This window comes from Pyrus communis, chromosome 17 (assembly GCF_963583255.1).
Source record: "Pyrus communis chromosome 17, drPyrComm1.1, whole genome shotgun sequence".
Classification (NCBI taxonomy): domain Eukaryota; kingdom Viridiplantae; phylum Streptophyta; class Magnoliopsida; order Rosales; family Rosaceae; genus Pyrus; species Pyrus communis.
Window position 1 is genome coordinate 18,378,080 of NC_084819.1, and position 69,594 is coordinate 18,447,673.

Consider the following 69,594-nt stretch of genomic DNA (forward strand, 5'->3'; position numbering starts at 1 on the left):
GGATCACTCCCCTGGGTGATGTGGGATGTCACAATCCACCCCCCTTAGGGGCCCGACGTCCTCGTCGGCACACCACGGCCAGGGTTAGGCTCTAATACCAAATTGTCACATCCTGGCCCGGGGGGGGACCACTCCTCGGGCCCACTCCACCACCGTAGCACGATATTGTCCGCTTTGGGCCCCGACCACGCCCTCACGGTTTTGTTTCTGGGAACTCACGAGCAACTTCCCGATGGGTCACCCATCATGGGATTGCTCTAGCCCCCTTCTCGCTTAACTTTGGAGTTCCGATGAACTCCGAAGCCAGTGAGCTCCCAAAAGGCCTCGCGCTAGGTAAGGATGGGAATATACATATAAGGATCACTCTTCTGGGTGATGTGGGATGTCACAAATACAACTGAATTGAACTTGAGAGCTATGTCAAATATTAGAATTGAAAGTGATGTGATATATATATATATATATATATATATATATATATATGTTCTTGAACATGGAAGAAAGTATGCAGAAATGCAGCTAAGTTTCCAAACTAATTTTTCTAAAAAAATAAAAACTTTACAACTGATAAAATCAGCTATATACGTCAAATAATGCTGAGGCATAAGCCAAAATTGATTTAACTGTTTGCATATGTGACCTGATCAAGGTCTGTCGATCGATAGAAACCAGGATGATAAAAGAATATGAGAAAAATAATGCAGAAGAATATGCGGGCATTATTTGATGATTTGGTCCGATGGCGACATGTCACTTGGCTGCAAGTGACCAGCGCAGGCTAATTTGGCACATTCACTATCCATGTCATAATCAGGTACCCATCCAGAAAACGACACGTTGCATGCCAAGTTGGAACAGGTGTTGCGATTTAAATTGTAAAACCGAACTTGAAGGCTATGTCTTGGACCTCCATACCCTCCTGAGCTCAAATTGTTGGACCATTTGAGCGATCAGCTATCATGAAATTACATGATATTGATATTATATCTCTATGGATAGTACGAGTTTTCATTGGTCAGACATTCTTTATTAGGCCTTTAATTCTCCTTGCAGATTCTGGATAAGATTTATCTTAAAGTCTTGATGAACGGTGGCGATGCAAACTAGCTAGCTAGAGGAAGAGGAAAATTAATCGAAATTTTGATACAAACGATATTTTACTTTAAATTACTATAAAGTGCAAAGAGGAGGATTTAAAGTCGTGTGAGTAAAAAATAGTACATATGTTCTAGTCAATGTAACTACGCCACTGTCTGCTTCGAAGAGTTATATTCGTTTCATAAAGTATACCTCTAAGTTTCACTTTTAAATTTACGGAACCAAGATGATGTATGAGAGTTCAAAATTGTAAGTGGTGCTAATTAATCTGCACTAGAGTTATAAGCTAATAGTCTATTTTATAACTATTTTAGTTTTTTATTTTTTAAATAGTCTAAATAAAAATGAAAACCAAGCCAAATTTTGTTAACCCTAACAGTTACTAAATAAGTTCTCAATTTTTATTCATTTGTTTCTTAAAAAAAAGTGAAAACGAAATTATTATTAGACAGACCCTAAGCTACTCTCGTTGCATTTTGTATTGTCTCTTCCTCATAACGCAGGTAAATATTTCTCGTGTGGTAGACCCATGGGACTCAAAATAATAATTAAAAAACAAAAGTAAAGGAAAGAAAAAGATAGGTTTTAAAAGAACGCACATGGAAGCATGTGAGGATATAGTGTGTGTGCTTGAAATGAAGAAATAAATGGGGAAAAGAAAAGCACACAAATAATGTGATTCGATAAAACAGACGGAGCATGCATTGGCAAAGCCAACAAGAACACAAAATATGTGGTCCTTGATTCGATAAACCCTTTTGATCTCTACACGTACAACTTGATAGGGATGGTCCTAGCCTCCGTCCCGTCTCCATTTGCAACACGACACGTGTCTCGAGCCGTAACCAGACTTGCTAACCCCTCCCAATAATAGGAATATGAAATGTCTAAGAGTGACATTTTGGTGGTAGGACATGCCCTATAAAACCTTGTTTGGGACCAAAATGTTTGTATAAATATTCCCCCACACTAAACATTTGAATGCTTGTGGAGCAATACTTTTGATTGCCCTTTAGTTATAGGGCATATCCCATTTGCTTCAAATAGCATGTGACGGTTTGTTTTACACGCACATGCATGCTTTTTGGAATTAGGGTTTGGACTTGTTGGAGGGTCAGTGCCCTTGGAATTGTAGGGTCCCTGAGGCACATGATGTGCGGCTGTATCTTGTAAGACCCACAATTTTGTGGAAGTGGGACTAACGCGATTCCCCCCTCCGCCCCCCCCCCCCCCCCCCCCCCCCCCCCCCCCCACACAACAAAAAAAAAAAATCTTAAATTTTTTTTTTTTTTTTAAATTTCTTCTGAAGTTAGTTTCACTTTATCTTCTAAATTATTGGAAGGGACGGTGTCAGAAAGGAGACGAATGCATAATCGTGTGGTACATGAAAGACGACGACGACGACGACGACGACTACTACTAACCGAGCTGCAAATTATTTGCTTTGAAGAGTGTAGCTATTTGGATCACATTTCTGATCACCTTTCTAATACATGTGAGTTTCATGTATACAAATAGAGTTCATGTGTATTAAAGAAGTGATTAGCAAGGTAATCAGTAAATGTGGTACGTGGAGCATTACTCTTGCTTGAAGTGAAAGATTTTATCGGTGAATATGAGACAAATAGAAGTCTTTAGTGCCATACAATACAAGCGATAAGCAATTAAGCTGCAGGTCCATTTTTGTAAAAAGGAGAAAGGTTTGGAAGAGATTTAGCATACATGGTCTCTAATCTCCATCATTCATCTGGTGGGCCTTAAGGGAAAGACATAATTGACCGCAATAGTAAGAGAGTTCATTGTACTTAACTCTAATATAATAGTTGTCATTTAGTACTACGGTCTAGTGTATTCCTCTTCTCTTATAAGTGAGATGTTTTAGGTTCGATTCTCGTCAAAGACGAATTTGAACCACATTGTTGCTAACCCATTTTGAGGCTTAGTCCACTCCCCCACCTTTTTAGTGTAGATAATATCATTTATTCACCAAAAAAATAGAAAAAAACTCTAATATGATAGGGGGAAGGGTTCGAAACTCCCTCATATTATTATTCAAAGGAGGGGGGGGGGGGGGAGTTTCAAACCATAACAATAAATTAAGGGATAAGGGAGTTTCAAACTCGGGACACATAGGTGGAACTCCAACAGCCTATCAACTAGGATATTAGACTACATTGTCAGATACATTCTATTTTCTACATTCTAAAGTCAGGAGTCGGGTGAACCGATTTCAGTTCATCATTTGATTACAAACTTACAAGAAGACCAATTTTTTACTTCAAACAAGCCAAACTTACCATTTTGCAAATTTTCATTGAAATCAAAACTAAGGTAAATTTTGTACAATATTTTGGGTTTCAACTTAGACTTTTTACAAAAGCAATAGTTGACATTAAACTAAACGAAATGAGAGATACGAACATGAGTGCAAAAGGATTCAAAGCTGCTTTCAACTTTGATTTAAAACTAAATGAATAAAAAAAATGTTGGTTAATTTCTCATTTTGGGAAAGATCGACCCAAAATGAATTAGACCTTGATCATGTCGTTTCCTTTTATCCGAAAGTAATTTAAACCACATAGAAGAAAATTCGACTTATAATTGCACCACACTGCTCTAAGTACCCAAAATTAGCCCTTATATTATTTGCCTAGCTTCAAAGTAAAGTAGAGAATATAATCGTAGCATCATAAGTCATAATCGCACTTAGGAGCTAATCACTTTTCCTTTATGGTTTTTGTTTCTGCATAGAAAACAATAGATTTGGTTTAGTCGAGATTTAAACGCAAGACTAACCACACTTCTGTTGATAACCTGTTCGAATTTTTTTTTTTTTTTTTTTACATAAACAATATTCTACACTAATTTAAATTAAAGAAGACTAATTATTTGAAGTTTAGTAAAATGAAGCATGATCCCCATGTATCCAATGTTTGAAATTTCTTCGACATAGTCGATATTTCCATGAAAGAAGGGACTGAAGTCTAAACTTCACTACATACCATAAAAACTCTTAAATTTTGGCTAAAATCGACAGATTTCGTTAATATTTCCGACATATCAATTAAATATCAGATAAACTCTTATTATCTTATATTTCATCAAAACGAGTGCTTGACATTCCCTAAAGTTTCGTTTTAAATTTTCATCATTTTCATTGAAAGCAACCGATATCGAAATTGATATCGATATATCCATTGATATTTTCATAAATTTGCATATAGATAATTTCACCAATGCCTATATTTTAAAAATTGCACATATCTAAGAAATATGGTAAAAAAAAAATTTAATTTAAAAAAGAAAATAAAAATAGGCACGGATATTTTCAAACGCTAATAACAATTTTAAAAGCAAACGACAAAAATTAGAAGCCGGAAGCACGCTGTTTAATTAGCAGTGTTTGTTGATAAATGAGAATAAATTAGGTGGCATACTCCATCAACTCAATAAATTAACGGTTAAAAAATAAAAAGAAAAAAAATGATAGCGGGGCAATGAAGAAAAGAAAAAGCTACGTATACAATAAAATACAAGAAAATAAAATTTTCATAAGATTAAAATATTTATAAATATTACAAAATGGAAAAAACACCTGGCACAATAACCCGAGGCGGCCGGCTCTCAGCGTCAACTGTTGACACTCGAACCGGGACGGTTCACCGGCGAACCGGAAAGTAACTCGGCGAGAGCCGCCATGGCTCTGACCTGCATCTTCAAAGCCGCTATGTAATCGGTCGTTTCTTCTAGAAGGTTTGGCAGCGACGTCTTTCGGCAACCGGGAACCAACCGGCTCAGAACCCGAACTTTTTTCTGCACAACTGGTAACATTATTCTCTCTCTCCTAACCTCCGTTTTCTTCAACCTGTTGTCCCCGGTCACCCTCGCCTTTCTTTTCTTGTGAATCGTTTTGCTTATCCTGAGACGAGCCGTTAGAATCGCCCTGCTCCACCGAGTCGTCCCCTTCGCCGCCGTCGCCAGAACGCGGTCCGCCGCTTCCTTCACGTCCCTCCCGCCTCCCGCTACCTTCGCCACCGCCGCCGACGACGTAGACGATCTCCGTCGCACCTGACGAAGTGCCTCCGCGAGCTTCGTCGAGTAGATCCGCTGCTCCGTCTCGGATCTCCATCGGACTCCGGTTTCTGAGCTCCGATTGTGATCCTCTTCAACGACTCCGGTTTTTCTCCGCTTTTTCCGGCTCGACTCCATCGACAACGCGTCCAGGCTTCCGTCAAAGTTCGACATCATCGACGCCGCCATGGAAGAAGATATTGAAATATGTTGAGAGTGCAATTCAACAATCACCGATATATATACACACACACCTGCAAATATAATCATACAAAACGATTGTTATATTACGATGATGAAAACAAGAAGATGAACAAATCATATTTACACACACACACATGTAGGATTGTATCTATATACCTGATAAGTGATAAAAAGAGAGCGGAGTTTGAGTTGTTTGTTTGGGTGGAGGTTTTGAGAGAGAGAGGGGGGGGGGGGGTGTTGGGTTGGGGGGAGGGAGAGAGGAGAAATGGGAATGGGAGAGACTGGGAAGGGCTTGAGAGTGAATATAAAAGCAGTTCACGGGAACAACGCGGTGTTACCTTAATCACATTTATTGCCGCCCTCTTCCTCCTTTTTCCCTCTACCTTTCTATTCTTTTCTCTCTCTCTCACTCTTTTTTTTTTTTCCTCTCCTTTTCATTCAGAGTATTTATTTTGGGTATTTTTAAAATATTTATTTATTAATTATTATTAAGGGAAAATGGCACAAAATTATAATAATAATTCAAAGATAAGAATTTTGAACTCTGAATGCTTGGATAGAACCTCAACATCTTAATCACCAGTTATTTTAATTTTTTTTTATTTCAGTAATTTTATACGTGACATCAGAACGTACCTCAGTCACCTATCATATTACCCTGTAAAACAAAGTTTAATTATTTAATGACTAATGTAACAGAAGTTAAATTTCCGTCTTTTATTGTTCCTAACCATAATATCTCTCAAATAGGGTGAGAACTGAGAACGACACAGAATCAAATGAGATTAAAATATATGAGAGTTTTATGCTTTTGTGAGAGTGTCCCGACTAGGATGTAGTAAGGCTACGTTTAGAACATTAGCCTTCGCAATTTTCTTTTTCTCTTTTAATTCATTTTCATATTTGAAAGAAATATTTCTAGATGTTCATTGGGATTTAATCTGTTTTAATAATATTAGGAACAATAAACAAGTAAATTGGTAAATGGGAAGTTATGAAACATGGGGATGATGTGCATATGGTTCAATATCATACTGGATAGTGTATTGTGTTTTCACCTATACGTTCTGTGTTCGAAACTCTCTCATTCCCTTAATTATTATAATAGAGTCGAGTTGAGTCTCATTCCTCCTCTTAATAATATTAAATTTAAAAAAGAAAAAGAAAAAGACGTTGGGATGAATTAGCAGCGTAACGCTGAAGTTTGATTGGAAAAATAATAGAGCACTAGTAGTAAAGAACAAAAGAGACCCTCCCCGTTGAACATGCTGGTGATTGGGAACATGTGCAATCTTCATCAATCGGACAATGTTTTGTGGGCTCTTTAGTTTTGTTTTTCTAATAGTGAATGTTGGGTTATTTCACTTTCAATTAAATGAACGCGACATTTATTTGCGTGTGATTCACAAAATTCACATAAAACGATTAAAATAAATTTAATGGGTTTGTAGTTTAAGACTCCGTTTGAAAATTGTTTTTGAAAACTAAAAATGCTTCTTAACAACCGAAAGCAATGACGTATTTTTGTATAAGTACTTATATTGTGGACTCCCCACTCTTACAAATCTAGCATAGTTGTGTTTGTGTAACTATGTTTGACATAAATGCTTAAATGCTTAAAATTGCTTATTAATCGTAAAAACGGTATTTGATCTATAAAACTTTTAACATCCTTATTATAAAAATAAAAAATAAAAAAAAACTTTCTACATAAGCAATCTCAAACCGATTCTAAATGGTTGAAAGTATATGCTCATGCATTCGAATTATGTCATGCGTTTCTCTCTTTTCTGATATTGCTTATGTATAAAAAAAAATGAGAAATGAGAAAACTATAAAATTAATTAGGTCAACTACAGCAGGTAAACCTTCATTAGATGCAACTAAAGTCTAAAGCAGATAAACTTTCATTGTGCCGAGATCATGGCTCCGTACACCAGTCTCATACTACAATTGGTTGGAATTGTTTTCTTAAAATTTCCGTCCAATTGTATTAAATTACACTTAATGTATCGAGTTATTTTTTTGGCACACCAAAATATTTTTCGGTCTAAACAGAGTTGGAAATGTGTTTTGTGATATAAATGTTTTGAGTTGTACGTCACCCTGGCAGGTGAAACATATCCTCACGTCTCTTAAGAAAATATAAAATGCATTTCAAACGTGCCGCATTGAATTCCAATAAATTTTTTTACCAAAAATGTTATATTCACTTTGTGAGTAAGTTTTGACACAACGGAAAAATTGTTTTTTAGCGATCAAATAGTCACAAGTTTAAGTCATGAAAACATTCTATTTGTAAAGTGAAAATAATGTCAATTGTCAAGTACGATAGATGTTTTACCTTCCACCTGAGTTCGCCCTATATTATAAATGCACTTTGAAATTTACCAAATCATAGAGTGAAAGCTTCAATCCACGGGGCAACGTGTCACCGGAAAATTTGCCAAAAAACATGGGTCTGTCTGGTCGTCGTGATTCTTGTCTTGCAAGGCCGGCATGTCTTCTTTTGTTATAATATTTGCAATCTTCCACTAAGTCCACTTTTTAAAATTTCGAATGTGTTAAATCAATAAAATCTTAAATAGTTCCATGTCTTGACTGATATAGTATAGTAGTTTATTTGGGGTGACAATCTCGAACATTATACGTTATAACTTGAAATCCATTTGGATATAGATATATAATTGTTCTCATTTTGGCAATAAATAAATATGAGTTAATGCATCATTATTGTTATATCGTTTTGCGTATTGATTAATTCGAGGTAGATATGATAACAACACGGTTACAACGGTTAAAATTGAATACAATCCAACTTTATAATATACGTGAATATCAATTTGTTAGCAACCAGAAAGCGACTATCATATATTTTTGTCAATTGAGAAATTACTTAATTATGTGTTAAATGAAATAATATTAAAAACTTTGAGATAATACACCATGCGTATTGCTCAGCCGGTTAAATGCATTCACTCTATTTGCTAAGATTTTAAGTTCAACTATCCACTCCCTAATATCGCTTGCATAACGAAAAAGAAATATCCACAGATGATACTTGAGAAAATATATTCGGTTTTTATTTATGGATTTATTTTTGGTGGATTGATGATGTGGAAATAGCTGATTTTAAAAAACCCAAATGTGTTGGCTTCCATCAACTGGCTTTGGGGACAAATGGAATTTGTCTTTTAGCTTAGCAATGATTAGTGGGTAATGCCCAAATAGAGAGAGAGAGAGAGAGAGAGAGAGAGAGAGAGAGAGAGAGAGAGAGAGAGAGAGAGAGAGAGAGAGAGAGAGAGAGAGAGAGAGAGAGAGGCATGTGGTTGTTTTGATGGCGCTTTCAATCATCTGGACCATTATTTTTGTAATTTTCTATCAGCGGCTTTGGAGTTTGGACGACCTCCTAATTTAAGGATGTGGCCGGGTTCGATCCACATTGCCTGCCTCACGTCTTCGTCTTCCAACATGCTCTTTTCCTTTTGTTTTTGTGGTTTCCTCGCTAAAATGAGCGACACCAACTTAACAAAACCATAAATCTATCGTACACAATCTTATCTTTATTTTGTAAAGAGACCAAATTCTTGATTTTTTGTTACACAGGAATAATATTTCCATTGTGCCAAAGTTCGGCCTCTCTAATTTCCACTACTAAATTTATTTATTTAAATATCTCATCTACTAATTAATAACAATAATTATTCCACTTAATCTTATCAATTAAGCAATATTTGATCGATTAGATTATCTTAAACCCTAGAACATGTGTTATGTAAGCACATTAAGGGGCCTGATTTCACAAATTGGAAGATATAAACAATCTAAAAAAAAATAAGATCCTCCAACTAATTACATGCCAGAAAGCTTGTCTCCTTGTGTGAGACAGACCTCATTACCAAAAAGTTGGGTTTAATTAAAATTAGTGTATGTTTAATTCAATGCAAAACACTTGGATTGGAAATTTCTAGCATAAAATAATACACGTTATACATCAACAGTTATAACTCTGTGGTGAGACAGGTTCATTTTTTCCTGTTAAGTTATAAAATGATACTCAACGTTGAATTTTACGATGAAGTTGATTTGATATTGTCTCACTAGCCGACTTTGACCTCTGTTATTTTGAGGTCATATTTTGTATTCAAAGTTTGTCTTGATTTGGTATCACTTTAGCAGCCTGCATAGAAACAATGTTTTACCCCTAGATGTCCAGCTAATTGATGCGCATCAACGCATTTCGGGGAGAACCAGTTAGTTTTGGGTTCGAGTATCATTTTACCCCTATCCATAATTCATCCGCTAATTCTTCAACATCAATCGGTTTGGACCTCCACTTAGTTTCTGTGACATCTCACATCGCCCAGGGGAGTAATCCTCATATGTATATTCTCATCCCTACCTAGCACGAGGCCTTTTGAGAGCTCATTGGCTTCGGGTTCCATGGGAACTCCGAAGTTAAGCGAGTAGCGCGCGAGAGCATTCCCAGGATGGGTGACCCATCGAGAAGTTCTCGTGTGAGTTCCCAGAAACAAAGCCGTGAGGGTGTGGTGGGGCCCAAAGCGGACAATATCGTGCTACGGTGGTGGAGCGGGTCCGGGAAGTGATCCGTCACGGGTCGGGATGTGACAGTTTCACCCAAACTTCTCAGGTTCGGGTCAATAAGTAATGATAATTGTCGTATGAGGTAAAAGATTCAACCTTGACTATGGTGAGATAATGTCTTCTCGAGTTAATCAAGGAACAATAACTATCCGAGCATCGAATATAAAAATTCAATTACAAAATTAACTGTTTTTAATGACTTAAGCTACAAGTTTATTGTGGATTTGCTAATTCACTATACAATTTCCTTTGCATCCTCCGCAATATTCTTACTTATCCCTTCTCTAAACTAATTGAAAAAATAGCCATCCCGGGTCGGGCTGTGACAGTTTCACCCAAACTTCTCAGGTTCGGGTCAATAAGTAATGATAATTGTCGTATGAGGTAAAAGATTCAACCTTGACTATGGTGAGATAATGTCTTCTCGAGTTAATCAAGGAACAATAACTATCCGAGCATCGAATATAAAAATTCAATTACAAAATTAATTGTTTTTAATGACTTAAGCTACAAGTTTATTGTGGATTTGCTAATTCACTATACAATTTCCTTTGCATCCTCCGCAATATTCTTACTTATCCCTTCTCTAAACTAATTGAAAAAATAGCCATCCCGGGTCGGGCTGTGACAGTTTCACCCAAACTTCTCAGGTTTGGGTCAATAAGTAATGATAATTGTCGTATGAGGTAAAAGATTCAACCTTGACTACGGTGAGATAATGTCTTCTCGAGTTAATCAAGGAACAATAACTATCCGAGCATCGAATATAAAAATTCAATTACAAAATTAACTGTTTTTAATGACTTAAGCTACAAGTTTATTGTGGATTTGCTAATTCACTATACAATTTCCTTTGCATCCTCCGCAATATTCTTACTTATCCCTTCTCTAAACTAATTGAAAAAATAGCCAATGTGGTTTCATTTGGTGTTCCCCGCTAAATAAAATAATTTGATTGGGACTAAATAACTGAATCACAAAGATGAACCAAAAGACCTGTGAGCTGTGACTGCATAAGACAGGAAACCCCTGATTGGTTTTGGTGCAGCCTTGCTCCCTAACATGGGTTTCTTCAATTTATTATTAAAAATCTTTGTCATTCAGTTTTTTTAATTATATTTTTTTCTCATTAATCAATAATTATGATGTTTAATTTGACAAGCAAACTCTATATCTCTTTGGTTTCATCTGTCACGGGGGGATGTTTTTCTAAATTGTTAGGTTTTTGACTTTGATACAATTAATGTAGCTGCATTTCCAATCTGAATCAAACTTGCTGGTCAAGCCTCCATTTGGTTGTCTTGGGGAAAATCATGAAACTTGAAGACTTCAACTCTTATAGATTAATTAGTAAGAGAGGCAGTTGAAGAGTTCATTCTCACAGTTGTTAATGCTAATGAGAGACACTTTAAGAATTAACTGTTATAAAAAATAAAAAAAAACTATCACATCTTTAGTCTTGTTACTTCAATCATTGTTTATTGAATCCTAGCTTTGTTTCCACCTCTAATCACCCATTTGGGATTTGGGATCTTGGTAAGGTATTTCCGAAGTTAAGGAGTCTGTTCTGACAAGAAGATATTTCAAATGAAAATCTAGCAGCTCTTGTTCATCCCCACTTATCATCAATTGTTAGTGTTGAGCTAAGTAATAGTTAGGTCTAACAACAATTGAGTCCATCATGAGTTTTTCTTTTCTCTTCAAAATTGTATTGTAAGTTTTTGTGACACGAGTAGAAGTTTTGAGATGCTTATTTTATGAACAACCCTAATTTGAAGTACAACAACTAAGTCTTATTCCACTAGCTAAGTGAGGTCGACTGTATGAATCATCGAATGGCGCTGCACTCGGTTTTGCGCCATGTCTTCCGTTAACTTCAAGTATTTCATATCTTTTCTTAAAATCTCTTTTAAAGTCTTTCTAGGTATTTCTCTATCCCTTTTGATATAAGCCTCCGTCTCATAATCACATCTTTTAAACGAAATTAAAATTAAGTTCAAATGTTTGAACAACTAAATTAGGATGAAATTAGTACAAGTGGGTGGGTAGAGCCAATTAGATAGTGCAATGGACTAAATATTCAACACTCAGACAACAATGTTGGGAAGAAGATAAACATGGAATTTGGTGGCAGAAGCGCGTTTTAAGTTGTCATCTCTTCTAATATTATAATGCGAGTGATTATTTAATCTAATTTGATTAAACAAACATGGTCCATATTCACATGATTTGGTTAAGTCTTAAGAGCTTTTGTCAAAGATTGATTCTAACCTAAATAATTATATTTGGTTTTCCGGGTACCCTAATTAGGTGCCTAATCCTCATTAGTGATCACACTTTCATCATTTGATCAAATGGAGACAGGTGCGCACGAGTGTGCGTGTCTTAGTGAGCAATCCATCCATTGCTTGTCCCAAGAACCATAATCATGGTGTTTTATGTTAAACTAATGACAACAAATAACAACTAAGCACAGGCTTGGGTTCGATAATATTGTTCACATGCATCAACGGTTGACAATCTGGTCACACGGGCTACATGCTCGTGGATGGTCGGTCACATGGACGGTTGTTTAGTTAGAAGCAAGACTCTTTAACAATAATGATAATGATGTAAAAGAAGAAACACAATTAGGAAATCTCATGCTTTAGTTAGGGCAAAACTGTTTTATACTTTTTAGTAACTATAGCTGCTATGTGTAATTTGGTATCCAATTTTCGCGGTGAACAAAAAATTGTAGGAGATATTGCCATCACGGTGAACAAATAATTGTAGGAGATAATGTCAGCGCGCATCCGGTAGCTGTAAGCTGCTTTTTCAAGTTTTTGGCTTTACAACGTATGACCAAGTTCCATGTTAGTCAGATTAGTCAACATTTATATGTTTTGATGCAATAACATGCAAGTGCGCTTTCTTCTGGGTTAGATATGTTGGATTTATTCCGATGTAAATCAACCCTAAATCGTCTACAACATATAATAGGAATGTAATATTGAAGATTAATGTAGATATTGTGATTTGATTTCCTAAAGATATCAATCTTATATTAGGTGTCTTGTAATATTCTTGATTTTATCTGATTATGACACCTAACTGATAGGCTAAAAATGTGAGATTTGGGATTCCTTTATGGACAGAATCTTAATACCTTAACCAGTATAAATACTAAGGTCCATGCAAACCCTAGACACACAATAAACGATTCCCATAAAGTAGTTGTATACGGTTAGATGCTTTGTAGAAGACTTTGGTGTTGTTGCATCGACATCATTGTGCTTGGCATCCAATGGCTATTGTTTTACGATCAAGTCAGCCAACTCCTTGTTTATGTTTTAATTATATAACCACCTAAAGTTTACACGATCCTGCAATTTCCTCTCGGAGGGGTGCTTGGAATAATAACGATTGATACAACCGGACCTCATCTTCCTTGCAATAGTAAATCTGCAAGACAAGCAAAGTTTGATTCAATTCACATTTGTTGAAACAGCTCGTGCAATTCGATTGTTTTGGCAGACCTGATTGGTTTGTACGCGAAAATAAGCGTTACCTTGCAATTTATTCTCCCCCGTTGAAGCTGAGGGTGAGGGTCTCTTGAAATGAAGAATTGCTGATCCTTCTGGACTAAGATATCCATCCACGGGATCAATGGAAACCGTGGTTTCAGGCTCAGTTTCGACGCTAAACTTACTGCGAGCTTCCTGCATTTAGAATCTTTACGTGACAAATACGGAAAGGGCCATGCAACACCAGAAAATTTGACAAATAGGATGAGAAACCACTGCGAAACAGTAGTAGTAAGTTGAAAGCTACAAGTTCTTTGAAATGAAGAGAGGATTGGGGACCTTTGAAAAATGATACCCTTCGGTTACTGATATTTTAATAGACAGGTTACCCTCGTTGGATACGGACCGCCATCAACTGTAACGGTCTGTGTGTCAGCTGATGATCGTCTTCTGAGGCGTTTCAAAGATTTGTGTTTTGCTACAGGAGGCCGAACCCCTTTCAGCTCCAGAAAGAAGTTCAGCTTCTTCCTTGTCTAGATATCTGATGAGACTCTTGTTTGTATCAGCTATGAAAAATTTTCTTGTACAAATAAAGAGAGAGAACTTTAAACCGAAGCTTGTTACTGATAAGGAATAAAACCGAGTCTCACTTTCTGATTTTCCATGGTATTTACAAGATTATAATGTTGTTGATGCACAAAATCAGTGAGACTTTGGAACAACGTAAATCCGACCGTAAATCACACAAACGCACAAAAATACAAATATATAATGTGGTTCATCCTAAGTTGGGGCTACGTTCACACTGTTGTCGATCCAGTTTCACTATGTAAATTGAGAGTTACAATGTACATGGAGGCTATAGAGGCTAGGATTTGCTCTCTTTGCCCTCCTCCTAAAGTGAGGGTGAAGGATCCTTTTATAGAATAAGGGTTTCCTTCCCCTCTTACATACATCATGGGCTAAGTAGTGGGACCTCAATATTTCATTCCGCTTTTACATGGCTAAGCAGTGAGGTCCCAATATTGAAGCCTAATATACGGTACAACAAATGTAATTTCAAGTGATGCAGATTCTAAGCGGCATATGCAATTCTAGAAAAAAAAACGTCACCATTTTTCGCACATAATGGCTCTGAAAGCTGCCAGAAGATAACGGCTTATTAGCAAAATGCTGACCCTTTCGTTTCTAAAATAATATGATACGTTAATTTATGTGTGTGTGTATATATGTATGTATATATAAGCTGCCTATATATCCACATGCAACTTCGCATTTTTGAATTACAAGGTTGCCACTTTGCTTTTTTTTACCCCCCAAGTTTATCAAAACCAAACACAGCCTATATAATATGAACAAAACACATCATGAGAATCATTGCTTTCTGGCACATTTCGAAATAAAATAGGGAGAAAAACAGAGAAACAAGGAAACCCCAGAAGCCAAAAACCCTCAAAATTTGAGAAAACTCACAGGAGGTTCAGGCCAGATGAGTTATGCAACTTGTTGAGTCTCTGATAGAAGCTTTCACTCACAGAGTTCTCCAGGAAGCTCTTCCCATCAGCCCCAGAAATCGTCGCATTGGAATCCATGATCTGTGTCTCGGTCTCAGCCTTCATGTTTGCACAGAGAGATAGCTTTCACTTCAATGACTTCACTCTGCTCTCCTTCAACATTTGTAATCCCCAAAACTAAAGCCAGATGTCTTCATACAAACATGCAGATTATGCGAATGTTGATGTAAAATGGATTAATTAACTTACGGATTTACTTAGAAATTCTCTCATCCAACCGAGATTTGTTTTGAGTACTATCATCGTCTATTAAATGCTTACAAACGTGTTTAAACAGTACACTATTCATCTAATAAACGATTAACACGTAATAAATTGGTGACTTAAAAAAATCTCATTGACATCTAGGCCCAATTGTGATAGGCAGTAAGTGACGAGCGAAATTATTGCCGAGACTGGAGCGTTTTCCGCCTGAAAGCTATGAACTCTCTTTGTTTTCCATTTAGCTTCAAGACATTTTAACAAAAGTTCGCCCTTACCTACATAGGCGTTTGTCCACTAGGATACAATGATCTAACCTGTAACCAAAATTTCAAAATTCGACAGTAAGCTCGTTTCTCGTGCATCCATCGGTCCTCTACACGGTGCATTTTATCTGTGCCGAAACCAACTTTGTCATTTCAAACATTTGTAAACACAGTCGATCATTCTCCATGCCTCTGAGAAGAGAAGATTCTCTTCAGAGAGAGAGATTGTTTAGAAATATCATGGAAGAAAAGTCGCGGTTGAAACAAAAGACGATTAGCTAAAAACCTTTCTTTACACTAAGGGAAGGGTCTGAGGATGCATTTTCGAACCCCGTCTGTAGCCGCTCACCACCAAAAACATAAGGGCTAGGCTACCACATTTCCATCCAGGGGAACGGATTTCCAAAATATACACGAAAGACCGGCAAGATTGTAACATATATAAGAAATGTACAAGACCTACCTTCCCCGGAATATAAAGAGTCTCCGATTTCAAAAACAAACCCCACCCGAAATTCTTGAGTCCTTAGGTGAACCACATTACTTACTCCAGTCAATCCCTTCCAGGAGACTTTCTTGAAAGTTCACTGACAGATTTTGAACACAGGATTTTTCTCTATCAGACTGCAAAGCCGCGCGGCAGCTCTGATTCCGTGAACATGAAGGCTTCTTTCCTCTTTCTGCATTTTGCATGCCCTGGTTTTCCTCATCACCCGTCATTTCTTGGGCCACTCTTTTTTCTTTAACCCTCTTACTTGCCTCAATATATGGCTGCAAGGAAAAAAAATAAACACAATTACACATACCGACACTCAGAGGAAGGACATTAGTTGCAGAAAGAAAGGAATAATCAGCCTGTGTTTAAATAGTCATGCCGCCGAACATTGTCCACTTGATAAATTACTGATTGTCCTTGAAGTGCGGTATTAGGAAAAATACGTTTTTAAAATTTCAACACTAAATGAGGACTAGTTTAATATAAAATTTTGGGAATCAAATGCACAAGTTCTTGTTAACTTTGCTTCCAGACTCAGTTTAAGCAAATAAACACTGGACCCGAACATAAGTAGATCATAAAAGATACTGATTGCACAGTTTGAAAGCTTCAAGGGAATAAAATAGCATACCACGAAGCACGTAAAAACGAATGCAACCAAGTGGCTGAACATTAACGTAGACTATGTAAAAGTTGAGTAACTCTACCTGTTTCTCACTCTCAGAGAGGCACCTCCATGCACGGACGGCCAAGTCTAAGACCCTTCGACCCTTAAGTTGCTCCGGAGCAGAACTTTTCAACCGCTCACATTCTTTCCTGAGGAAGATAGTATAAGCACTTTGTGTCCCTCGTGGAAAACCGCCACGTTTTTTCATCTCTTTTTTCTGGGAGTGCAGCTGGGGGAACTGCTTCTGTTCTGCAGATGTAGAACCTAATCAAATTTCCTACATGTAATGTTTTAGTTTGCTGAATTCACAATTTTGCATCACAAAGAAAACAATCGGCCCCACGACCTTCTCTGTTCCTTCAGAAGTTTGATAACCACTAAATGTACAACTGCAACATGTCATGTTTTTAGTTTGCTGAATTCAATCAACCAAGTAAGCAACTGTGACATACCTATTGGCTGACAATTCTCTTTGCGCGTCGTCTTCTCCACATGAGAATTTTCAAGATTTGGTAACATCTGAGATGAATAATCCCTACACTGCCCTTCCATTGCTGAGACATCCCCAATATTATAAAAAGCATGACCTGATATTTTTATCCTAATCAGAAAAACAAAGGTAATACAAACATATTGAAAACATGCATTTCGCTACTCTACCTAGAGTAAAAGCAGCTTTCGCTTGAGGTTCCCTGTAGTAGTAAAGTTTTTCATACTGGTAGAGAACGAGTGCGTAAAGGTTTAAGAGAGGTTGAGAATCCTGCAGACTGTCACAATCCAATTTTAAGGCGAGTGCAACTTCGCCCCATCTCTCATCAGCGGTAACCTGGAAAGTAACCGTTATAGGTCTAGTTAATATCTTGTGCTGCAACTTCATCCCTTCAAATTTTAAGGTGAAAAGTTGAAAACCACTTCATCTAATAAATGATTCCGTAACTGCATAGGAACGCGCTGCTAAGCACTTCAACAATTCATGTTCTCTCCTAAACAACCAAGACATTCTAATTTCAACTAGATAATCCCAAATCTGGAAGCTCAGAACTTCGAAAACTTATCGTTCCATGATTCAAAATCAACACAATCAAAGTAAACAAATTATTAGTCCCTTTTGGAACATCTGATAAAACACGAACGAGGTAATGGACTCTCTTTTTGGTTTTCACTACATAAATACGAAACCATCGTCAAATGATTGGAAACAAACTACCTGAAGAAACCCTCCTCTTGCAGTAACTTCTTTGTAACACAAATGCAAGTCCAGCATTGATTGTCTGAGATCAAAACTGCACAGTGCAACCAAAAAGATATCGCCAACCGGGAACAGGTTAAATTAACTGAACCAGTATTCACCATTCCAATCACAGAAGCTCCCCAAATATTCCACATGCATAAGTAAGTAAAAGGAGGTTTAACATGCAGCTTCTGATTTAGGAATTAGAAAGTTCCGACTTTGCTTCTTGTGAACAAAGATTCTAACTTTTGCTTTTTTCTTCCCCACAATTTTCTCAAATACCAAACATGGCATGCATGCATGCATGCATGTACATATATGCATATCTGTGTGTTTGTGTGGACAAAACCCATCATGAAAATCCTTGCTTGAACCCACTTGAGCAAATAATAAGAAAAACAGAGAGAAAAAAAAAAAAAAAAAAAACTTAGAAGCCCAAAACTATAAAAAAAAACTGAAAAAATAGCAAAACTCACACAAGGTTGAGCCCAGATGAAGTATGCAGCTTATTGAGTCTCTGATAGAAGCTGTCAATCTCCGAGTTCTCCAGCAAGCTCTTCCCATCAGACTCAGAAACTGTCACATTGCAATTCATGTTCTGTTTCTCGCTCTCACTTGCTTCCATGTTTAGAGAGAGAGAGAGAGAGAGAGAGAGAGAGAGAAAGGAGAGAGAGCTTGACTTTAATGGATTCCACTCAACTCCAGTTGTACATTTCCCGAAACGAGAAGCCAGATGTCGACATATAGACATGCAGATTATGCACATGTTGCTGCAAGATGGATTAACTTGTGTATATACACTCGGGAGGGTCGGAGAATCGGATGTGGTTAGAAATCATTATAAATTTTTTATTTAAAATTAAATATAATAAAAATTGATTGTATAGTATACGATTGATGGTTGGTTACAAATTACAAATAGCATATTTATGATGAACCGTTTATTTGTTTTATGTGTATGAGTGTCTAAATGATCTCTAAATTGAAATATTTTTTGTAAATATAATCTTTAGATGATGATAAAGAGTATGAATGATTTGTTTATAATGTTCGTATGGTAAAAACACATTAATCATAAGCAAATGACAAGTAATTTTCCTATAGGAGACACAAACATTGTCTAAAATGAGCACTTTTAAAGGTCCTTGAATAAAATGCCTTTTAAGCAAATTAAAATTAAAGGCCCCTTGTATCAATAATGATTCAATTCTTGTTATTTCTCATTACTTCAATCTTCTGAACCACATAAAAAAATACATGTATTATTATGTGGTTTATGGAATGTTATCTGAATTTCTTTTAGATGTTACTTTAAATTATGTGACATCTTGTTAGTGTTATATGACTATGTGCAAATTAAATTAACTATGCTGTTACATTGTTATGTTTCATTTGGCTTTTTGTTTTTCTTCTTTTTTTATTTTATTAAATGGCGTTATTTGTTGATTTCTTTTTTCCTAACCAACAAGAAACATGAATTTCTTCCACATTTCATGTACCAACCGCAACCTTACACATTCTTCGTGATGAAAATCAAAATGTGCTATGCTAAAAAGTGGTAAAATGCATTAGTACAATAATATATAATAGGTCGTTCCACGTAGTGGCGAATCTAAGATTTGAATTTTGGGAGTCCCAATGTTAAATACAAGTTTTTTAGATAGGAACAAAGTGCGAAGCGCGCATAAAAAAAATCAGTTCATTCAATTATTGGAGGGTTCTCGAAAAACCTTTAATGATTTTTTTTTTTTTTTAACAAACGATATTATCTACATTAAGGGAATGGAGTGGGCTTAGCCTCACAATAGGCTAGCAATCAGTTGTTTATTAAATATTATTTTTTTAATCTTAATGTAAATTCAATAAAATGTAGATGGAAATTGAAATACCACTTTTATTAATATGAATTCAGCTGCTTTGATTAGTTAAAAGACCACTTTTATTAAATATATTTATTATTCATTTTCATCCACATTAATAAGTACTTTTTAGCGTAACACGTCATGATTCAAAAAATGTCTTCTGCACGTACGGGAAGGCTAGTGTATTATTATGTGGTTTAAATAAATCATGCTGTTACATTGTTATGTTTCATTTGGATTTTTATTTTTTATTTTTTTAAACGACAACGTTATTCGTTGAATTTTTTTCCTAACCCAACGAGAAACTCCATGAACCAAAAACAACCCTACACCTTCTTCGTGATGAAAATCAAAATGTGCTATGCTAAAAAGTGGTAAAATGCATTAGTACAACAATATATAATAGGTCGTTGCATGCAGTGACGGATCTAAGATTTGAACTTTGGAAGTCCCAATGTTAAATACAAGTTTTTTAGATAGGAACAAAGTGCGAAGCGCGCATAAAAAAAAATCAGTTCATTCACTTATTAGGCTTGTTGTGCACATGTTAATAGATATCAGCATATGCCGAAGCAATATGATGAGTGATATAAAAAGAATTTGTCGAGTATTGTCGATGCAACATGTCGAAATATATTTAGCATGCATTACATTAAACATTTAGTGAACACAAAAAGGACTCATACCAAACATTTGAAAGATCCTCAAAAAACCATCATATGTATATTTTCTGAACTCAGACGATTTGTATTTCCATCCGCACCTGGTTGCACGTACTTTTAAAATGCCGATCATGGTAAACTTTAAACATGTTATATCTTATTTAGCGTTATAAATGTCCTTTTGTGTTAATAGTGAGTTGACGACACGACTCATGTTCCTAATGCTTACGTATAAAACTGGATTATTCATAGTGCAAAGTGACCATATATGGGTCCACGGCGTGAGGTTGGACTCCACGCTCATGGCTCATAAGGGCCATAACCCCAACCCCACACCTTCAAACTCTTTTCACCCATGAAATTTTACAGCCACAAACAGTGCGACATAACAAGACCACTTTGAACTCTCCGCTAACCGGCGGACTCAGAAAACACCAGGCATGGATAAGGCCATGAAACCAAGCTAAAACCCACAAAAAATATGCCCCCATAAAATTATTCAAGTGATCAACTTTTTATCACCAAACCCCTCTCCTTCAATTTACCCACATAAATTCCACCCCCCAAAACCCATTTTTTCTTCGTAGTTCATGGAGTCTGAGAGGAACCCGTCTGTTATTGGCTACAATTCTGCAAGTCAAACCCAAAACATCAGAAAAATCTTGATTTATCTGAACCAAGTTCCTATCTTTTGAATTACAATCCAGAAAAAAATTAACCCAAAAAGACCATACTTTAAGCTTCTTTTTAAATTTTGCGAGGTGCCCTCTGTGATTTTCTGAGAAAATTTGGGAAACTGAGCAAAACGGTAGCTTAGTTGTGGAGGCTGCATGAGTGGGCAAGAACCCAACTGGGATTTGAAGCCTTGGAGCCAACAGAATCAATGGCTTCGGGTAGCGGTTTTGGGGTTACTCTCTCACAGTATTCTCTCTCCTTAAATTCATCTACTAGTTTATTCCCTGCTTACCGGGCTTCTGTTTCATCGAGGCAACCACGGCCTTCCTCTCGAATTCGCTATCGAATTGATTCTGGCAGATGGTTGGGCTTGAGGCACCTTTCTGTGGGTTCTCAGAGGTAAGCTTTGTGCTTTTGGTTTGTATGTCATTTGGTTTGCTTGTGAAAGTGAAAGAAAATGGAAGAAAGTTATGGAATTTTGAAATGTTTTACTTCAATTGGTTTGGTAATCAAAGATGTAATCAAGTTCATGATAAGCTTGTTAGATTGATGAAAAGTGAAGGAGAATGGGATGAGTAGGGAAAATAAGAGAAACTAGAAGGGCAGGAAGTTTGAATTTGGATTGTTATATCTTAGTGGGACTTGTACTTAATGGTATCTATCAAGGTGTTTTTTTAAGTTTGTATAAAATAAATAGGTGGACACCCTTTCAAGAGTTGAGTTCAAATTTTTTAAAGCAATGGCAACATTGTAATCGAAAAAACACTACGAATCTTGTGTTTATATTAACAGTGTTGCTTTTCCTGTGCCTTGGATAACAGATTCGACAGTTTTAGTTCAAGGTGTTCAATAACCAACACCGATGTACACTTCAACCACGTGGCTACTGACAATGAGGTCCAGGAGGAATCATCTGTTGCAGAGCCTGGTTGCTCTGGTTGCTCAGTCCCAATTGTTGATATGCTTGAGACCGAATCTTTGAGTTTACTAACTGAAGATACTTATGTAGATTGTCTCTTGACGACACTGCCTGTCAGTTACAAGATTGTCTATGAACCTTTTCTTTTTTCTTTTTCATTAACACTTCAGTACTGCATTACTGTTAGGTCTTGTCAGATTTATCATGTCATTTTTTTTTCCCTTGCTTAGGTTTTATCAAAAGAGGAGCAACATACGCTTGCAGCTACTCCGGCCCATCCAATGGGATTATATGGTAAGAGCCTTCCTTCAATAGTCCAAGTAAAGCATGGTAATGTATCTTTCCTAAGCTGTCTTTGATGTGTCATTTAAATAACAAAATAGTTGATGTGAATGATTTGGAATCCTTGAGGTGATTTCTGATCCAACGGGCATAATTTTTCAGCTCTCTATGCTAGTTGTCTAGCTGGAAATTTAGTGGAGCAATTTTGGAATTTTTCTTGGCCCTCTGCTATCGCATTGATATATCCAAGCCTTCTACCAGTGGCGTTTATGGGTTTCTTTAGTAAGGTTGCTATTGAGATAAATTAAGTATATAGGAAAAAGCGGTAGGAAACATTACTTCCTAACTAGCTCAAATTTATTTTAAACAGCTTGCGATAATTGCTGGAGGCCCCTTAGTTGGCACACTTATGGATCATTTCCCCAGGGTACCTGCGTATAACTGTCTTAATATTATTCAGGTGAGTAGTTTGGTTTGCACTGCACCCAAAGATGTATGCAGGACAAATATTCAAACTTTTGTGTTCTAACTGTTTTCTTTCATTCAGGCAGCTGCTCAGTTATTATCTGCAGCGCTGATAATCTATGCGCATTCTGTTCCTCCTTCTGTGTCATCCCTTCTTCACCGCCCTTGGTTCATTGTACTTGTACTAGCTGGGGCTGTGGAGAGGCTATCTGGTGTAGCATTGGGGATTGCTATGGAGCGTGATTGGGTGGTGCTGGTACTGCTATTTTGACGTTTCCTTGTTTCGTTAGGATACTCATACACATGCACACACATAGTTTTTATCCTTCCAAGTTTTCTTTGGCTTAAACATTCCCGTGTAAACAGTTGGCAGGAGTGAACAGGCCTATTGCGCTTGCCCAAGCAAATGCTGTTCTTAATCGAATTGATCTTCTCTGTGAGGTATTTTCTAATCTTATGATCATTTATTCTTTAACAATATCTCCATGGATTTTTCATATGTGGTCAATGGTGAAATATTTGCCCTTTTATTTGAAATTTAATTTGCAAATATTCCTTGGAGTTAAACAAATTCTAGGCACATGGTTATGGTTATTCTAGATAATATTCGGGCTAATTCCAGTACATGCTACTTTGGTTAGAACTTTCAAGAAAAAAGATGATACTTTTGGGGGAAGCTTGAGGAGATTTATAACTTTGTATTTACAGATTGCCGGAGCATCACTATTTGGCATTCTTCTATCAAAATATGACCCAGTAACATGCTTGAAATTTTCTGGAGGTTTGATGGTGTGGTCATTGCCTTTTGCAGTAATTTCTCTTCTCCTTACTCAGTTTCAATATTTTGCTTCAAAATTGTCACTTTTATTATTGACTTAAGAATTTCCATTTCTCAGATTGTTCTCACATGTTTGACCAACAAGCTTTCGAGTGGGGTTCTTGACCGCCCAAAATGTTCACAAACTTCTTGTAGAACATCTACAGAAGTATCTCTGTTTGATACCAACGATATAGGTAAATTTATATTTCTATCTTTTATACAAGGAGGTCTGACCACCTCTTTTGTAATCGAAAGATACTTCTGATACTGTCCTAAGTTCCCAACTGGTTCTGTTTTCTGGAATCAGTGGATAAAGGTGTGGCAGCTATTAAACTTGGATGGAAGGAGTACATGCAGCAACCAGTTCTTCCTGCTAGCCTAGCCTATGTGCTGCTCTATTTTAATGTTGTACTCACTCCAGGCAGTTTGATGACAGCATTTCTAACGCAGAGTGGTACTTGTCATGCCTTTTAGCCTTATATTTTTTGGTCGGAATTTTGTCCCATTTTGCATGCATTTTATGAAAGATCTTTATTATTTTGCAATTAATTCAAGGCCCAGGTTCTGAAAGCACTGAATAGCTCGGTTAGAATATGAGCAAACACTATTCATCCCCTCGCGCGTGGGGGCGGTTTGGTGGGGGGGGGGGGGGGGGAGAGGGGGGGTTAGGGAGGAGGAATACATGGAAGGAAAAATAAGGAAGTTCGGCCAAGAGAGTTGGACCCACTAGCACGCCACCCTGAAATATACCCAATTAACGCACGTGTTAATAACAATAAATTTCACTTGTGATGAGAAAAAGCTCTTAAGCACAACATCTAGAAGTCAATAACCCTACTGATTCATGCATATTGTTATTACATCCAGAGTGTAGGCAAAAAAGGAGGTCACTTAAATCGTGCTCTAGTGTGAATATGACTTCATCATTGATTTTCAATTATAGACATATTTATACGCCTCTTCTGCTGTGGTTATATAAACCTTTTCATTGGCTTCTTTTTAAGCCCCATTCTAACTCCAAGGTATTGTGACAACAGGTCTAAATCCATCTATTATCGGAGGTTTTAGTGGACTGTGTGCTTTTATGGGTGTTGCAGCGACATTTGTGTCGGCAAGCCTGGTCAGGCGACTTGGCATCTTAAAGGTTGGCTAATTTGCATTGTTATCATGTTACAGTCCACTGTCACATTATACTCTGTCTATAGCTGATGGAGCTTCTTATCCAGGCAGGAGCGGCGGGATTAATATTTCAAGCTTCACTTCTCACCGTTGCTGTTGCTGTTTATTGTAGCGGATCCTCCTCCCAGCAGAGCCCCCTTCTATTCTTCTTGTGTTTGATTGTAAGAATTTATTTATCATTCTTTTTTCCTATATGAGATAAGAGACTAAATGTGAACCGAAATAGAAAAACTTATGAAGAAAGGACTTAATAGTTAAGAAACAAGATTTGGGTTTCGGATGATAGTTACGTATGAGCTGCTAAGAAAATTAAGTAGTGAATCAATTGGGAATGGGATTTATGATATTAGGTTAGATCTGAGAGCATGATGAGGAATTCTTTTCAGAATTGGGGATTCTTAGACTGCTCTGCTAAATCTGTACATAATTTAGATAATGTTGAGGCTTCTTTTTATGAGGAGATTTCAGTAGTGACTGCTGCCTGCGTCGGCTAGTCATCAAAGCAATCGTTTCAATTGTAGTGGCAGATGCTCCACTTGCAATTCTATGTACTAGAGAGAATATTGGAGAACAGGTGCTTTTTGCCATGCTTTTTAGACATTTTGTTGTTGTCTTTATTTTCGTGTACCTTTTTGTATGCAGGTATTATCAAGGCTGGGGCACATGTCATACGATGTTGTGGCAGCACAGATTCTTCAAACTGGGATTCCATCATCCAAAGCAAATATTATTGGCGCAACAGAAGTTGCTGTTGCCAGTCTGGCAGAGTTTACAATGTGGGGAATTGCAATAATTGCCAATGACGTTTCACATTTTGGCTTTCTAGCAGTGCTGTCACTCCTATCAGTGGTTGGGGCAGCGTTGATGTTCTGCCGGTGGTTGTTGAATCCATCAGACGAACAAAGAAGTCTCTTCTCTTTTGATGCTCGGTGTCAATAACTTGATGTAAGTTGTCTTTTTACATGATTGAGGCTATTAATTCTTATACATTTTACATGTCAGCCAAGTCTGAATGAACTTGCACTATCTGCAGTTTTACTTTCTATGGCCCTGGTGCAAAGGCTGTTATACGTAATCAGAACCAAGATATAGTAGCAAGACCTTTTACGATGCCGACATTTTTCTATCGATAGTACGGTGAGGTATATTTTGTTGTTCGTGGTCACAGTTCATACGTTTTCTTGGCTAGAATCTGTAGCACGCCTTTGTATAATATCTGATATAGATACTGATAAGCTTCAACAGGCTCAACTTTGTACATACATTTTGAACCATTTGTAAAGCATTTGATTTTATTCAAAATCGTTGTTCCCCGGCAATCACGCTTTATTCGAAGTGCGAACTGAATGCTGTCACAAGGTTGCTGAAATATCGTGGTGAATCGTATTCCAATATTCCTCCGGAGGCTTCCTCGTTCATGGTAACTTTGCAACTTGTTTCCCCCGGTGCATCATGGCTTTGTCATTAAAACCATGAATGCAGTGAAAAAGCAGAGGAAAAAGCACCAAAAGTTGAGACATTAGCGATCCTTTTGGTACGTGTACAGAGGGATGAAAAGCTGTGGTATTTTGCATCAATAGTTTCAAACGGGTGGCGGCAATTGGTCTGTGCTGCTGCGTTGTGTACCAAAACCAGCTTCTAGATTCCTTGAATTCCAACCCGGCCTGGCCAGTTGGTTTTTTGGTCCTTTTTGTCCAATGGGGCCCACGAGCCTTTTGGCCTGGCCTTTGATTGGAAATGGTTTTAGGGTTATTTTCGACCATCTGGCCCTCTGGACCCTTCAATTGGAGTTGGCCTAAGACTTAAATTCTAGACCTGTATTCTCATATATGGGTCTCAAAAAGGTAGCGGATTTATATTTTAGTTTTCTTCTCCAATGTAAAGATTTAAATCTTAAGATTCATTTTGAGTTTTAAGATTTGAGTCTTTGCGTTGGAGGAGAAAACATTGAAACAATTTGGGTTATGTACATTAGGGATGATTGGACTCAATACTCAAATCTCATTTTTCTTGGTTGATTAATATTTTTTTCTAGTTGACATGGGCTTTACATTGAACTCAAATCTCATATTGAAATCTAAATTTTGGTCCCACTTTACCTCGAAAGCAAAATATAAGTTTTAAGTCTCATGTGCATTTGAGATATTTTGCATTATATTTGGACTTAAATATTTGACTCCTTGCATTAGAGATGCTTTAAAAAACACATAAATGAACTTGACTTTTGTTGATGTAAATTATTCCCACTAGGGTTTGTTGATGATTACTCTTTTTTTTTTTTTTTTTTTAACAAACAATATTATCTACACTAACAGAGAGGGTGTAGATTTAACCTCACAATGTGCTAGCAAAAATATGGTTCAAATTCTTCTTTGGCGAAAATCGAACCTAAAACCTCTCACTTACAAATAAATAAGTTTTAGATTCGTTGACGATTACTTACGTACATAAGAAGCACTTATGCTCGTTATTAATTCCGCTAATAGAAACACGTCAAAATATTTATAAGAGTCCAAGTACTTTTTAACGAAGCATGCGACACGTGTTTCTCAATAAAAATACCGTTTCTATAACCCATCGAAGCAATCCTTGGCTCTCCCAAATCCACCCCAAATTCTTAAATTCTGGAGGTTTAGCTTCGAAAAATTGAGTGCACGGTCGGTGTGAGTGCCTGCATGAATTTAAGGTGGTAAATAATTTTATTATATTATTGGTGACTGTTGGTATTGTTTAATGGAGAGATCTTTTTATGTACTCAAAACACAAGTCAATACATCATGTATCATAATATAAGTAGAGAGAATATATTTTCCAATATCCATTCAGTTATATTATGACACTTCTTGTATCTTCACATGTTTCGATGACACTGAAAAATATCTTCATTTAATGTTATGCCAAAAACTTCGATAACAATAATGCATGCAATGCAGTGGGAGCCTAAGTCCAGTGGACATAGAAATATGCCAGATTGCGTTATGGCATCTCCCTCGTACTACACAAATACAAAACTCTTCTCTTTTTCTTGGGAGGGTGCGAGTTTGGAAAACTGGATTATGTTGTTGCTATACATCTACGGGCATCGGGTTTCCAATTTACTAACAGTAACAGCACGTACCCGTCACGCTTGCTTCACCTCTTCTTCCAAGAACACATAAATAAAACTGTTGCTGTCAAACTTCTATGTTAGTGTTTGTGCCATGCATGGATATATTAACACTTTAATTGAATTTATTGATTAAAAGACTATTGATTTCAGCACCTCTGAATCTAGGGTAAAATATGGAGTATATTAGGTTATGTATTGCAATTTCTATCTCTTAAATTACGTGACATGATCTTGTGACGTGTCAGATATGAAGAACAGGATAAACAATTGATTAAACAATACGTTTTTAATTTGATTTTGCAGAAACTAAACTTGTGTTGCGAATATCACAATCGCCAAATGCATCATAGTAATAACATTAATAATATTTTCTACAACAGCATTTACGGTTTGGACTAACAAAAATTCTATGGTACTTCGAGATATAAGATATTTTGAATGTTTTAATTGTCAAACCTTAATATTTTTCATCAATAATCTAACTGTTAAAAAATCTAAAATATCAAATACTCAGAATCACCGTATAAAATCGCTAAAGACCAATTGCTCATCAGGGAATAAAAGTCCTTGTAACCAATTAGGCATCAGGTCATAGTAGACTAGTAGCCCTCGTCGAAAATATGAAATGTTGTAGAATCTGACCACCTTCGTGTTCAAAACTTTTCACTAAAAAAAAAAAGGGTTGTGGTCTCTCTTTGACCTCTCTAAAAACTTGACACGTTTGATTTTTTTTTTTTTTTTTTTTTTTTAACAAACTTTGGAGATAACAGAAGTTAACCTAGTTAAGGTTTGTTTGTGATTGGATAAGTGTCACGTTTTTAGAGAGTCATAACTTTTTTTCAATACAGAAGATTTGAACTCGTATAATTAATTTCTAGAAGTTAACTTAGTTGAGGTTTGTTTGTGAGTGGATAAGGGTCACATTTTTAGAGAGGCCACAACCTTTTTTTAGAGGATTTGAACTCGTATAATTAATTTATCGACTTGAAAAATGTTAAGGGAATTTTTTTAAAAGTGAAACTCCTTATTGAATCTCTACCATCTTATTTTTTTTCTTCAATATTTTATAATATTAGTATATAAATTAACGTTAAATTATAAAATGATAAAAAGATTATAGAAAGTCATACTTTTGAATGCTCGTTTAACATTTCTCAACAAAATTATGTGTCACTTGAAAGGGAAAGGTTTTGATTTTTGACTAATAATCATTAGTTTTTTTCAAAATTAAGAGAAACTAAATGCTTGCTTTACTTCTGATAAGATTGTTGTCATTCATGATTTCATTTCAATATCACTTCGCTTAATTAATCTACCTACACATACTTCACGTGTTTTTACCTTTTTTTTTTTTTTAATAAAAAAATAAGTAAATAAAATGCTAGAACTGTTTTCATTTGAAAGATGTACTTTTTATCTTCTTGACTCTCACCATCGATGATGTTACACGATAATTCAAAGTTTATTTTTTATTCATCTTTTAAATATCAATTATCTCAGATCATGAAAGGTAGTCTTCGAATATATTTTAGTTCTTTAAAAATTAATATTATAAAGAATACTGTAGAATTATTTTTTTTTCATCTCTTACCATACATAGCTATATCTCTCTATATTGGCTTGAAATGTACATATCAGAATCCGCCAAGGAGCTTTCTATATCTACTCTGCCTGTTTAACTACTTTTTTTTACCCCTGATTGGAAACGGACTTGCACCAATTCGGGCTAAAAGTGGTATTGGCTGGAGATCGTCAATCTGAACTCTCTATCATCTTATAATTTAACATTCATTTTTTATCAAAACATAACACACGACGGTGTTTGAGAAAGCTCCTTTAGCAGTTATCTATTTTTTTAACAGAGTGCTAATATATCGCGTCCCTGTGTTTGTCACGTGAATTCTACATGTTTCCTCCTCCTCTTGCTGCTACTGCTGTCAACGTTACGTTGGTAAGGGTGCTTTCCTTCAGCTCGCAATATTTTACTTCGGATAGAACTTGATTGCTGAAAGAATTAACAGCACCTCCTGCCGATCACCAATCACGATTGGACGTACGTGTTCAGTCGTGATTGGTCATCGGCAGAAGGTGCTTCTAAATTTTTAGCAACCAAGTCCAGTTCTTTTACTTCGCATAACTATTTATAATTTTATGTGTCCAACCGTTATTGGTGATCAGTATGTCCAGTCATGATTGATGATCGACAAGAAGTGCTACTAATTCTTTAGCAACCAAGTCTCGTACTTTTACTTCTCATAACTATTTATAATTTTATATATTTGCATGCTATGAATTAAGAAATTTAATGTTAATTTACTGTTCTTTCTTAGCAGATTTAACTTGAGAGTCTACCTACGACATACTCCATTACTTCAATCCGTTAGATTCAACCCAAGTGTTTGATCTAACGGTTCTAGATGTGTAAATTGTAGAGAAAATTACATTTTAACCTACTCATCTATTGCTTCTCCTACTTTTGGAATCAATTCTTATGTTTTTTCGTTGGACAAGATGAATCAAATTCTTTTTCACTTCTTGTGAAAAAAGTCAAAAGTTTGGTTCAAATCACGAGACCTTGGTTACATTGGTTCTAGGCAGGTCTGGGCTGAAATTAACAGTCAACAGTGAAGCTGCAGTCTCAGTTTTCATCTGAGAACAAAAACAAAAAAAAACAAAAACAAAAACTATGAATCTCTCTCTCTCTCATATGTGGAGAAGCTGCAACTTTCAAAAAAGAGGAATGTTATCAGACTTTTCCAAAAGAAATTTTTTTATGATCTATCCATCATCTTACGGTATAACATTAAATATATTATTATATCGAAAATAAGAGGTGTAGGATGAAAATTTCGACTTTTGAAAGAGTCTCACTGTCATTTCTCTTCAGAAAAATAGAGATCAATGTTCGAGAAGAAGCCTGATCCTCTTTGTGAGGATCTTAAAAATTTATAAATCGTGTCTATTTATCATATATCGTGCGATTATAAATCATTTTAAATATTTTTATTTAAAATTAAATACAAACAATACTTAATAAAAACTGATCGTACGATGTACGATAAATAAACACGATTCAAAGATTCTCATATCCGAATAGGATCCTGTTGGGTTCAATAAAACACCCGAACCCTTCTGAGCTAAAACCAACACCAATCCCATATCCCCAAAACTAAAAAAGAATTCCCATAAAAACAAAAACCCAACACACCAACACTTCTCCCAAAATCCCTTTGAAACAAGACACATTTCTAGATGCACGATATCAATAACTTCAAAACCCACGCACCTTGAAATTTAAAAAAAAAAAATTATGAGATAGAGAGAGGAGGGAGAGAGAGAGATCCACTCCCATCAATCCCAATATCATGTCACACTAAAGAAAAAAATAAGGCAAGAAAAATAATAGAACAAATATATTTTTAAAATACCATTGTAAGTTTACAAAAGAATAGTATTAAAGAGATCAAATTTTAAAATTAAATTTGTAAATTAAATGACGTTTTTATTTTTTTATAAAAAAATGACGTATTTATTTTTTTATAAAAAAATGACGTATTATCAACAAAAATTAAACACTTTTAATAATATTTACGTAATAATTTAATTATCAATAATTATGTCATTTAATTTATAAATTTACTTTAAAAAAATTTATCTCTATAACATTATCGTTTATAAAAATGGAAAGTAAAGCAGCTACCTTCTTCTCACAAAAAAAAAAGCACTCACCTTCTCCTTCTCTTGACCCATGCTCTCCAGATTACCTGAACTAACCCAAACACTCGTTCATCATTCCCCACAACCCACTGCCCCCCACAAAACCCATCATTTTCGCTTTGACAAGCGTGAAAAGTGGACGAGACTGACTTGTACATTAGATAGTGAGAAATGATAAGGAAATTTCTTAATAAGCAGAATTCTTTATAGATTTTTTGCTACTTTGTACTTTTTATATAATATTTTATTATGTTAATATAGATATTGATGTTAAACTATGATTTTTATAACGTCTATAAAAAATTCACTTTGAGAGACTCTTCTTATCATTTCTCATAGATAATTACTACAAGGGAAAACAAACAAAAGAGTTATAACCATACAGTCACATTTCCATGATTTTACATCACTTGTAGGAAATTCTATCCAAGCATATAGACTTATCCTCCATTCGACCAAAAAAATATCCTCCATTCATTTCAATATATATGTACTTGTTGTAGAGAATAACACGAAAGCAAGATTAATTGATTAATTAGCACGCAATTGGGTAAAGAATCCTACAACTTAGGCTGTCACTGTGAGAATATCCCAAATTAATAAAAATGTGTCCAAAGAGTTCAAACAAATAGTAGTGTTTGATTAGTTTGAAAAGCCATTATAACAGTATATAAAAATAATAGAACCACATCACGTAAAAAATTTAAATAAATAGTAGAGGCATCGTTATAGTGATATTTCAAAATAATAAAATTGTGTCACATAAAGTTAAAACAAAGAGCAGTGTTTGTTTAGTTTGGAAACGTCACTATAACAGTATCTACACATATACAAGTTATAACAAACAACAATGTATGAATGACTTAGAAACATCACTTAGCAACATCTCGAGTATATTATAAAATTGTGTCATATATAAAAATTAAAACAAATAAGAGCGATTGATTAGCTTGAAATAGCGTATAAGAAACCTCCCTTAGCTGGAGGGGAAAAAGAAATGATCTTTCTTTCACCACGAGCTTCTGTTGGTTGCTTGTTGGTTGCCACAGTGTTTTGGACTTGAAAGCGCCCATCTTTTCATGTCTTTTGATACTGATAGTTGATACATCACTTTGCCTTGTTCATGTCCTTTATTTTTTTTACCCCTTTTATCGTCTCTCTCTCCCCCTCTCTATTTCTACATCATTGTCCAACACTGTGTTCAAGTAATACATATACTCAAGTTTAAGAATTGAGAGAGAGAGAGAGATAAGAGAGAAGAAGCTAGAGGGATAGGAGAGAGAGAAAATGGGGTCTTTGGGAGGTGAAGCTGCAAGGAAGAAGGCAATGTGGCTCTATCCAAAGATAATGGGATTTAATCCTTCTGAAAGATGGGGGCACTCTGCCTGCTATTCTCATGGGGTTTTGTATATTTTTGGGGTATGCTTAAATCTTCTTCCATGAAAATTAACTTTTGCTCCTTTTTCTTCGTTTCTAATAATTTTCCACTGCATGATATTTATCTTTGTGCTTATATTTACATATATATATATATATATTATATGTATGCATGTACGTGTATCAATTCTTCTGTTTTTCAAGTTTGACATAATGCAGAAATGTTTTTTCTTCTGAAAAATCGATTTCCTTGATGCATGTTTTGGTCAAAACTCAAAGTAATATTTTTCTTGTTCCTGTCCTGTTATCTGGAATATGGCTATAGTTGGGTGATGACAGACTTGCTTTTTTGAACTGGGTGTTGTGGTTTCCTTGTTTCTCCTCCTATTATAATTCTTTTGACAATGGTAGAATGCTTTTTCCTTGATTCCTGTATATTTCTCTTATTAGTAAGGACACTTATGCATAAGCTGATACTTATCTTCCAGCTTTCCTTGATGTAGTAATTACCATTTTTCATTTTTCATTCTTCCCTTATTTTTAAATAATAAAAAAAAATTAGTTTTTCCTTTTCCTGCATTAATATTTGTTTGGAAAATTTAATTTATGGACATTATTAAGAGGAAATTAAAGAAATAAATTTGAAGCAAAAGTATATGTACTTGGCTCGTTGTATGCATTTTTCTGAGTCGAAAAAGTTTCATAATTCAGATTTTGTTTTACTAATTCCGAACCTTTTTTAGGCCTTTTTCTTAGATATTAGACGTCATCAAACATCGATAATTGCTTGGCTCTTATAGCAGACAATAAATTCCTACATTCCATATGCTGAAATCGGCGTTATTAGATGACAATCATGTGATGCTTTGCTATATCTTGATCTCATCCTTCTAGTTTGTCCAATTTAGGGATGTTGCGGCGGCATGCATTTCAGCGATGTTCTTGTGCTTGATCTTGAGAAAATGGTAAGGATCACTCTTGTGTCAACTGGTCAAGGGCCTGGTCCCAGAGACAGCCATAGTGCCGTTGTTCTAGGGCACAAGATGATAGTTTTCGGGGGAACAAATGGCTCTAAGAAGGTAAATGATCTTCATATACTGAATCTTGTGACCAAAGTATGGACACGGCCAGAATGTACAGGTACTCCACCTTCACCCCGCGAAAGTCACACTGCCACCCTTGTTGGTGACGATAAATTAGTGATATTCGGGGGTAGCGGAGAGGGTAAAGGAAATTACTTGAATGATCTTCATGTCCTAGATCTCAATACCATGAGATGGACTTCCCCTGAGGTGAAGGGCGATATTCCTGTCCCTCGAGACAGTCATAGCACAATTGCGATGGGGAAGAAGCTTCTTGTGTATGGCGGGGACCGTGGTGATAGGTATTATGGTGGCGTAGATATGCTTGACATGAACACACTGACTTGGTCAAGGGTATCGTTTCCGTTTATTCTTTCAGGATTTCAATATCAGTTTCTTACAAGTTTTTTTACAAATTGAGTCTAATGGAGGTTGTGGTGGTTTTGCAACAGTTGGCTGTTCAAGGATCTTCACCGGGTGCCAGGGCAGGTCATGCAGCTGTTAATATCGGGACAAAGGCAAGTAAATATATGTATCTTTTCAGAAAGAAAAAAAAAAAATTTAGCGCTAGTTTGGTAATTATCCATCTTTGAATCATAGTAAATGACTGATTTCGTATATGGCAAATTTAAAGTATCACCTTGTAACATTTATTCTCAGAAGAGAAAGCAATTGACCTACAGGAAAAATTGCAGGTTTATGTCATTGGAGGGGTTGGAGACAAACATTATTACAACGATGTTTGGGTCCTAGATGTGATTACTTGTTCGTGGACTCAACTTGAAACATGCGGCCAACAGCCACAAGGGCGATTCTCTCATACTGCTGTTGTTACAGATTCTGACATTGCCGTCTACGGAGGGTAATTAGCCGTGTGAATTTTTACAGCTTAAGTTTGGCCATGTCCATATAGTTCGGTTCCATCTTAATTTTCTGGTTTCAACTTGTAGGTGTGGGGAGGATGAGCGCCCTCTGAATGAGTTGTTGGTGTTGCATCTTGGAGCAGAACATCCCAACGGTCGTTACAATGTTTCCATGTGCAAAACTTTTGGAAGCCATTGGAACCAAGATAGGCGGAGGATCTCAAAAGGAGCAGATTTTAACACGGTACAAAAGTTGTAATAGTGCAGCACTTTAGTGCATCCTTTATGTTTTGATAATGACGAGGAGTGTTTTTGTAAATGCTTAAAGCAGAAAACTACGCTAATGGGGAATCATGTAGCAGTACGAGAGACAACACACGAACCAGAATCAGAACCCAAACAATCTCTCCGGTTCAAATCAGGTATACACGAAATCATGTAGTATAAAATTCATACTCTTTCTATTAGGTATACACGAAATCATTGTTAACGAGTATTCATTCGCAAACATAAATGTAGATACTTTACATCCAAAGAGGAGAAGAACCACAAGTACAAAATCAATAGACCTCGAATCAGAGCAAGAGGAGCATTCTCTATCACTCTCCCAGCATTCGTCACCATCACACTCTGATCAAGAACAGGTCCCGAATCCTAAAGTTGTTGATTCCTCCCCAGGTTCTCGAGGTTTTCATCTGTTTAAGAAATTCAATCATAGTCCGAGCAATAGCCAATCTCCCAATGTCACAAGCAACCATAAAGATATTAGAAATTCTGCACAAAGATCTGCAGACTTTAACTTGTTAGGAGAGCATCAAACTGAACTGAAGCGAGAACCGTATCTTCATGCCAACTTTGGTAGACCAAGTATGGAATTTCAAGCGGTAGAATCGAAACACTTTGAGGCAGGGCCTATTCAGAACATGGTATGCATTCCTTTAATTTCACTTTCCGTCGGTAATTGACAGAAACTATACTTCTCTTTACCATGCTCGGCTTTTGATTGGGGTTTTGTGTCTTCTTAGATGGGTGCTGAGGTTCAAGGCAAAGTTGATGGAGCATTCGACTCGGGTTTCCTAATGACCGCGATGGTTAATGGAAGGCTTTATAGAGGAGTCTTATTTGCACCAGTAAGCTTCCCTATTTCAACTACATTGTAAAACCAACACATAATGATTAGAGAAGTGATTTCTGCACGCTACTTTTCTCCTTCTACACATGTATTTTTATTTTCGTCAACAAAGGTGTGCAGGGGGAGAAAAAAATTTGTCCGAAAATCACACGTCCCATTCACTCACTAACGTGCTTGCAAATCAACGTTAACTTTTTTATGCAACTGAATGTGCCAAAACCAGGGACCCGAGATCATCTCAAGGCGGCCAAATTTCGCTTCAACAAGCCAAGTTCCCATTTCTGAGGTAAAACCATTTCCAAACTCGAATCATTTGGAGCCACCTTTGAAGCTATCCGAGCAGCCAATGAGGAATTCCATGCCGGGGTCCGGCCTAGGCCTCAGTCAACCTCAGGCGACTCGACCATTTTTGCCCGTTCGAGCCAATCCATCTGTAGCCAAGGAAAGAAGTGATCTTCCTGGCGTGTTTTTAACACTTGGAGGACCAGGAAGTTAACCTGGTGGATCTTATTAGAGACAACCACATATATATAGGCATAAATTTCTATGTTAACTTGGTCTTTAAGATTCTGTAATTTTAGATAGGTGATGTAGGCACATACTAGTTGGTCACATGTAAATTCTTTTGTGTCAAATGATGATCTGCTGGTATGGTGTCTGGAGTCAATGTAATATTATGAGTTTAGCTTAGTTATGATTTTCTTGTATATTAGTAAATGAGCATTATGATTGTGGTTGTGTCAAGATTTCACACTCGTTTGAACATGCTTATAAAATGATTGAAAACACTTATAGAGAAAATGTTTTTGAGTTTCAAAAGCATTTAATGAAGTGTTTTATTTTTAGGATTCAATTGCATTTTTACTCAAAATTGGTTTCAAAAATATTTTCACCAAAAACGTTTTTATTTATTTTAAGAACACTTCCAAACGATCCATACTATCTTCAAAGCTTATTTGCACAATATTTCTTGAAAAATATATGAAAAAAGTAACCAGTTACAAATTTATAGTTCAAAGACTAAAAGCTTCAATTAAATTAAAGTTTAAGCACCAATCGAAATTTTCCCATGTAGTTCTTTATGAGCATGTTTGGTGTGCTGTATAAGATTAGGCTTTAAGGATATGATTAGATTGACAGAAATTTGTAAGATAAATTTGTAACTTATGTACAAGGATATGTTAGAAAACCCACTTCATTGTGGATTTATAACCTATCTTGTTCAATTTTGTCTATTTCACAGTTTGGCAAAACAAACAACGAACTTGACTAAGGTACATTTTAAATGATTACAACATATCTTATCCAATCCACCAAACTGAACATGAACAATTAAAAGAAAAAAGAAAAAAATTAATTAGGCAAAGTGAAAAGAAAAAGGTGAAATATTCGAAGAGAGCATTTGATATGACAAAATTGGGTGCACAAAAGGAGGAATGAGAGCACCCGCGCATCGCGCGCTACTGTCGTGTATGTGATGTCTAGGAAAAGAGGGGCCTCAGAGTCGCTGTCAACCGTCGGATCTGTCATCCACGTCACCCCACCGGGGTCCTTTGTGACTGACTGATTGATCGTTGGTAATGGTCGTCAGAGCGGTCACTCGAACGTCCCCGGTCTTGTCAACCAGACACGTACATCTGCCCCGTCACAGGCGGTGGCTGCGTCAGCCACGTCGGTTTTCGCCCCCCTGACCCGTCTGTTTCAGATGCCCAATTTCCTCATTCCCCACGGGACGGTCTTAACTCAATAGCACTTCTAGTTCCAGTTCATTGGGTGGGTCCCACGAGACCAGCAAACGTGGGGCCACTCTTTGGAACGTACGTGTCAACTAGGATTGGACAAATGAGAGGATTGCTGTCTGAATGTGTAGTCCAACTAACTTGATCAAATTTTCATTTTATTCAAGCGAAAAAAAGTATTGAGTAGAAGATGAAAAGAAATCTAATGTCCAACTCCGTAGGAATTGGATCCTCGCCAGATCTTATTCCTAGGAATTTTAGGAATTAATGCATATGGATCGTTGATAAAAAATCATGCAGTCACAATTTTTTCCTTTTTTATATTTTTCATGTAAAACAAAGTTGTTTTACTTTTAAAAATATAAAAAGCATTCAATTGGGGCCGCACGATTTTTGATCAACAATCCGTGTGCGTTGATCCTTAGGGAGGGGATCCAACGGGGATCCAAATCCCAACTCGAAATTTATCTGCAAATAGTGTTTATCGCAGTAGTGGTAAGTAATTAAGTCTATGTATTATGATGCGGGTTCAATCCCCACCAATCTTCCTTTTTTCTTACAACTAATAATTTAACTCATAAATGCTATCGTTTGGAGAGAGAGAGAGAGAGAGAGAGAAGAAAAAAAAAATTCTAAATCTAACTAATCGTAGATGTTTTTATGACAACACAGTATCTATAACTATTTTAATCTATTAGATGTTTGAGCTAGCAGCATTCTTGGATTATTGATGTAGATTTAGAAAAATTCTTCTATGTTCTGTAGTATTAAATGTTACAAGTGTTGAATGACTTGAATTGATTTGAATTGTTGTGTTTCTTGTGGTTTTGTAAATTAAGGTCATTAATTGCTTGTTGAATGGAAGTAGAACTCATAGACTTTAAGCTTTCAATGAGCTGTAAAACTATTGAAATTTCTTCTAAACAGAAAGCAGCTGGAAAACAATTCTCTTTATTATAATGAATATTGAAGTGATTCGAACTTGAGTGCCATCACACGTACACTTTCATCAATTATTCCAACCAACTTTTGTAAAATAATAAGTGACTTTAAGAAATGGTGTTTTGCCAATGAGGCTAGTGTAAGAATTTAGTATACATTTTAATAACATAGTTTCGCATCACAAAATTATGGAAACTAGTTTTCTTATTTCTCTTTATTGTTTGCTAAGTTCGGTTGCTCAAAGATTGAGCATTCGTTGTTTAAAAGTGAGTTTCACACTAATTTATAATGAAAAATTTCTCATTCGCACGTGAACGACTGACCCTAACATAACTCATACATTCTTTATCCTATGACTAAGTGAACATAAAATTGACCAAGTAAGGCTATTTCCAAATAGAAAATGTCATTCTAGTGTTCAAGTTCTAAACCGAACAACAAATAATCCTTCACTTTTTCAATATCGCTCATATTTTATAAAAATTGTCTGTAAATCTTATTCGTTTTCTCAAGAGTCTTTGTATTTTTCGTGACGGTAAAATTGTACTTATGGTTATTAATTTTACAGTTACCAAATGTTTCGATAAATCCCTTGTAAAGATTCATTATTTAACTCTCAAACAAGCTGGAAAAGTAGAACAAATAGCTATTTTTATTTGTGAAAAATAGCAAGGAAAAATAAGAGGAAAAAGAAAAGAAAACCTTAAAATGAACACAGCTAATATGCACCAGGGTGCGTCGGTTACTAGCCTACGCACTCCCTGGTCCAAACCCAACGGTCCGATTGGAGAACTCGACAGCGGGAACAGGTTAACGTACAAGGCGGTAAAAAAAACCCAGGAAAAACCCAGCACCATTCAATTTACTACGACGGTGGTGAAAACTTTGGTCCCCTCCCCTGCAACAAAAACCCTAACTTTCACCCAGCTCTCCTCCTCCTTCTCCTCCACACCTCTCGTCCTCCAATCACATTACGCCAACTATTCACCAAAACCCAATTCGTATTCTTTTAATTCTGGTTCGATCAGAGCAATCTTGTCGGTGATAATAATCTCAAGGTTCTCCGAGGATTTTCGTTTCCCAATTTAAAGGTAAAATCTTTTCGATTTATTTGGTCTTTCTGTTGAGTTTTGTAATTCTCATTTGCCGTCATCTTCTCCTTCTCCTGATTGGTAGCAGCAGTGGAGAATGGAATCAGGCGAAGATGCCAATCAGGGAAAAATGACGACGGCAAATGAGTATTACAGGAGATTCAATGACTTGTCTTATGAAGTGGAGCTAGTACTTTTAGTAGTTTGGTTTTTATTCACTCCTATTTTTGTATATCATTATTGCTTTTGCACTATGCACATATTATATCACTTTTACGTGATGGCTAGCACGTTCTAATTTAGATCGGGATGTGTCATGATGGGTGTATCAGGATCGGTTGTAATTTTCCCCAATGAAATGGGCTTGCCAGCTATATTCGACTCCAAACCTTGCAGGTAAGAGCATTTGAAAATTCTAGATACTTATTTCTACGATTATATGTAGTTTTTTCCCCAAATCTAGATACAGCTTCTATGCGTCTCTTCGGTCTTGAACAATTCTATATCGTTGTGCTTATTTCTGAACCAATCCTTAATATCCAGCCTCCACGACCGTTGGAGGCTTTTCATAGCCGTTTGAGCTTCAAATGTTTCTCAAATTTCTGACGACAAGCAGCTGGTTATAAAATTAGGCTTCGGTTGCTCACCTTTTTCCCCCTTAAATGTAAAATTTATGGAGATCATTACGTCTCAAACCTGGTTTTCAAGCACCTCTCTCCATTTAAAAAAAATATATGTCGTGAAGTTTATCTGATAATTATTAGTTTTGTTTTTATGTTTTATTCCGATTTCAGTTACCCTCCTCCCCGTGAAAAGTGTGCCGGACCATATTGTACAAATCCATACAAGTACCGGGATTCGCAGTCGAAGCTCCCTCTGTGCAGTCTCCAGTGTTACAAGGCAATACATGAAAAGATGGCTCCTCTTTCTGCCTGTTGATTCGCGGAAACTGGCGTTGCAGGATAGTCCTGCAGCACTTATTAATTTAGTTCAATAGCTGGTGATGTACTACTGTATATGTAGATGAAACTTATATGCACAAACCGTACATAAAACAGCCCGCCCTTTCTATACAAAGTTGTAAGGTTCCATGTTTGCTCGCCACCACAAACCGTGTCTCTGGTCAAGTTTTCCTCGTATACAATTTTTGTCGCATGGTGGGATATGCTATGCTGTGTTTGGTTCCTGAGAAAATTCTTCTAGGAAAGTGTTGATGCAGCTGATAACCGCACCACTTTCAATTGAAAAGAAAAATCCAGTCATTTATGCCGCCGTCAATGGATTCTGTGAAGACTAGATTCAATAGCTGCGGTTAGGCCTCTAGACTTTTCCTACTGTCAAGCTACTAAAGGCACCCTCTCATAATAATTTCCAAAATCCCGTTCACAGTTTTCATATGTAGGCAAGCCATGTGCTTGTGTAAAAGCTCTTACAGGGTATTTTCTCACGAATGACCTGAAGCATATGTGTACTTTCATCTTGTTCTTTAGATTTCAGGAAGCTAAGGATGACCGCACAGAGGCCTTGGATTTGGATGATCGTTATATAAAAGCATACTCACGACGTGCAACGGCTAGAAAAGAACTTGGAAAGCTTAAAGAATCATTCGAGGGTTGGCTTAAAACTAAACAACGACCTTGTTTCCTGATATCGTCTCATTTACGGTTTCTTTTCTGATATTGTAATTTTGATCTGTCTGATGTAATGAATATAGCCAACTGCAGATGCTGAGTTTGCCCTGAGGTTGGAGCCTCACAACCAAGAAATCAAGAAACAGTACACGGAGGCCAAATCTTTGTATGACAAAGTAAGCAAATTTGCACACGCATCTGGAGTTGTTGGTTCTCTATATCTAAATTATATTCGTGAGGGCCGTTTCAGTAGTGTTAATTAACCCATGGAATTGTTACTTAAATCTTTAGAAAAACCTATCCTTCTGCATATTTAAACTTTTGAACTGTGTGCATGAATTAAGGGGGAGGACATTTTAGCGTTTCCTGTTCGTTGTTATTATTCCTGCGAGTACAATTATTAATAGTTAGGCATTCATGGGACATACTTGCCTTGACTTTTTAGAGGCCTTTTGCATGCTTAATCCAGGCTTGAATCTGGTTTTCGTGCTTGTTTCGTCAGTACAAACTTCTGCGAGATGGAGTTGAGTTTGATTGGCTTTTGATTGTTTAGCATCATGATTATTTCATTGAATTAGTAAGTTGACTCATTGTAATTGTTAATTGCCAGTCAAATCTTCAGAACGTATCTGGAGCGCTGAAAAATTCTGTACAAGAAATGCAGAAAAGGGGAAAGTCGGATACCAACGTAAATGGAAACGGCATCCAGCCTGTCTGAAGCAGTACTCAAATTACAGAAATAAGTGCAGTTCAAGATCACACTAAGGTCGTAAGGATTAGTCTTCTGTTGCCCCTTCTACTTGATTTTTGTTTTGTTGTAATTGATTTGTCTTTCTGTTGGTAGTACTAATAAGTAAAATATACTAGTTTATGAAGCCGTATTCAACTGCATTTGTTAGCTTCTTACCAGACTTATACGTTACTCCTACCGTATCATTTTATCATAAAGGCATTATCTTCATATTTTTAATTGCTTTTGTATGATTGTTTTGTAGGGAAATACCACAAATAAGAAGCAAGAGATGAAGGCATCGGTACAAGAGCTTGCTTCTCGAGCTGCTTCCAAAGCCAAGGTTGTAGCTGTGGAGAAAAACATCACACCACCAACTACTGCATATCAATTTGAGGTTTCTTGGCGAGGCCTCACTGGAGATAGTGCTCTGCGAGGCCTCACTATTGAAAGTCTGAAAATGTATTCTTGTGTTTTACTATCATAAATATAGACGTCCAAAATGCAAGATTCATGTGTTCTTTCTATCGTCTCAAAGTGGGTGACCTTTAGTGTGCTTGTTTTGCATGACGGTCATCCATTTCGTTGACCACTGCCATCCCAAGAGGTTCCCATTTGAATCCATTTATATGAACAAGTTCACATGTCCATCAAGGAGTAAGAAAATTGTATGTATAGTTGGTAATTGCTTAGGCAGTCATAACTAATTCTGACTTTCCATACCGGTTTCATGTTAGTTTTGCTGGTTTTCCATGCAGTCTATATCTGCTACTGCATTGCTGCAGATTTTCAAAAATGCTTCGACTGTTCCCGTACTAATTGACATTATCAAATGCGTGGCGACCTTTTTAGTGTAAGTATTGCTTATGTCTCATCAGTATGTTTTTCTTGTTGAGCTTGATGAGATGCCTTATGCCCCCCCTATGATTTCTTTGGCAGTGAAGAAATGGATTTGGCCGTCAATTTTTTGGAAAAGTTAACCAAGGTACTCAGATTTGACACACTCATCATTTTTCTTTCATCCTCGAACAAGGCCGGTATGCATCCTTACAATTCCTCGATTTGTTAAAAAGCTTAAGGGTTTCGATCTAGTTGAAAGAAAACAGAAATGTCATTCGAACAAGGTCCTTCAACGTGGCACGATTTTTATTGTTCATTATGTTTTGATACGTTAGGCTCAGTTTTCTGCCTACCGTTATATGCTTCATTTTTTACTAGGTTCTAAAAGACGCTAGGCGCTAATCGGGTATTGGACTGGGGGCGGTCTAGGCAGATTAAATATATTATATTTCGTGTAAATAAATGTCTGTTTATACTTAAAAAATATATAATTACATTATAAATTACAAAATAGAATGACATATATATTATGAAGTATTGAAATATAATGAAAACATGATGAACAAACATATAATTTGTGTTTATTTTAGTATTCAACAAGTTTCTTACAATTTATTAAAAAAAATAATGCAAAATGAAAAGTTATTTATTTTCTTTATAAGTGAGTTGCAACCTAGACAGGTGTCTAGGTATGTCTGGGCGGGTTAGGCGGGCGCCTCAATAGGTCTAGGCGTCCCTTCTAAATTTTCAAACGTCTAGACATTAATCAGAACGGTGGCACACCGCCTGACACCTAGGCAGAGCTAGGCTTAAAATTTTAGAACAGTTCTTAGTCGCATATCTAGAGTTGGGCATAATCATTATACTAACCCAATACCTTGCAAAACAGACCTTGATAAGATATGGGATGAAGTATTCTACAACGAGGCAACTTCAATCGCATAGGCATGGAAGCTTGATAAGTTGCGTGCAAAGTACTGCCTTGAGTGATGAAAACAAATCAAAATTTTACCTTCCGTCGACCTCCACGGTAGTTTTTCTATTCCGGTCAAAGCCTTTGCTGTAAATTGAATTTGTAAAGTGAAAGCTTTTTAGGGTGGAACTTGGAACTGTTGGGAAGAAGATTGTTGCTGTTTCATATGACCCTGAAAAATACGTGCATTTGTGAGCGTCTATGTTAGGTAGGGTGGACCTTACCGTACTCTATTGTTCAGTCGCATTCAAGTGGGGGTCCACAAAAGTCCATAGGTATCCACCGCTTTCGGGGGCCGGAAAGATTCACTGATGTATTTCAATCTCTCCTTGGCCACAGACAAGTAGACTCACCAGCTTGGAGCTTCGAAACCAGAATATCCTTGTTTTTTTTTTATTTTGGGAACCCGCGTCTTTACCACTGGGCACTTGTTGTGGTTAAAAATAAATAAAGATAGATTGCGTGGATTTGACTCATTCTTTATGTATTTTGGGAACCAGAATCTGCGTCTTTACCACTGGGCACTTGTTGTGGTTAAAAATAAATAAAGATAGACTGCGTGGATTTGACTCATTCTTTAATCATTAAATAAAGAATTCAACCATCAACGCCATAATAAGTGAATAGTCGATTTAGTTCCTGAACTATCACCTGACTAAAAACTAGGTCATTGAATGTATATATATATATATATATATATATATATATATTTGGAAAAATAAGTCCCTAAATTCATTAAAAATTGCTAATTTCATCCTTACTATTATATTCAAGGCTATTTTATCCAATTTTTCGTCAACTTAAGTTACTTGACACACTTTAGAGTGTAATACCGTTATTTCTCACATATAAGCCCTTAACATTTCATATAGGTTGCAAATCTAATGTCTAATTTACCCTCCAAAGTTAACTCCATATACTTGTTTTTTTTTAATGAAAAATTACCCACATACGCTCAAATGTGTATCACATGCAAGTAACGTAACTTAAACTAACAGAAAATTAAATATGGTAGCTTTGAATCTAATATTAGTGGTGTAATTGGCATATTTTTATAATTCAAGGGCTGATTCTGGAAAAATAGTTTAGAGACCTAATTTTCACGGAGAATGATTCTCTACCCTCCTAATCTCTCTACCCTTTCATGCCCTCCTATTTGAACGGTTACGATTAAGCTATATCAACATTTTATATTGATTTTTTTTATAGAGATAATAAGACAAAAAGTAATTTGTGAGATGAGAGGATGAGAATAAGAGGGTAGATAATCTTCCTTCAATTTTCACTCATGTGATAATTCAGGAATTAAATTGGCAATTCACTCTTTTTAAATACATAATATATGCAAGGCTACCTCCACAACCATAACATACGAGCGATTTTTTAATGTGTCACGAAGTGTCAAAATACAAGTAGTTGTATACTAAAAAAAAAAAAAAAATCAACCACTTAAATTATAACACTTACTGTACTGAATTGTGTTAGGCCCACTGGAATTTTTTTCAAAACATGTAAATTATGCTTCTTACGAAAGCGACCTAAACTGGCCTCGGTGTTGTTTTTGATAAAATATGGGCATTATTATCTTAGCCAATGAGATGCATGTATTAATGAAGGTAATTTCAAAGTTCACATGATCCTCTTTGTCCAAGCATCTACATAGAATAACAACAATAAAGATTCTTGGGAAAGATTTTTAACCCAAAAACCAAGGCCCCACTAATTGTAATTGGGAAAGGGACCTAAACGTTATTTATTTGTATTTGCTTAATAAATGAGATTATTTACACTAAGAATATAAGAGAGTGGACAAGGCTTCACAATTGGCAATAATAATATGGTTTAAATTCGTCTTTAGTGAAAACTAAATCTAAAAATTTTCACTTACAAATGAATAAAAATGTCACTATGATCTATTAAATGACGGGACCTAAACTTGATTAAGCGTGGGCTGTTCCACTTTATTTGTACTCTTTTTGGAGTCTCCAAGACATCACATATAATTTCTTCAAAAATGAATTTACATGTCTCATATTGTATAATTATTTGAGAAACAATGACAAAATTCTTTAATTGTGAGATTTTTTATGAATTTTATTTTATCTCACAATTTAACGTCAATTCTCATGTTAATATTATAAAATATTTTACCACAAATATAAGATGTCAAAGAGTCCACGGGGAATCTCACATTTACAAGAGCCCATTTAGCATTTCTCTATTTATTTTTCTCTTCTCTTTTTTTTTTTTTTTTTTGCTCAAAATTTTCTCTTTCTTGTCATGTAAGTTTTTAACTAAAAAATGAACAAAATAACTACATACAATATATTGCATTGAAGATTTTTTATAATTGTGGATTTATTGCCAGAAAATAGTACTAAAATTTTTTAATAGGCTTTTTTTTTTTTTCAATTTTTGCTTTTGGACACATTGACTAAGTCACTTGAGGCCGTTTAATCGGTGGATGCGATAACTATTTTAACTCTTATAAACATTAATGTTGAAACGTCTTAAATCTATGAAACGCTTTAATGTTGAAACGTCTTATGTATAAGCATTGACTTAAAATACTGCTATCATGACAACCTACACAATTTAAAAAACATAGGGATAAAAGGTTCCATTACACATCATTACATATTTGAAAGTTCAAAAGAAAGTCCAGAGACCCAGAAAGAGTTCAAATAAAAGGTAAGTTCTTTTATGTCCCTACCATTCCCAAAAGCTTGAAAAGTTAAATAATTAATCAATGAAATTAGTCTGTTTTCAAGATTAATTAACAAAAGCTCACCTCTTATTTTAGTTTGGACAGTATCTTTCCCCCTAGATTAGCAAAATATTTAAACTTCAAAAAACCAATAAAAGAAAGTTTTGTCTACCAAGTTCTGACAGACCCAACAAAGCAGTGCCTTTTTCAGAACGAGGGAAGAAAAAGAAGAAGAGAAAACTGACACCCCATCACGTGGAGTGAAGTAGCTCGTACTCTCTGTTTCCCACGCTTACTTGTTCTTCCTGTTTAAATTAAATCCCATTGGAGGTAAAATTTTCCCTATCCAGATCTGCCTCTGCAAAAACAAGGTGAGTTCTTGGCTGGTTTTCTTCGTGTTTTTCTCTGTAATTTTCTTCTGGGTTTCTGTTTCTTCTCTCAAAGGTGAAAACTTTACACGTTTATTTGGATTTCTATGTGGGTTTCGATTCTGGGTTATCATTATTTACTTGGTTTCTGTTTTTTAGAGTAATAGTTGTTGATTTGTACTTTTATTTTGGTTGTGATCCTTTTTTTTTTCATGTTTGTTTTTCTTGTGATACAGTTTTCTTGTGTATTTTGGTTCATTTTTGTATCAATGCAGTCTCAAATTTTCTCCTTTTAGCATCCGTTCCGTTTCTTCTTTAATAAGAAGATTGTGGGAATTCTTCTTTCTTTTGATATTTCTTGTTGTGTGTTTTTTCTGTTTCTGTTATCTTATTGCACCTCATCATGTCAATGTTTGAGTGCGTATAGTATATGCATTTGTTATGTATGATATGGAATTTTCTGCTGGGATTGTAAAGTTGCTGTTTACTGTAATTTGTTGGGTTAATCGAACAGGCTTTTTAGATTTTCAGGAAATGGGGCTCATCTCTAGAAAGCTGTTCCCGGCGTGTGAAAGCATGTGCATATGCTGCCCTGCTATGAGGTCGAGATCTAGACAACCTGTTAAGCGTTACAAAAAGCTGCTTGCGGAAATCTTTCCCAAGTCTCCTGTGAGTATAATACTAGCTTAAACCCTTTAATGTTATGGCATTGTTGACACGTTCGTTGTGAACGGCAGATAGTAGTTGGTAATTTGACTGCTTGATCATGTGCCTTGGTGTGGGTATTGGTGGAACAAAAGTCAGACTTTCCGTTCCAATTGTTTATCTGTTTTCTCGTTCTTGAAGGTTATTCCTTAATTTTAGATTGGAACTAATGGAGTTACTAAAAAAGTTGGTTCTGATGCTTGAAAGGGATTCCCTTTGAACTTTTTATATTTTCATTTCTCTTCCAATTATTAAATCTAGATGGAACCTGGATATCATCCTTAGTTTCACAATGGTTCTTCGTTGTAAGTACCAGGTGTATGTTCGTGTGTGTGTGTGTGTTATCAAACTATGAACTAAGACTGTCAATCATACACATAAAGTCTAAATGATTATGATGTTATCGGATTGAGAATGTTGCAACTACCTGATTGTTTGGAAAGAGAATATTGTTCTATATAATTATCTATACATAAGGTTTAGAATACTTGGACCCAAGAACTCAATTAAGCCAAAAGTAGTTATTATGTATGCTTTTCTTACAGTAGCTGGCATACTGAAGTTAAGTGTCCCAAAATTTTCAGGATGGCCCTCCCAATGAAAGAAAAATTGTTAAGTTATGTGAATATGCTGCCAAAAACCCTTTTCGAATCCCAAAGGTATGAAATTTTCTATCCCTTTTATATATTTCTTGGTCGGTAAAAGTTGGCTTACTGTAAACTGATTGCTTACTGTTGAGGCTATTATTAATCCAGTAGGTGTTGCTTATTTTTCAACAGATTGCTAAATATCTTGAAGATAGATGCTACAAAGAGCTTAGACTGGGGCACATCAAATTCATCAATATTGTTGCAGACACTTACAACAAGTTGCTTTGCCTGTGTAAGGAGCAGATGTAAGTAGCTGTTTCCTTTCTCTCTCACCATTGAATACAAGTTTGTTAGTGATTTTTGTGGAAAAAGGGTCTGTTTGATATATCTCTTGGATGCAACTATTGTTGTATAGGTATTGAATTTTGTACGATTAGGCTTGCTGGGAAAACTCTATACTCAAGTCACAATTTCACTTTGTTCTCTTCTAGATTGGCAAAGAACAACGTATCTTTCTTATATATTATTGGATATGTTCTTATGTTTTATGTGCTTTAAATGTCCCTCTCTCTCTCTCTCTCTCAAATTTTTTAATGTAATTCTCTTGTTGAATTGATATGTTTCATATCTTTCAGGGCTTGTTTTGCAGTCAGTCTGGTGAGTGTGGTTACTGAGCTCCTGGACAACTCTAAGCAAGATACTGTGCGCATACTTGGATGCCAAACTCTAACTAATTTCATCTATAGTCAGGTGATTCCAAAGTTCACTCTCGAAATAGTTGTTTGATCTGCCTTTCAATGCTGTAGTGTCGCAAGTCTATAGGTAGACAATGGACTCTTTTCGATACAATAAAAAGAAACCACTTTTGCGGCTTTATGGACATCTAACCACTCTTTTAGATACAATAAAAACTTAATTTTACTATCTTAACATGACATAACACAAGTCCTGTGGATGTAGGTATCCACCTGTATACATTACATGGAATTTTTAGAAGATCTTTTCGGTTTAAGCTAAAACTCAATGTTATGCTCTAGAATTATGCATGAGGTTAGATCATGAATGCCACACCATCTAAAGTGTAAGACATGGAATTTGTCTGTCAAAGTGGAATTGTGAACAGTGAGGATAAATTCTACCTTATGTATCTTGTCATTGTATTTATAATGGTTGATGTTACCTGTGGCATTTCTTATTCTGTTAATGGATGATTGAAATTCTTCAGTTTTATGTACAAAAGTAATACATTTGATTAACGTCTTGTTTTATTTATTGATGCAATCACTGAACAGACAGACGGCACTTACACACATACCATTGAGAGTTTGGTTCACAAAGTATGTAAGCTTGCACGTCAAAGTGGTGAAGATCACCAAAGCTTGAGAGCATCAAGTTTGCAGTGCCTTTCAGCCATGGTAGTTTTATGATTTGACTTCTTGAAACTCTTAAGGACTGTTGTTGTTTTTAGTTGGAAAATGTTAATTTGATAGATTTCCACCTTGGCAGGTGAAATTCATGGCAGAATTTTCATATATTTTTGTTGATTTTGATGAGGTTAGTTTTTTCCAGTATCATTTTTTCAAGCTATTAAAAATGTTTCAGTGATTATTGTTATCTTATACAAACTTTTCGGGGACATTTAAATGTCTAATTGTTGCACTAGTCCTTTCGAAATCAGATATCAAGCCAGTGGCACCACTCTTTCATTAATACTGAGCATTGCAAACCTTTTTCTTGTGAGTGCAGATTGTTCATGTCACCTTGGATAACTATGAGCCAGATACACATAATGAAGATGATGAGAGAGGGCAGCCACATCATAATTGGGTGGATGAAGTGGTTCGAAGTGAAAGCAGAGTTGGTGTAGTTGGCGATGACGCTAGTCCTAGCTGCAAGATAATCAGGCCACGACCAGAAAAGAAGGATCCTGCTCTTCTGACGAGGTAGGAGTTATTGAAAGTTTAAAAGGGAAGAGTTTTGTACTTGTTGGTCGATACTTGTAATTGTAAACTATGCTATTGCATTTTCTTTTGATCCATTTGCCCTTTTGTAACACTTTTTGTTCATTGTTTCAGAGAAGAGTTTGAAACACCAAAAGTGTGGGCTCAAATTTGTATTCAGAGAATGATAGAGTTATCTAAGGAGAGCACAACGATGCGCCGAGTATTGGATCCAATGTTTGTCTACTTTGATTCTGGGCACCACTGGGTTCCTCGACAAGGGTTGGCCATGCTGGTTTTGTCTGATATGTCATACTTTATGGAGGCTTCAGGTATCTTGATATTCTTTGCAAAATTACATATGCACTCAAACCCTTTACCGCAGGTGCTATTTTCTAATGTCAGCATTTGGCTTCAGGGAATCAACAGTTGATTTTAGCCTATGTGATCCGTCATCTTGACCACAAAACCATTTCGCAAGATCCACAACTCAAATCTTCTGTCATTCAAGTTGCTAGTGCTTTGGCTAGCCAGATTCGATCTGGTGCAGTGTTGGCAGAAATTGGATTTGTCTCCGACCTATGTAGGCATTTGAGGAAGAGTCTTCAAGCCACTGCTGAATCAGTTGGAGAGCAAGAATCAAACATTAATATCATGCTACAAAATTCCATTGAAGACTGCTTACTAGAAATTTCGAGAGGCGTAAGTTCTATACTTGTGGTTTTTATACTTGCTGCAGTATGAGGTGCTTCCTTTAGTACTAAAAGCCTGCGCTGGTTTTTTAATAGATTGGCAATGTTCGGCCACTATTTGACATGATGGCGATAACTCTGGAGAATCTGCCATCTGGAATTGTTGCTAGGGCAACACTTGGATCTTTAATGATTGTTGCTCATATGATCTCATTAGCGTTGATCTCTTCACGTACGCAGCAGGTGAAGGAAATTTAGACTTTTTGCTGCTTTTGGAAATTTTTATGCATTGCTTCTTAGTATTTTTTCTTGGAAATTACTCAGATTCACTGTTGGTTGATTAAAGACATACTTGCAAGTCTTATTAGGGAAGGCTAAAAATGATTGGTTCAATACTTTTGGATGACATAATTTGGATTTGGATTTGTACGCAAGGGAGATGTAATTTGGTGGATGTGTAATTTATGTTTTTAATTTGATTGAAGAAAATGCTTCCAGTACTGTGATAAAATGGTTCTATAAGCAACATTATCTACTAGATGTCATTGAAGTCTGTATATTACTGTTTTCTGCTATTATCTTTGAAGTACGGCATACTGAACCGTTTTTAATTTTTTTCTTGTAGGTGTTTCCCGAGTCCCTTCTTGTCCAACTTCTGAAAGTCATGGTGCATCCAGATATTGAGGTGCGTGTTGGAGCACACCAAATATTTTCTATTCTTCTCATTCCAACTTTTAACCAGCCCCGGCACGAATCTTCATCTTTACAATCTGGTTTTGGATACCAATCAAGAGGATGGCAATCGAATACAGCATCTACCTTTGCATCAATCACAGCAAGACTTGAAAAGCTGAGGAAGGAAAAAGATGGCCCCAAAGCCGAAAAGCACGGGAACAGTAATGCTTGTGATGATTTTAGAGATAGAGAGACTGCTGAAGAAGTCTGGAAGCAGGGGTGTAACCGAAAAAATTCCCCTAATGTTTACAAAATTAGCTCAATTATTGACAGGACGGCTGGAACAGTCAGCTTAACAGAGCCAGTAAGATACTAAGAAGTTCAATTATTATATAACTGGTCACATTTGGAGAGTACTTTCACTTGCTTTACTAAGTCTATACTTTCGGGCTTTTGTTTTCCTCAGGATCCGTATGTTATGAAGTTTAGTGAGGATCAAATATCACACTTGCTGTCTGCGTTTTGGATACAAGCAAATCTCCCTGATAATTTGCCTTCAAATATTGAGGCTATAGCTCATTCTTTTACTTTAGTGCTTATTTCTTCACATTTGAAGGTGAAGTTTTTCTTGCGTTACTTCTTTTTTCTTCATTTATGTCGTGTATTATGTTTCTGTTGCTTCTCACTTCACCTTTATATACCCTCTATTAGCATGGCTATGACGACATGGTTTAGTATTTCTGTAATTGTTTACAAATTTGTTGGAATTTGTAATTTTGCAGAATCCAACTGACAACCTTATGGTTCGCTTCATTCAACTTCTGCTGTCTCTGAGGAATACATCCCTTGATTCTAACAATGGTATGGGCAGCATAAATCCTTAAACAGTCATTAATTCCGATAAAAAAAAGGGTTAACTTGTGCTTAAACGTCTTAAATGCTTGGCAGGGACATTGACTCCAGCATGTCAAAGATCTATGCTTGTACTCTCGATTGGCATGTTGATGTTTGCGGCTAAGATCTATCATATTCCTCTGCTCAAGTCATTTATACCGTATGATGTGCGTATACCTTATCCTGATGCTGAATACTCTTGCTATTTGAACACTCTGCAGCAATCGTAGTATGATGTTTTCTGGCTTTTAAGTGATGGGGGCTTTCACATTATCATTATAACAAATCTCCTCTATCTTTCAGATTCAGGTTGATCCATATTTAGGCATCAGTGACGATCTTCAAATTTATGTAAAGCGTGATGCAGATGTTAGTAAATATGGATCTGTTACTGATAACGAGATGGCTTCATCGTTACTATCTGATTTGCGGAACAAAATATACGAATCAGACAATATCATGATGGAAATCTTAGTTCAGTTCCTATCAAAGGTTTCTGAGGTATGATGGTTTACTATGGATCTCTCTCTCTCTCTCTCTCTCTCTCTCTCTCTCTCTCTCTCAAACACACGCACACATATAACCAGACATGTTCTGATTTGTTTGATTTTCTTTTTAAAGATGAAGGCAGAAGATGTGGCAAACCAACTTTCAGAGTCATTCACACCTGATGATGCATTCATGTTTGGCCCACAGTCAATGCTTGACTGTGACCAAAATCAAATGCCTGTTCATTCAAAGGAATCATCGTTTGATGGGGTATACTCTTTAGTCTAGCTTCCCTTGCTACTGCTGGATTGCTATGTTCCACATTGATCACAACCATCCATCATGCCAATTAAGAAAAACAACAATGATAACAGCTATAGCATTGAAAGTTTGAGTATTCTCAATGACTCCACCTCATGTTGCAGGAATTTCCATCAAATTCATCAGTGGAGGATGATGTGACAAGTGAAGCATCTGTTGCTGACCTCTCACGTTTCATTCCCAGAATACCTACATCCTCCTCTATACCGCCCCATGTTATCAGCATTGGACAGCTGATGGAGTCGGTAAGCACTTGCTCCCCTTCTCACCTCCCTCTCTGTCTACAAGCATCTTTTTGCACAAAACAACACAACCACAAATTCAACAAGATTTCACCGTTGTCAGATTCTTAATGTATTTGTATATTTGACCAAAACTGAACAAAATTGTTCTTAGGCACTTGAGGTAGCTGGTCAAGTAGCGGGGACAACTGTCTCTACATCACCTCTCCCCTACAACACCATGGCAAGCCAGTGCGAAGCCCTTGGCACAGGGACAAGGAAGAAACTCTCCAACTGGTTGGCCCATGAAAATCATCAGAGCAGTGGTCGTGACAGATTGTTTCCAGCATTTCCTGCAGATGGACGTGCAGCACTCCAGAAGGTCAGACCTTGTTTCGTTTCCCCACTCTTTTTTTTTAGATTGTTATAGTGAATTGGACTCTGGCCATGCTTGTGGAAGAACTGTTGCGATGCCACACGGGGACAGTTTGATTTTTCACAATCTCTGATATTTAATTTTCTTTTCATGAAAGCAACTAGTTATAATGTAGCAGTTTACTTGTTTTTATGCTTTATTTGATGTTGGAACACGTTAATTTTCACGCAGATAACGATTGACATTGGGCATGCTCATGGAGCTGCATCGGCACAGGACCCCTGGTTGGCTATGAGGCTGCCTCCTGCTAGTCCATTTGACAACTTCCTCAAGGCAGCTGGGTGTTAGTAACTTGGTAGAGAAGTCGCGCTTCAAGTGTAATCGTTGCTGTAAAGTATTAGGCAGTATCTTGGGATTAATAGCTCTACATTTAGTCTAGACTCTGATAATCTGATTTGAGGGCTTCCATGCCCAGTTTATCGATGGTTACATTGAACATCTACCTGTTACTGAGCTAGGGTTATGCGTAGTGTAGTATGTATTTTGTACAACGGTTATATCGAACATGTTCTGTAATTGAACTAGGGTTATGCAGTGTAGTATGTACTTTGTGGTTTGTAGTCTCTCTCAAGAAAATCCTTGCTAAATTTCCATAATTGTTCATGTTTAGGGTTAAAAGGAAAATGCAGAGGCTCGCATATAACACTGTACTGTATGCTCCAGTTATGTGATGAAAGAGATAGAGATGAGTATTCGTGTAAAGAGAGAGAGAAAGGGGTAAACCATAGTGCACTTAAATACGTATAATCCTAAATGGTAACAGCCATATGTTAAGAGCCCTGTGTGGTCAGCCACATTCACACCTCATCAAGCTATATCTTTGATCATAGAAAGACTACTCATATTGTTTAAAATGTTGTATCCTCTTTGAGGGAAAAACCTATGGAGAATAGCCAGCTAAAATGCACTATTGAATCTGAGTAGAGATTTCCGTACGCTTATTTGTTATTTTGGAGAAAAATTAATGGGCCAATCAAGCTTTGACAAAAGTCATGATAACTAGCCTTGAGTAGGAAAAATACTTCTATGAAATGATTTCAATTGCGCGAGAAGAAAGACAGAAAGATGAGAATATTAACACCAGGACAACGAAACATCACTCCTTCACATGAATGTGAACCCCTCACATGAATTTTAGGTACAATATGATTGATGGACTGTACTTAACATACCATCATATCTATTTAACTCTTCATGATTTCTTCCTTGCAAATCCTTAGATGCCTTATCTTGCAAGGGCAAGTAACAAACCCTACATTTTTTGGGTAACTAATGCTCAAAAAGCAACAAGCAATGTTTATCATCAGAAATCGGTGAAATTTTTTTGTTGTATCTTTCTGATTGATTTTGCCGCTGCAATTGCGGCCACATGTTATTGGTTCTTTGCTTGTTATTGCAGAAAGTACTACAATTACTAACCTAACCGATCTGGCTGCCTTTCTCTTCTCTTCATGTCTGTACTCTTTCATGGCAGCATCTGAATTCAATTTCACGTGTAGCTCAAACCCTACTGTGGCTGGCTGGTTGGGTAAGAACTTATCTGAAACTGTGTACGCTTTGCTCCTAGCGTCCCAAATTTGGTACGCTTTTAATCTTAGCTTTTGTAAATTGATCACTTGATTATTGTTGAGGGTATGAATTCGACAACATAGTTTCTATGCTATTACCTCAAACACTAATGGTGATTAGCTAGCTGAATAAGGACTTGTATACACTTTTACTTTAGTCTCCCAAACATAGCAAGTGATCATTAGTAAAGTTACAACACGTATTGTTGTCGACATGTGATAAATTCGGAACACTAAAATAACGATGTTTTTGTTTTATGTAAGCCTCTCTTCTCTAGGTGGCTTTGCTTGTCAGCCCTTTTATTTGTACAATCTTATATCATCAGCAGACTGCCATGTGAGAAATCATAAATGCCATTCTAGCACATGCACTCCATGCATATTACCATAAAAAAAATTGATTAGAAATACCTCGTCAGTTGTTAATCTTAATCATCAGTTAAGTGGATTCTTGTTCGAATACATTATACATTGTTCATGTGTTGATATTCGATCATAACGTATCTAATTACTGTTCGGTAAAAGAAAAAAAAAAAACTATGATATTTGGAGTTTCTTTTCTTTCTTTTTTTTTTTTACAAAAAGTTTAGAACAAGGAGAGGCTGCCATCCCAGACCAGGAAAACGGACTATTTTGTATTTTCTTTGTGCGCAAATGTACTATTTTGTAGCCTTTATCTTAAATTCTCAATTATTGTTTTTTGTTTGATAATGAGAGCATATAATTACATCCAAAAAGGTGGGGGCTCCTTGTATTTTTTGCTGCTAGCCATAGTCAACACGGATTAGTTTCATCAGACCAGCTGGCTTAGAAGAAATGAAAAAGAAGGCTATACTTTGGCAGTGGAAAACTATTTCTCTAGGCAAAAATCAATACCTGGTCATTGAAAATTTGAAAGGGAGAAGCCAATTGTTGGAGTGAACTATTTGCGTGAGTAATCTTTCTGACTTTCCATATGCCAATGATGGTGTATATTTTTTGGCAGACTTCTCAGTCCGACATTTTCGTTTTTTTTAGCAAGTACCTACAAAACAAGCTGCAACGCAACAAAGACAAGAACATTAGGAAGTAAATCAAAATTTACACACTTTCAACCACGTTTGTGGCGGTACAAAAAAAAAAAAAAGACGAAAATAATAGACTTGGTATTCAATTCGGGGAGGGATCCTCGCAGGATCTTTTCTTAGGATCCTGGGATCCCGTGATTTCATCGGTTCATTGTATATTATACGATTAGAAACCATTCAAAATTTAAAATTTAAAATTAAATATGAATAATATCTAATGAAAACTGATCCCACGATATATAATGAACGGATGAGATCATGGAATCCCTAAGAAAAGGATCCGGCGAGAATCATTTTCCTTCAATTTGTGTTGTTTTCGTAACATATTCGATATTTTAACAAATCGTGTCACGTAACATTTGTTAAAATAAACGGGTAATATAACCCGACTCGAAATCGACCACTCGTCAAGAAGTAGACAATTTCCAATTTTCCACATACGCCATTAGCAAATTAATTATCTTTCACTTGATATTAATAATCAAGATTTGGCTATTATCTGCAAATCATGGATTATAAAATTTGATAATTCTGAGTGAACCAAGAGGGAAGAAAAACCATGCATTCTTACTTGGTGTGCGCAGAACAATGATTGATAGAAAGAAACAAAATGACATATAGAGTATTTTAATTGTAAATACAAGTGATATTAAGGAGAAAAAAAGCATATAATCCCTAAATCTACATAAACCCCGATTGAAATTACCTTAAAGAAATTACTGAGAGAGAGACCGAGCGAGAGATGGGGATGGGAGAGACCCAGAGAGAGAGTGAACATGAGAGTTGAGACAGAGAAAATGGGAAACTGGAGATTGGAGTTTTGTTTTGTACGCTGAGTTTGAGAGAAAAGATCGATAGAGTGATATCAATCTCATCAGATATAATCATATAAGTGAGATATAAAATCCAATGGTACGGATTTAATCTCAATTATGTGAGATAAAATCTCATGGCTATTAGTGTAGTAAAGTTTTTTTAATAAATTTTTAATTAATGTAGAAGTGTGAAAAATATTTAAAAAATATACAAACGTTCGTAATGACAAACTCTATAATTTTTGTAAAGGAGTTAACTCTGAAATTCGTCATTATAATTAATCTCATAAACCATAGATTTAAATTTAACTGTTGATTGTCGTTTACGTTTACTTTTCATTTTTCTCACCGAAATTAATTTTTTCAAATTTTCTCTTTTAAAAACATGATCTTTTAGCGGATGCAAAAAAATGAAAAGTTCAGATCATTGATATCCCATTCAGAGTTTTATGGGTAGTGGAATTATTGCTTGGAGTTTATAAAGTCTCTATAAATTATATAATATCGACTAATATTTCAGTTAATCATAAACATTGGAAACGTGATATCAACGATCCGAACCACTCATTTTTATGCATTCGTTAAAAGATCATGTTTTCGAAAAAGAGAATTTGAAAAATGAAACCCCGTGAGAAGAATAGAGTGTAAACGACAATCTACGGTTAAATTATGGTGTCATATTTTGGATTTGAGTCATTCACAAAAGTAGTAAAGCATGTTATTACGAGCGATTGTACATTTTGCACACTTATACATTAATTAATATGAATTTTTATTAATTTTGCACTCAAACAAAAAAACTATGCATGAGGGTTTTAAAACCTAAACGAAGATGTAATCATTGTATAAGAGTAGATGATCCAAACATAAAAGTTTATATATTGGGAATTATTATTGACACTCCCAAAATCTCATTCTTTACTCTAAACTTTCTATATTTGGAAGCAAAAATACGCTTGTGAGAAATGTAGAATAAGATATTTGGAGTGCCAATAACACTTTCCTATATATTTTTTTCACATTTTCAACTTGTATATTAATTATTTTGAATTTTTATTTATTTTGAAGTCCCCCTAAAAACACTATTCATGAGGATTTGTAGAGTAAAATTTAAATGACGATGTACTCATCGTTAAAGTGTAGATGATGCGATCATAAGCGTTTGTATATTTTTCACATTTGTAAATGAATTATTATGAATTTTTTAATGTGTTTTAGTATTTTTAAATTGCTTTATATCTTTAATGTGCTTTGGAAATTTTAAAAATCTCACTTATGTGAGATCAAGTATTATTGCTATTGTAGCAACTTGAAAGGTTTTCTTAATAGCAAGTCAAAACGGATTACTTGCGTGTAAATTTGTTAAGAAATTCATCATTAACAGGTTCTTAATAAGTAACAATAACCCGATTAATTATTATATTAACTTAAAATTCATTATTTTTGTATCATTTTCGTTCTACATTAACGGATGTTGTAAGATATAAAATTGGTTAAGAAATTACAGGAGAGCAAACTCTTCGATGAAGAGTTGAATCTGGACCCATCAACCATTACAGTGTCAGTTTCTGAACCAATAGGGTTCGGAAACGTAGCAAGAATGTCATGTCACGGTTGAAGGTAATTCCAAAGTTCCAATGCTCTGAGGAAAGTGACTGCTGGATCTCCATAAATATGGGCTCCTAATCCCTAAACCTTTCCATCCTACCATCCGTTGTGCAATAGAAGCCTCTCTCCCATCGTCTCTCCAATCCTCTCTCCACGCACAAACAACTGTACCTTGAGGTTCCTTCTCCGCTTTCTCTCTGTGTCTTTCCCTTTTTCTCAGGTTTTTTCTTGGAAAAGAAAGTAAAGTCTTAGTCAATTTCCATGTGAAAATTCAAAATTTCCCCACAAGAAAACAAAAACAAAAACAACAAAAACCTTTGGTTCCTAGTTCCCATCTCTCTCTCTTGCACTTGCACCCTCCCTCGCAATTATCACTACATTATTGTTGCTTAATTTTTGGCTACATTTTTCTTTGAGAACGATATACATATGGAGGAATTTTACAGGATGATCGCAGGTGTGACATGTGCTGGCTCAAATGATCATGTGAACGTTCATCAGCAAGTTGAAAATATGTCTGCTAGTACTAGCAGCGCCAGTTGTGGTGGGTTTCATGGCGGTGGTCATGTGGTGGATGATCATAACATGCTGTTATTTGGGACGGAGGGTTTAGGATCCGATCATATGTCTGATCTGATCAAGTCCCGGATAGCCAGTCACCCTCGTTTCTCTGATTTAGTTACTGCATGCCTAGAATGCCAAAAGGTTAATTAATTAATGCACCAGTGCATGAATAGTCTCTTATCTTTATTTAATTTTTGCAGTATACATTAATGATTTCCTGTGTTATTTAGAACTCACTGTACCCTGAAAATTAAAATATGTAAATTAAAATAGTAGAGGCCAGGCATTATTTTATAATGTTTCAGTTCCATTTGGACTTTTCGAACTTTAGACCTAACCTACTCTAAACGTAACTTCTCCTAACCATATCAATGCATCCTCACTATTTGGCCGTATTCGTTAATTAAGCAAACAGTATGCAGGGTTTTAATTATATCTGGTTGTTTTGAGTTTTTCATAGAATATTATACTTTTACAGGTTGGAGCACCAGCGGAGATGAAAAATCTGCTTGAAGAAATTGGAAGGGTAAGCCACCCAATGAGCACCTGCAGTGAGATAGGAGCTGATCCAGAACTAGACGAGTTCATGGTATACTGATTAATTATTCACTTTTATTTATTTCTTTTGTGATATTTTGTACTCTTTAAGTTCTGTTTGATTGCTGAGAAAAGAAAGGAAAATGTACAGAAAACTAGGGTTAAATTTGTGAGCTTCTACATGTATCTTTTTCGTTGTTTTGCAAGGAATCATATATTGGGGTTCTCCATAGATTCAAGGAGGAGCTATCTAAGCCATTCGATGAAGCAACAACATTCTTGGTCAACATTCAAACTCAACTTAGCAACCTCTGTAAAGGGACATTCCCAAATACCTGGGACAATCACTCTGGTAAATAAATCTCTTCAGCTGTAAATACATTTTCCTTTTTCAATCTTAGTTTTTGGAGGGTTTCAAACCTTGAACCTACTTCTACTCATAGCCCTAACCACTCTCACCACTAGGCCACCCTCAGTAGCTTATATAAACATTTTCCCTTAACTTTCATCCAGTCTAGGTTTTGGTTTTGTTTTTTCTTCTTCTAATTGTATGAAGAAGAAGACACGTGTGTACATGCATGTACATCTGTTTATTCATCAGTCCAAAGGAGGTTGTATGCGTACGAGATTGTACATGGCTTTCATTTAATTGGTTTCTGTTTTATATATGGACAAATCATGACACGTGGGATGAGCATAACATGATGGTGTTTCTGATGCCCTAGAAAGAGAGAGAGAACCATTTGAAAGTGACTTGGTGGTGGATAGTTAGAAGCGTGACCTGACGACCTCATAACTCCACCGGTAGTCTCGGATATCACTTGTTCCATTCTCACAATAATAAACATTCATAAGTACTTTCACAAAGCCTTCTATGACCGTCTGTAAGTTATTTTGAGAGGATCAAAACCACTTATGAAGAGAAACATGTGAATTAGTGTTTCGTCATAAAATTATATAAAGCGAATGCTCAAATCATATGAAGGCTTTGAAGAGAGAATTTTTTAAATAATTTTACATAAAATCCCTAATTTCTAAACATTAATAAATTGTCCTAATTAATAGTAGGGTGGTTCTAATAGGACGAGGTTGTGAACGAATCTAAGTTTAAGTTTGCGGGTACTTTATTTAATTCAAGAGATATTTTAATTAATCTAATGTAAATTATAAAAAGAGATTCGAACTCGAATTTGGATGGAGAGAAACATCATACTCTAGTCAACTTAATCAGCTACATCCAAAGTATGCAATTTTGGTGTACTACTGAGTAGAAGAAAATGGGGGGATAGGGTTAGACCTAGTTTGATACTGAGGTGATTCTGAAAAAAGTTGGTATCAAAAAAAGCTGGTAGCTGTCTTTGTGTTTGGTAAATATTTAGCTTCAGCTTTTTTTCACAGTTTTTGGTGAAAAAAAGCCAAAAACAAGAAGCTGCAAAACCCAGCTTTGAAAAATCGGTTTTTTTTCACATCTGTTTTACATAAAAGTTTACCAAACACTATAATACTGTTTTTTTTTTTCAAAAGCACTTTTACAAAAAAGTTTACCAAACACTCTGCTGCTTTATTTTACAGCTGCTTATTCTCACAGCACAGCAGAATCATCTTTTTTTCAAAGCACAACAATACCAAACCAGCCCTTAAACGATCCATAAATCTCTGGTCATGGTCGTCTAATAAAGATTAAAAGTAATCTACTTCTTTTTGGCCTTCCACTTAAAAGTAATTAGCACCGCAAAATGCACTTATTTTCATTTTTTTCATGAGGTCTGCAAGATGATTTTTTGGATTGTGAATAACAGCTCCAATCAAGAATTCTTCTCTAAAACACTAAGTTATGATTCCTTTTTTTATACGTTCCTTTTTTACTGGTCGTGCCAAAATTAAAGAAGGGATCGGCAGTGAGATTTGCATGTAAATTGCAATATTATATGCTTAACTTAGGACTGCTGACTAATTTTTAGTAATGCAGATGAAGGGGTCGGCAGTTCAGAGGAGGAACTTAACTGTGGGGCGGTGGAAGCAGCAGAGAGTCAAGAAATTGGTGGTGCTCATTCTAGTGGTGATCGGGAACTGAAAGGTATGCTGCTGAATAAGTACAGTGGCTACCTTAGCAGTTTGAGGAAGGAGTTCTTAAAGAAAAGAAAGAAAGGGAAGCTACCGAAGGATGCCAGGACTACCTTATTGGATTGGTGGACTATTCACTATAGGTGGCCATATCCTACGGTAATTTCATTACAATGTCATCTCTTTTCTGGTTCAAATTAAGGTTAATGGAAATTTAGTTTCATGTATGTGTGTGTTTAGGATTATTTCAAAATTTGACGATGGTAAACATGTGTATGTAGGAAGAGGAGAAATTGCAGCTGTCTGAGATGACTGGATTGGACCAAAGGCAGATCAACAACTGGTTCATAAACCAGAGGAAAAGACATTGGAAACCATCTGAAGACATGAGGTTTGCTCTCATGGAAGGCGTCGGTGGGAGCACCGGAGGACCTGTGATGTTTGACACTGGTTTTGGAACTGGAAATATTCATGATGGTATGTGATATCATTGTATCAGGTGTTTGGTCGATTCTAACATTCGACCTAAGTAGCGTTAGAGCCTTTGATTATTTCAGTCTAATGTCTTCTTTTTCATATGGTATTTGTGAACCTTGTAATAATGTTACGACTTGCATGTATGTATATTCTGTATCTGTGATCCCTCTCTTATACATGTAATATTTTCTGTCCGTGCGGGCCTAGACCCCCTTTTTATTGTAGATAGTCTCCTTTGGGCTGAGTCCATCTTTTTCTTTTGAGCTGAATAAGTGCACTCTTTCTACCAGAAAAAATTGTTGTGTGTCCTTTCTTTGTGAGAGGAAGGCAAATAATTGTTGGACGTGCCAAAAATAGTTGGTCTTGGAACTCTTACTTTAAGGTCGAATTGGGTCTAAATCAAGGCATCCACAAAGGGGATATTAGCAACCAATTATTCCAACTCACAACGAGTCGAACTGATACATCAAAATCATCTATACAATAAGTATTCCTCAATCAAGCCATAAAAGAGCTAAATTGCATCTCTATGACCCTAACATAAAACCGGTCTTAGATAAATCAAGCATCAATATCGTATAGCTAAAACCTAAATTCAAAACGGAAATTGTTATCAAATTAGTCTTGTTAGTTGGGGATAGTCTTTGATTTGTAAATTTGGTGTGGGATACTTTTTTTCCTTCAACTAAATTGAAATTCTCGACAAAATTTTATTGAGACTTATTCATTTCCCTCGTGTACTTATTCATTTTCCTCATCAATTAACCCTAGATCCTCACCCTAATCAAACTAGGTTGCACCGTTCCCACACTATTTAAAAATTAAAGATACGGAACCCGAAAAAAAACATTGAAAATATTTTAGGCCTATACGAATGATGCAGTTTTCCCACACTTTCATGACTTTGGAGGCTGTTAGCTGTCTGGTCTTGAAAAAACGACTTTGCTTCAATCCAAACCGTTAACTTGCATTTGGAAAAAATCGTAAAGAGAGTGGTTATACTTATTGATGACAATTAAGCAACTATTGCAGAACCAAACAAATGAGCAGTTATTCATGCCCATGGCCATGTGTCAGCACAGAATACACAAACTGAATAGTAATGGTTCGATACTTCTAGCATTTTAACTATTAGATCTTTATTTAAAAACAAAAATTGAAATTTAACGGTTAAAACACTCAAATTTCCGGATACTTCCTGAGCACCCAAGATATAACAACCCGTCCCGGAATTTACGTAAGAAAATAGGTATTTTTGTATTTTCACTAAGTTTGAGGGATACCTTCCTTTTTAAAATTGTTTTTGAGTCTTAATTGGTGAGCCCAAGGGGCCCACCCCATGTTTTTGTTCCCCCGGTTCCTTCCCTTTCCCTTTTCTTTTGTTTTTTTTTCTGAAAAGTCTCTCTCTCTCTCTCTTTCTTTCTCTTTGTCTTCCTCTCCCTCCCTCCGAGCAGAACGCGAACACACCCACACACATACACACCCATGCCCACACCTATAACTCTTTTCTAACCCCGTGGATGTGTTTTGGACGTCAAACCATGAAGAAACCACCTCGGAGACATTTCCCAGTTTTCCGGCGAGCACCGCCCCTTTCGAGGCAATTTCCGGCCAAACCACGGCGAGTTGGCCGGCGTGCAAGTTTCCGGCGACCTCAGTGACTTTCGAGGCGATTTCCAGCCAAACCACGGCGTGTTGGCCGGCGTGCAAGTTTCCGACGGACACCCGTGGCTTCCAGGTTGTTTTCCGGCCAACTCCGACCACGATGACGGGAACCAAGGGTATATTTCGATTCCTTACCTTCGGGGCTTCAATTTGGTATATTGAATGACATGTTTTGGTTGAGTTTTGAGCTCCAAAGGAGCTTGGGAATTTTCCGGCCGAGTTCCGGCGTCCTTCTCCGGCGCACCCAGGCCTTCGGGCCGTTCTCCACCCTCACACGGGCCTTAGGCCTGTTTGGTCTCTGGCCCAAAACCCAAAACCTTTTCCTTTTTATTTTTATTTTGTTTCTTTAAAAACCCAAGGCCTTTGGGCCTTTCCTGCCAAGCCCAAACCCATTACCCTTTTATTTAGACCTTTGGGCTGTGTGGTTTCTAACCTAAAACCCAACCCACCTAACACCTAACCCAATTACCCTAACCCAAAACCCTAGGGCCCTGACCCGTGACCCTGACCCGTTGACTTGACGCGTTGACCGTTGACTGGGTCAACGGTCAGCGTTGACTTTGACTTTGACCGGTTTGACCGTTGACTTTTTTTAGTTTTCGTGTGGGACCCCTCCTAGGCTAATTTCGATGTTCTGAACCCGTTTCCGATGTCCGTTTTCCCAAATTCAATCGTTTGAGTAGAGCTTGACTAAATGTACCTTTTATGTGCTTAGGGGCGATTATCTGTGGCGTTTCCTTCTTCGCTAAACGGCGTGGCTTTTCGACGGCGAAGTACTGTGAGTGGACCCCTTCTAAAAATGCATGTTTTAATGGTAGAATTGCATACACAGAAAAACATGATTTTACGATTATGTTTTATGAAACGTTTTGAGATAACATGCTTACTAAGGCTAGTTTGAATTATTACTATTTTTCCTATAACCCATGTTCTTATAGAATATCTGATGGATGACGATATGATATTTAGAACATGTTTAGAACACTTCTTTATAGTATAGATGATGGATGACTTTATACTATGAAGTTGATTTTCAATATATGTATGTTCACTGGTTTTGTACTTACCTAGTGGTCCTTTCCGCTACGGGACGTAGGGATAGATCCGGTCCGTCCCGGGCGACGGTTTGGTGTTGGCATAGGGCCTGGAGTGTGTTTTCCTCTGACTGTCTGCTCAGAGACGGGAAGCCGGCAAGGGGCCTGAAGTGTGTTTTCCTCTGACTGTCTGCTCAGAGACGGGGAGCCGGCATGGGGCCTGAAGTGTTATATCGGACATTCACTAGTGATTATTATTGTTTATGCGAATTATGATAACTGGGGGTTAGTATGTTGATAACTGTTTTATTATATATATATCAACTTGGTCCACTCATGTTTGTTTTGCGCCCCCTTCAGGACTTAGAATCGAGGCATACAATCCCGACGTCCAGGCACTTCCGCATCGGCATCTTCGAGTCCTCTCGGTGTAGGACCCACTCCTTTGTTTCATTCAATTTTATATTATTTTCTTTTAGTGTTCTAGCTTAGAGGTGTGCTCTGAAAACGGTCCTTATTTGCATATTAATTATTCTTTTATATTTATAAACCTTATTTATCCCTTATTTTCAGCATTTACACTTAATAAATGGCTTTCGTCACCCTCGGGTGTCGGCCAGCACGTGCTTATCCTGGTATTCGGGGAATATCGGGGTCGGGGCGTGTCACAAGAATTGTTAGTTGCTAGGTACTTGAGATATATAATTGAAGTCAGAACATGAATCGTGCAAGGCAGGACTTCCGTGCACATGAATGTCGACCGGCAAAGCTAAATGGCATTTAAGTGCATGTCTTCCGACCAAGCAATTTTGATTTGCCTAATGTGGATTGGACGTCTTATGACCTTTTTATCTAGCTACTAAAGGTCAGTATTGTCTCAAATTTAATCTTAAGATTGAAATCTTTGCAACTGTTTTGGAGCGAATCAAGTCTAATAACTTTATTCATGATTTTACATGTCGATTTGTGGTGAAGAACATACACATACCCTTTGGACACTAATATGGCGGGTTGGACTAATAGCTCAATGTACTTGATAGGTTAAGAAAATTGTCACTTTTATGTCTCTGTTTTATGCAATTTTTATTTGTTGGGTAAAAAAGCTCGTATTTTCTTTGATAGGTAAGAAACATGTAACTAAGTGAAAGTCTAAATTTGGAGAATTCTTTTATGCAACTAGTACCATCCACTAAATATTTTTCACTAAAAAACGTATTAGTCATGAATAAACGATTGTCACGTAATAAACTAGTGACATACAAAAATATCTCCTGAATCTTTTATAATTGGGGAAACTCTTGTGCATCCGATACGCCATATAGTTGGTCAGTTGATGCAAGGGGAAGAGCAATTTCTGTTGGTGATGAGAATTGTCAACTCACTCAAGGTGGTGTCCATGATTAGATTTTGTTATCTTTTAGGTAATGTTATATTTTCATATACCCAAAAGACCAACACGCACAATTCAAACTACATTAGTAATAAAATGTTGGTGCTTTTAAGTATTCATAAGTCAAAATGATTTACGCTATACTTTGAAAAAATACAAATAAATAAAAAATAATGCGACTCACTATGATGTAAGCCGTGATGGAATCACGCACACTGATTTAGAATTGAATGTGAACACATATAAAATTTCAATATTATTTTGTAAAGATTTGAATTAATGTCTTATATATTAATCCTACTTCACTATTGATTAACTATTCCAAAAATTCAATGAGTTAATAATTGTTTTTCTTTGGACACTTCAATAACATGAACAAGGCTTGGTGGCATATGTTCACAACCTGACTCAAGAGAATGTTGACATCTTTGGAGGGTTTGAGACTGTCGATGCCTGAGATTTTCTCATACAATTAGCTTATAAACTTTTTTGTGCTTTTCTCCCATAGTCCCATGAACCCCATGTCGACACTATGAGAAAGAGATTCATATTGCAGATCTGCATATGACAACACTCACCACTCCAAAAGGGCCCTTATTTTAAGTGCACTTATGCAGGACAACATTCCCTTTATGTCGACACTCGATACTATATATATATACTCGACATGCATATGCATAAGCTTACAATTTACAAACCCTAGCCCCTGCCGAAAATTTTCTTTTTAATTTTCTAACCTAATTAACAAGGTAGCCCAATATTTGTATATATTGTGTACACTTAACTGAAATCTTGTTGGTTAATGTAATATTTTTGATAGGGTAAGTTAGATCGATGTACCCAAAATAGTGAACAATATATTTTTTAAAGATTTTTTTTCTTCATATAAGCGATATTTTATGTGCACTAATTCTTTTAAATTAAGGGGTGAGAGATCCAAACTTGATTGCAGGGAAGAGCACACTGCTATGGGCTATAAGACCAAATCCGAACAATGAAAATAGTTTTAAGAAAAATTCCGAATTCTCCATGCCATATTTCCTCAAGTATACTTTGCTAGCTATTTAGCAAATTAAATATAATAGGAAAATGAATGTGGTAAAAAAATTTACGAGAACTCGAAACCTCAAAGTCTATTCTCTGTACCTTTCCCTAATATTTCTATAATATAAGGTTCTGCAGCTCTCTCTTCTGATCTTGACAATATTTCATCTTCTGCTAATTTGATAATTAATGAATTTTTAGCATTAGAGGAACTTCATGCATCTCTAGTCAGTGGATTTTGTAATTTATTGCAGATGGAAGTAGATCTATAGAAATCTCTAGTCACTAGGATTTATATAACCTTAGTCAAAGCACAGTGAAAGATATCCAAGGAGGGCTGATATCCAGGGGGCTCATAAATTATAGTCATTAACTAGGCTAAATGTTAATTTAGTGGAGCTTCCAGGGCCGTTTGTGAAATTTCGGAGACCCTATGTGAAATTTATAAAAGGGCTCCTTTTTAAGATATATTTTTTTAAAGTATGACAATATATTGGTACTAGAAAATAATAACTTAAATCAAAACAACTTTTAGGACTCATTGATTGTAAGTTTACAATTGTCATTAAATAAGTAAAAAAAGTTACAAACATAACCTTCACTAAATAATAAAAAACAGTTCAATCTTAAGCAATCAAATAAAGAAAGAAAAAAAGCTTCAAAAACTCTAACTTTAGAGTTTCACTTGAATATATAACATTATTATATAATTAATAAAATTGAAAAGAAAGTCGTTTTTTAAGGTGTTGTTATTAGCACTCCTAATATTTCATTGTGCATTCTAAATTTTATATTTAGATAAAAAATTACACTTATAAAAGTGTACTATAAGATTTTAAAATGCTAATAAAAGTTTTTTTTTTTTTAATATATAACATTATTATATATAAAATATAAGATATCAAAATTTTTGAAGGTCCTTCAAATTTAAAGACCTTATGCGATTGCATCTTTCATTTTCCCACAGCGCCGTCTATGGGAGCTTTAAGAACCGGACATCTCTGCCTTTTCAGATTAAATGTGATGGGAAACCAACGGGGATCGGGAGAGGAGACCAACCGCGAATGGTGAAACTCTTTGAACAAATCACAGTTAGACAGACCCACGCAAATCAATTGTCGTTTTCCTAAACGACTTGCTATCAGATGACCTACAATGACAGCCTTTTGTGTCCAAAAAAGCAAAAAAAAAAAAACATTAAATATTTCACCTGAGGATCGCTCAACATCGCAAATTTCATAATAATGAATGACTGCAGAACGCAACAAAATTCTGGTCTCTCTCAATCTTTTCGTCACTGAGGTATCGCCTCCACTCAAACTGTGAAGAAAACCCTACATTCTTATCCATATTTTACGTAAAAGACAATTTTATTAAGTTGCTGATCGAGTTAGCCTAGTGATGAGGGTGAGTAGGCTAGGTTGAGGGTTTGAAACACTTTAATGTAAAACTTTATTTGTGAGGGTGTAAAATGAATTTTTTGAAGAAGTTTCACAAAAAAAAAAAAGAGAAAAAAAAAAAAAAACCATAATTGAATTCTACAAAATCTTTTTCTTCCCACACACACCTGTGTTTATTTCTAACAATTAGAGCGAAGCAAGGAATGGAGAAACCAAGGTGCGCTAAAATTATGCTAGAATCATCCTCTAGTTCCACTATTAACAATTTGAATTGGGATTTTCTCATTTCCGTAAGTGCAAGGTGAAACAACAAA

The 69,594-nt window shown here is 36.2% G+C and overlaps 8 protein-coding genes and 1 long non-coding RNA gene across 13 annotated transcripts in view; 6 read left to right on the plus strand and 3 right to left on the minus strand.

Moving 5' to 3' along the window:
• Nucleotides 1-4,582: 4,582 nt before the first annotated feature.
• On the minus strand, nt 4,583-5,692 carry LOC137723601 (transcription factor bHLH149-like). The gene is made up of 2 exons (XM_068462799.1): nt 5,530-5,692; nt 4,583-5,423 (listed from the first exon to the last, which is right to left on the minus strand). The coding sequence occupies exon 2, from the start codon at nt 5,356-5,358 to the stop codon at nt 4,729-4,731; it is 630 nt and encodes a 209-aa protein (XP_068318900.1). The 5' UTR covers nt 5,359-5,423; nt 5,530-5,692; the 3' UTR covers nt 4,583-4,728.
• A 10,205-nt stretch (nt 5,693-15,897) lies between these two features.
• LOC137722146 (putative high mobility group B protein 11) lies at nt 15,898-18,544 on the minus strand. Its single transcript, XM_068461120.1, has 6 exons — nt 18,396-18,544; nt 17,896-17,971; nt 17,349-17,514; nt 17,141-17,275; nt 16,729-16,952; nt 15,898-16,296 (listed from the first exon to the last, which is right to left on the minus strand). The coding sequence occupies exons 1-6, from the start codon at nt 18,542-18,544 to the stop codon at nt 16,066-16,068; spliced, it is 981 nt and encodes a 326-aa protein (XP_068317221.1). The 3' UTR covers nt 15,898-16,065.
• A 2,270-nt stretch (nt 18,545-20,814) lies between these two features.
• LOC137722899 (solute carrier family 40 member 3, chloroplastic-like) lies at nt 20,815-26,123 on the plus strand. Its single transcript, XM_068462012.1, has 14 exons — nt 20,815-21,517; nt 21,940-22,150; nt 22,268-22,331; nt 22,482-22,606; nt 22,690-22,779; nt 22,867-23,040; nt 23,151-23,225; nt 23,493-23,594; nt 23,681-23,798; nt 23,912-24,058; nt 24,642-24,748; nt 24,831-24,944; nt 25,426-25,728; nt 25,817-26,123. Exons 1-13 carry the CDS (start codon nt 21,327-21,329, stop codon nt 25,720-25,722), a joined length of 1,815 nt encoding a protein of 604 aa, XP_068318113.1. The 5' UTR covers nt 20,815-21,326; the 3' UTR covers nt 25,723-25,728; nt 25,817-26,123.
• A 6,725-nt stretch (nt 26,124-32,848) lies between these two features.
• Nucleotides 32,849-36,854, plus strand: LOC137723577 (acyl-CoA-binding domain-containing protein 4-like). 2 transcript variants are annotated; one of them, XM_068462774.1, is made up of 9 exons: nt 32,849-33,028; nt 33,895-34,422; nt 34,521-34,586; nt 34,764-34,930; nt 35,019-35,175; nt 35,260-35,353; nt 35,451-35,857; nt 35,957-36,061; nt 36,287-36,854. In XM_068462774.1, the coding sequence occupies exons 1-9, from the start codon at nt 32,897-32,899 to the stop codon at nt 36,557-36,559; spliced, it is 1,929 nt and encodes a 642-aa protein (XP_068318875.1). In that variant the 5' UTR covers nt 32,849-32,896; the 3' UTR covers nt 36,560-36,854. The 2 variants fall into 2 exon arrangements, with proteins under 2 accessions (XP_068318875.1, XP_068318876.1); XM_068462775.1 differs by having other exon boundaries at nt 35,263-35,353.
• A 2,736-nt stretch (nt 36,855-39,590) lies between these two features.
• LOC137723471 (uncharacterized) lies at nt 39,591-44,469 on the plus strand. Of its 2 annotated transcripts, XR_011066919.1 has the most exons (8): nt 40,254-40,499; nt 40,630-41,447; nt 41,560-41,642; nt 42,077-42,232; nt 42,462-42,864; nt 42,955-43,049; nt 43,136-43,181; nt 43,926-44,469. XR_011066919.1 is itself a non-coding variant. In XM_068462666.1 (6 exons), the coding sequence occupies exons 3-5, from the start codon at nt 41,300-41,302 to the stop codon at nt 42,182-42,184; spliced, it is 339 nt and encodes a 112-aa protein (XP_068318767.1). In that variant the 5' UTR covers nt 39,591-39,835; nt 40,168-40,231; nt 40,630-41,299; the 3' UTR covers nt 42,185-42,232; nt 42,462-42,717. The 2 variants fall into 2 exon arrangements, 1 of the variants encoding a protein (XP_068318767.1); XM_068462666.1 differs by lacking the exons at nt 40,254-40,499; nt 42,955-43,049; nt 43,136-43,181; nt 43,926-44,469 and adding exons at nt 39,591-39,835; nt 40,168-40,231 and having other exon boundaries at nt 42,462-42,717.
• A 2,416-nt stretch (nt 44,470-46,885) lies between these two features.
• On the plus strand, nt 46,886-54,603 carry LOC137722802 (protein SEMI-ROLLED LEAF 2-like). 2 transcript variants are annotated; one of them, XM_068461897.1, is made up of 20 exons: nt 46,886-47,087; nt 47,608-47,753; nt 48,374-48,448; nt 48,569-48,684; nt 49,015-49,129; nt 49,672-49,794; nt 49,886-49,933; nt 50,126-50,322; nt 50,455-50,651; nt 50,738-51,021; nt 51,108-51,254; nt 51,637-52,050; nt 52,153-52,302; nt 52,469-52,547; nt 52,635-52,747; nt 52,884-53,081; nt 53,202-53,339; nt 53,495-53,635; nt 53,787-53,993; nt 54,219-54,603. In XM_068461897.1, the coding sequence occupies exons 2-20, from the start codon at nt 47,619-47,621 to the stop codon at nt 54,333-54,335; spliced, it is 2,994 nt and encodes a 997-aa protein (XP_068317998.1). In that variant the 5' UTR covers nt 46,886-47,087; nt 47,608-47,618; the 3' UTR covers nt 54,336-54,603. The 2 variants fall into 2 exon arrangements, with proteins under 2 accessions (XP_068317998.1, XP_068317999.1); XM_068461898.1 differs by having other exon boundaries at nt 47,616-47,753.
• Nucleotides 54,604-59,218: 4,615 nt separating this feature from the next.
• LOC137723635 (homeobox protein knotted-1-like 1) lies at nt 59,219-63,029 on the plus strand. Of its 2 annotated transcripts, XM_068462832.1 has the most exons (6): nt 59,219-59,282; nt 59,563-59,810; nt 60,148-60,258; nt 60,414-60,558; nt 62,176-62,429; nt 62,552-63,029. In XM_068462832.1, exons 2-6 carry the CDS (start codon nt 59,619-59,621, stop codon nt 62,753-62,755), a joined length of 906 nt encoding a protein of 301 aa, XP_068318933.1. In that variant the 5' UTR covers nt 59,219-59,282; nt 59,563-59,618; the 3' UTR covers nt 62,756-63,029. The 2 variants fall into 2 exon arrangements, with proteins under 2 accessions (XP_068318933.1, XP_068318932.1); XM_068462831.1 differs by having other exon boundaries at nt 59,225-59,810.
• A 2,097-nt stretch (nt 63,030-65,126) lies between these two features.
• Nucleotides 65,127-66,000, plus strand: LOC137721771 (uncharacterized). The gene is made up of 2 exons (XR_011066714.1): nt 65,127-65,190; nt 65,807-66,000. It is a non-coding gene; the product is annotated as an uncharacterized lncRNA (long non-coding RNA).
• Nucleotides 66,001-69,578: 3,578 nt separating this feature from the next.
• Nucleotides 69,579-69,594, minus strand: part of LOC137723475 (nicotianamine synthase-like) — a 1,330-nt gene continuing 1,314 nt past the window's right edge. Inside the window, exon 1 of the mRNA XM_068462670.1 lies at nt 69,579-69,594. This exon is cut by the window's right edge and continues 1,314 nt beyond it. The gene's annotated coding sequence lies outside the window, so the exon portion shown is untranslated.

Coding starts and splice junctions, on each gene's coding strand:
- LOC137723577 (XM_068462774.1), top strand. CDS start 32,897: ATGGGGTCTTTGGGAGGTGAAGCTGCAAGGAAGAAGGCAATGTGGCTC. Junction 33,029..33,894: donor GGGTTTTGTATATTTTTGGG/GTATGCTTAAAT, acceptor TGTCCAATTTAG/GGATGTTGCGGCGGCATGCA. Junction 35,858..35,956: donor CAGGGCCTATTCAGAACATG/GTATGCATTCCT, acceptor GTGTCTTCTTAG/ATGGGTGCTGAGGTTCAAGG.
- LOC137723635 (XM_068462831.1), top strand. CDS start 59,535: ATGGAGGAATTTTACAGGATGATCGCAGGTGTGACATGTGCTGGCTCA. Junction 59,811..60,147: donor CATGCCTAGAATGCCAAAAG/GTTAATTAATTA, acceptor ATACTTTTACAG/GTTGGAGCACCAGCGGAGAT. Junction 60,559..62,175: donor TACCTGGGACAATCACTCTG/GTAAATAAATCT, acceptor TTAGTAATGCAG/ATGAAGGGGTCGGCAGTTCA.
- LOC137723601 (XM_068462799.1), bottom strand. CDS start 5,358: ATGGCGGCGTCGATGATGTCGAACTTTGACGGAAGCCTGGACGCGTTG.
- LOC137722802 (XM_068461897.1), top strand. CDS start 47,619: ATGGGGCTCATCTCTAGAAAGCTGTTCCCGGCGTGTGAAAGCATGTGC. Junction 49,934..50,125: donor TTTTTGTTGATTTTGATGAG/GTTAGTTTTTTC, acceptor TTGTGAGTGCAG/ATTGTTCATGTCACCTTGGA. Junction 53,340..53,494: donor AGGAATCATCGTTTGATGGG/GTATACTCTTTA, acceptor CTCATGTTGCAG/GAATTTCCATCAAATTCATC.
- LOC137722146 (XM_068461120.1), bottom strand. CDS start 18,544: ATGGAAGCAAGTGAGAGCGAGAAACAGAACATGAATTGCAATGTGACA. Junction 17,515..17,895: donor CAAGAGGAGGGTTTCTTCAG/GTAGTTTGTTTC, acceptor GTTACTTTCCAG/GTTACCGCTGATGAGAGATG. Junction 16,297..16,728: donor TCTCTGAGAGTGAGAAACAG/GTAGAGTTACTC, acceptor TTTTCCTTGCAG/CCATATATTGAGGCAAGTAA.
- LOC137723471 (XM_068462666.1), top strand. CDS start 41,300: ATGTGTACTTTCATCTTGTTCTTTAGATTTCAGGAAGCTAAGGATGAC. Junction 41,448..41,559: donor GCTTAAAGAATCATTCGAGG/GTTGGCTTAAAA, acceptor AGCCAACTGCAG/ATGCTGAGTTTGCCCTGAGG. Junction 41,643..42,076: donor CCAAATCTTTGTATGACAAA/GTAAGCAAATTT, acceptor GTTAATTGCCAG/TCAAATCTTCAGAACGTATC.
- LOC137722899 (XM_068462012.1), top strand. CDS start 21,327: ATGGCTTCGGGTAGCGGTTTTGGGGTTACTCTCTCACAGTATTCTCTC. Junction 21,518..21,939: donor CTTTCTGTGGGTTCTCAGAG/GTAAGCTTTGTG, acceptor CTTGGATAACAG/ATTCGACAGTTTTAGTTCAA. Junction 23,595..23,680: donor TGTGGTCATTGCCTTTTGCA/GTAATTTCTCTT, acceptor TCCATTTCTCAG/ATTGTTCTCACATGTTTGAC.